At 29.2% G+C, this 60,793-nt stretch overlaps 2 protein-coding genes across 7 annotated transcripts; both read left to right on the top strand.

Moving 5' to 3' along the window:
- Nucleotides 1-2,619: 2,619 nt before the first annotated feature.
- Nucleotides 2,620-17,797, top strand: LOC132943285 (peroxidase-like). Of its 2 annotated transcripts, none has more exons than XM_061012216.1 (13): nt 2,620-2,805; nt 3,485-3,569; nt 4,686-4,890; nt 6,159-6,335; nt 8,228-8,415; nt 9,389-9,584; nt 10,421-10,618; nt 11,739-11,880; nt 11,966-12,122; nt 14,026-14,199; nt 14,474-14,672; nt 14,755-14,851; nt 17,336-17,797. In XM_061012216.1, exons 2-13 carry the CDS (start codon nt 3,507-3,509, stop codon nt 17,406-17,408), a joined length of 1,869 nt encoding a protein of 622 aa, XP_060868199.1. In that variant the 5' UTR covers nt 2,620-2,805; nt 3,485-3,506; the 3' UTR covers nt 17,409-17,797. The 2 variants fall into 2 exon arrangements, with proteins under 2 accessions (XP_060868199.1, XP_060868200.1); XM_061012217.1 differs by having other exon boundaries at nt 2,620-2,809.
- Nucleotides 17,798-17,935: 138 nt separating this feature from the next.
- On the top strand, nt 17,936-33,664 carry LOC132943284 (peroxidase-like). 5 transcript variants are annotated; one of them, XM_061012214.1, is made up of 14 exons: nt 17,936-18,254; nt 19,324-19,342; nt 22,219-22,303; nt 23,420-23,624; nt 26,536-26,712; nt 28,084-28,271; nt 29,180-29,378; nt 29,684-29,881; nt 30,941-31,085; nt 31,171-31,327; nt 32,300-32,470; nt 32,809-33,007; nt 33,109-33,205; nt 33,400-33,664. In XM_061012214.1, the coding sequence occupies exons 3-14, from the start codon at nt 22,241-22,243 to the stop codon at nt 33,470-33,472; spliced, it is 1,872 nt and encodes a 623-aa protein (XP_060868197.1). In that variant the 5' UTR covers nt 17,936-18,254; nt 19,324-19,342; nt 22,219-22,240; the 3' UTR covers nt 33,473-33,664. The 5 variants fall into 5 exon arrangements, with proteins under 5 accessions (XP_060868197.1, XP_060868195.1, XP_060868196.1 ...); XM_061012211.1 differs by lacking the exons at nt 17,936-18,254; nt 19,324-19,342 and adding exons at nt 20,263-20,273; nt 21,751-21,901; XM_061012212.1 differs by lacking the exon at nt 19,324-19,342 and having other exon boundaries at nt 17,936-18,250.
- The last annotated feature ends 27,129 nt before the right edge of the window (nt 33,665-60,793 follow it).

The raw sequence follows: 60,793 nt of genomic DNA, 5'->3' as shown, positions 1-60,793 counted from the left end.
CAAGTAATACAAACTTCTAACCTAACGATACCAAAATCAGATTAATAAAAAAACCAAATTTAACCATTTTTAAATTAGCCTATCTTCTTCCCAGAGATCTAATCTACACACAAACATTCAATTATAAATATATATATATTGACAAAAAATAATAATACAAATCAACAAACATGCTCAATTAACCAATAGAAACCAATATAATATAATACTCTATTATTATTTTAATCTGCAACAATAAACTACATTTGTTATTTTTTGACATCCAAATTACCTACTTTTCCGGTGGATTTTCCTAAAATTTTCTGTCATAGAAACCTTCTCCGTCATATACTCTTTTGTTTGAAAAAAAAAATCATGAAGATCTGATAAGTAGTTCCAGAGTTACCCTGTACAAAGATTTTCATTTCACATTTATATTGTTATAGTTAGAAGATATAATAGCAAGCAATATACAATACACTATTATTATTTTATTCTGCAACTAAATTTTTTATTTTTTTCTGGGCACATGGCACCACTGTTGTTGTTTTTTTCATCCATATTTTCTACTTTTCCAGGTAAGTTTTCTAAAATGTTATTACATAAGAACCTTCTCCTGACAATTAAAAACACAACAAAAAAAGAATTAGCAAAATCGGTATAGCCGTTCACGCGTGATGCGATGGTCAAGGAATAAACGTTGTTGTTGTTTTTGGCCATGTCGCCAGGTGTGCACTTAAGAGGCCGTAACTCCGAAACCACTTATCCCACAGCGTACAAACTTCACAGAAACCATCTACATATCAATCTTAATATGCCCTGAAATTTATCGAAATCGGTTTGGTAGATCTTGAGTTATAAAATTTATTCAAAATGTACACTGATTTTTATATATATAGATAAGTAAACATAAGTTATAATATAAGTTGAAATATTATTGTATAGTCTTGTACACTCTAACATATTATACCCGAGTTATAATATATATTACAATAGTTACACAACACTTCAGAGGTTTTCTATGTTACGTTTAAACTGTTTCAACTATGACATCTAAATCTTTGAACAAACCTACAAATACCTTCGCTACCGATTTAAATGGAAAAATTTTTCAACTCATGATGATTTTAAAAATATTCATACTAAAGTGATTTCATCCGTTAATTCAAGTCGTGAGTCTATCAAAACCCTAAAGACTTACTATCTACCCAACTAACTTATGTGATTAATGAAAATAAACCATTAAAAGTTTAAGTCGAAAAACTAGTACTTATGTTGTCTGAAGTTGAGCGTGCTCAATCTAGAACATCTTCGAGCCTTATTACCAAGAGAGAATGTTCACTCGGAACTTTTGAATCGGCAATCTAGGGCTCACAATGTTATTCTGTTTAATGTTCCCGATGCCTCTGCATCTGTATACCTGGTCAATCAGCTGATACCGCCTCGTTAAGGACGTGTTTAATACCAAGGGTGTCTCAGTCGACCCGGTGTCTGTTCATCGTCTTGATAAAGCTTCCAGCAAGTCACGCTCTCTTTTGTTGGCTCTATACTGACGTATTTGAAATTTTAAAAGTTAAAAGGAAACTTATTATTATGGTTGGATTTAGTAATACTTATCCGTATTTCATCGGAACTAACACTGCTTCAACGTAAATATCTCTTTTTTATTTTATCGGAATTAAAATCAAAAAAAGACGCTGGTGTACATAGTATATTTATTAAATGTATATAAACGGCTTACCAACTATTTCGAAAAACGACCGAACAAGCACAAAATAACCAAAATTTGGTCATCATTTAATTATTTTTTTACATTATATCAAAACACTCGTGGGCCGTGGCATCAAAACCAAGTTAGATTTCTTATTTATTTATTTATTTAACTATACAATACCTTGCCTTTCCAATTATGACATTATCGTACAAGCTGAAACCTGGTTATCAAAACTAAGCTGACGCAACTTGGACTTTGTCTCAATTACCAAGGATTTCGCTGTGATCGTTGTAATGGTGTTCAGATAAGAGGTGACGGTGTGCTAATCGCAGTAAAGAACAGTAATTCTCCACGATAACTCAATATTGAACAGGTATATTTTGTAAAAAATAATTTTAAGACCTACTCACTACACACTAATCCTATGTATCTAATGTTTATTTTCCACCTAGATCTAAGAAGCTTATGTAACTCGTATATAACCGTCATAGACAGTTTTGTTTATGCAAAATATTTCAAATTGTAAATTCTTAATCTTAAGTGACTATAATCTCACTAATGTTAATATTGGGTACTACTAAATAATGTTGCTACTACAAATCTTTCAAATATAAATAATTCTAATTCAAATATTTTGGCTGGTTATTCATACCTAAATATGATGTGATTTAAATGATGTGATACAATATAATCGCTCTGGATCATTATTGGATCTTGTTTTTTTTAAATGTAAATAATGTTAATGTATCACCAATAAATTGATTATTCTACGGTCTCATATATTTCAAATTACCTAAAAATTGTACTCTACACTCTACAGTCCACTGTATATATTTCAAATTTTATCTCGTTCTCTAGTATCTTATAATTCATTGCAGAGACACTTACATAACATATTATGTTTGGTGAGTATATAAATAGAGTATACCTAGAGAATCCTACAGCAGTAGTAAAGCTTATTATTTTTGTATTAAACTCGTTGTAAATTAATCTATAAAATATTATATTATTTCGTTAAATTTAATATCATTTGTGTATTAATTCTATGATTGTATGTAATTTATAATATTTTTGCACAGTTAATATAGGAAGTTAAAAACTGTCAGTTTAAGGTAGGTATGTATTATTTTTATGGTAAAAATATGTAGTAAAACTGATTAAAAGTGAAGCTCATTTTACTATAGTACTTATAGATTTTGTTTAATTGTTGTTCAAAATTTTACTATCGACGCCACACCCGAATGTGTTTATCCGTCTTACAAGTGCGTAACATAGCAAATGTATGTACATCCGAGATGTTTGACGGTTAGTAGGGTACCGCAGCTGATACAAATTGGTTATCTTTACTATATTAGTGTATTCAGCGTGATATAAAAAAAAATACAAATCCGAGAACAAATATTTCGAAATCGTTTAATATTTTGTTACTTTCTGATGTAGAGAGTTTATTCGTATTTTCGAGTCAATGGGGCTAACCCACTTGGATTTACTTAAAGTTTTGCCAATTGAGAGATATTTTAAGTGTTTTTATAGAGAAGAGGGTAGCTTATCCGATTTAACACAGTTCACTCATCCATGATTGTGAGCCTTCACTATCAAGATTAATTCACCATACAATATTATTGTAAATTAAAGAAGTGGATAATTTTTTCCTGAAACTAAAATCACAATGTCGTGTGAAATGAAAATGAAAATGTTTAGATCTCTAACGTATTATAATATAGTATATTATGCTTATGTGTTTTTACTGTAATAAAAAATGTTAATTTAATTAATTACTTAATATCTAAGGTTTAAATTCAACTGCACGAGGATGTTAAATTTGTTTGTATGGTTATGTTTCATATCAATATTGGGAATTTCAATAAGTTGTAAAGTAAGTGGTAATTAATGCATATTAACTTACTAAAAAGTAAAAAGTAATTAGGTACACAATATATAGATTTTAATATTTTATATTGGAAACTTAATATACCTAACTGCACTATACTCCATGCCACAAGACAGTGCGACCACCACGCGTATGTCTCCCACCGTCCTAAGGCCTAATTTCGACTATCATGTGGTCCGAATGTGGTAGGAATGCGTGAGAATGAAAACATTTTGGTCGCCGCCCAGTCGTACACTCTCGTGACAAGGAGTGATGAAATAAAAAATTGTGGGTCCTAATTTTAGTCACATTAATAAATTGTAACTAGATCAAAACAATTATTTGGCTTAACTAGTTGAAATTGTGCAGATTTTACCGATAAATCAACTTAAAATCAATCAACTGATATTTAGTACTTTCCATTTGTAAATTTATATCAATTAGGCAAAAAATTAAAAATACAATAAAAATGTCTACCTATGGTTCCTCAGTCCTCACTCTTAAATGCTTCATTCCCAGAGAACCTCACTCTTCATACAATCCGCTATTATCTGTTCATTTTTTTTTAAACTTTGGAACAGCTTCGAAAAGTCTGGACTTATGTTTCCCACTAACCTAACCAGGATTTCACACTTGGCAGGTAACATTGACTGTTTTTTTTCATATTTATTTTTATAAGTACTGGAAATTTACATTTGACCACACAGAGTACCAACTAGATTCAATTTGCTACCTGAAACCATTCATAGTTTATGATTGAAACTCTGTTATTGCTTCTAAAGATTATAACTGATGACAAACTAACACATAATAGGGTTTATTGTAAGATCAATAGTCATTACATTCATCACTACGCTTAAAATCTCAAGTTAAATAACTGTTTATTTTTAAAATATATTAAAATATTAACAAGAGTGAGTAATAAATATGATACGGGGACATGGGATTTGGTTAAATCACTGAATACGTGAAAAAAATTGCAACAATGCAAGTGTGGAACCATTATAATTACAATTACGTGGGTAATGGGTAGATCTAGATATTATTTTAATATAAAAAGATAAAAAGTAAATCTATTTGAATTTTGAATACTTAAACTTATTGGTATTATTCAACATGTAGACTGCCAATGAAGACTTTGTGATTTATCACGGAGATGGTCCTCAATCAAATAGCATATATTATGACAAGTGTGCGCCCACAGTGACCTGCAATCGAAATGCTATTTATAGGACAGCAAATGGCTCATGTAATAACCTAAAGAACCCGTTGTGGGGGTCGTCTGAAACTCCATACATCAGACTTTCTGAAGCTGCTTATAATGATGGTGAGTTTGGACAGTGAACAGTTTTTCAAAATACTTAAACATATTAATGAGAAATATCTAAAACATAATTTTCAACGGAGATGGACAATTATTTACATGTAATATAACTATAACGGTACTGAAAGTCTGGACTTTTGATTCTTAGCTAATTGAGAAATGTTTAATATATGACGAATAAATTATTATTAGTGTTTTTTGTTTGTTAGTATTATCTATTATAAATTATGATTAGGTAATGAAGAAGGATTGCTCCACCGGTTTAAATAGTTCTACGTTCTACATTATATATTATAATGATCAATTGATCAGTCATATTTTTATTTAGTTGCTTAAAATGAAGAGAACATATTTTGTTATTTTCGTTAGTTTCTTACAATTAAAGTAACTAAAAACTATAACAAATTGTGAGGTTCTGGCATATTTACTTTGGAGAAATTCCATTTTGCATAGTTGTACCTATAATCATTATTATGGATGAGAGAAACACGGCGATGCATATGTTTTTAGAATATTTAATGTGGGAATGGTTCTGTTTTTTAAATTCAGTATATATTTATTTAGTAGAATAATCTTACATTATATAATGTACTTTATTCGTAGTTATATTAATGATAACTATTTTATTATTTCAATGTACCCATATCATACATGTTTTAGTATAAGATATTTTAATGTTCAAGTGTTTGCTAAAATTAGTTATAATAAATAGTAGATTTTTATATTTCCTAACATTTGCGATATTTATTTTATATATTTTCGGTTGAATCAAAATATTAAACCATTGCTACTATCAAAGAAATTTGTTTAAGTCGCACATTTTTACTAATTTATACAAATCGTTTGAAAAAAACAAAATACTTACGTTCAAAGAGTAACTGTAGAAAATACATAGACAATAAAAGTGAAACGTAATTTTTTTTTTTAATATCAAATATGAGTAGGCATAAAATCATATAAAAATTAAAACATTTTATTTATAAATTCTTAAGTTTTTCTTATATTTAATTTATTAAAATTTTCAATTTTCTATTTGACGAAATATGCAAAGTAATGCATTTTAAATGTTTGTTCTTAATATCGTTTTTGTATATTATAATGGATTATAAGATTGGTCTGCATTATATCATTGAGAGAATAATGTATAAAAATATGCAATTCCCACAATATCTGAATATTGCAAGCTTAATAATGTAACTGTTTTATAAATATAATTAAAAGTTGTTTAAGTACCTAAGCATATATAATATTTTATTTATTTGCTTCACTAGGTGATCATGAAGTTCGTAAACAGTCTAATGGATCGATGTTACCCATACCTCGAAAAGTGCAGTTGTCATTATTTTTGGAAAAATCTCAGAATTCCTCAGACCATAACAATTATCATCTAAGTCAATTTGGTCAATGGGTCACCCATGATATCACTCTCCTACCACCAGATCCTTCAGGTAAAAATGAATTATGAACATTATAACCTATTTAATTTCCAATTAGAATGTAAAACTAATTGGGGTACACCTAGGTAAAAAGTTAATTAATGTTTAATTGTTAAAGTATCTCTGCTATAATATTGTAGGCTTTGAGTGTACCTCGTCTTTTAGAAGGTCATCATTGATGTGTTAAATTTGAATTACATTATAAATTATAGTGTAGGTACGAAAAAATGATTCTCAATGTAAACTCACCTTTATTCAGCCTTTATTTTGAATGATATTTTATTTATTTTAACCTAAACTATTCTTACTTGACCATCCATAGTAACTATTTTCAAAGTTGAAGATTGAAGCATATTAACTATACCTAAAGGTGATGAAACACACACAAAACCAAACACACGTGATCATAATTGTAGTACCAAAACAGTCATCGCACTGCTCAGAATTTAAAATATATATATATATTCATAAGCTAAATAAACATTTTTTTGGTGGTCGATCAGGGATCTCGAGGTTCACGGTGGAAATTGAAACTTTTTTTTTGTTTGTAAATGGTTGCCATTGATTGCAGATTATAATAGTAATAGTTGAAATTAACTTTGTTATTATTTTTTTGTATACAAATTGTTGCTATTGGTTATTCAGGCAGATCAGGTAAAAGCATGCATAGAATTGTTACGTTTATGGCCTCGAGTAAAGAAATCATAGACATAATATTATGTCTATGCTTTAAACCAAATGTATGCGTGTAGCTCAGTGGCGTATTTAGGTTTTTGTCTTGGGGGGGGGAGGTATACGATTTTTAAATTGTATTTGGAATTATATTTTCTTCCTTTGTATTAAAATACGATTGGAAAACCAGGAATATTCAGCACGCTCGCCGTGTGAGTTTTCCTAACTTGTTTATTTATATATTTATATATACGTACATCAAAATTTTTAAATTTTTTTTATTTATTTAGTTTATTTAATACCTATACTTTGGTAAAAAAATAACTAAGTATTTCAACTAACTGCATATACGTATTTTATACACATTAAAACATATTATAAATACATATATTTTAAACATAATTATATAGGTGATATAGTCAGCAAATATACTGTTAAGAATTAGGATTCTAAACATAAGCTTAGAACACTTTATATTTCCGTTGTATCCGTCTGTACACCTATTAGTTACCAGTACATAGTTACGATTGTTGATGTTAAGATATTTTTTTATTCACTATATTATTGTTCGTAGTTACTTAACATAGTTACGATTGTTAATTGTAAGATAACAACTTATTGTATAGTTATTTAATAATATAGATTCATACTATCCTAAATATACTACCAAAATATTAAGGTTACCAAATTATTTTAAAATTGTTTTTGGAATTATAGTTTATTGCTTTGTATTAAAATACGCTTGGGAACCGGGAACATTCAGCACGCTCGTAGAGTGAGCTTTCCTAACTTTTTTATTTGGTACTTTGCATTTATAAATATAAAATAACAAAATAACTCATTATTTTAACAAACTAGCTATGCATATTTAAAAATAATAAAATCGTGTTTTAAATGCATTTATTTTTAATATAACTATATTATAAAAGTTTGAATATACCTAATATACCGCGATAGTTATTATTGCACGCTACTCAACATTAGCTATTTGTAAACATTAAACGATTCCGTTATGTACACACTACCACAACACTAATATAATAGGGTCAAACACTCAGACCTATGATATATTGATATGTAGAAACAATGACACAGTGTTAGATCAATTAATATAATTTACAATATTTTCGGCTTCAATGTTATACGTTTATTTTACGGTCTAGCTAGGCTTGTTATTTTACCTATGTATATCAAAACTCAAAATAAAATGTTATTGTTGATTATGTGATCAGGGCCAGAGAGGTGTTGTTCCACCCCGATTAATGAGATCAACAGTAATAGCCCATACCAATGTCAATTACCTATTGAGTTGCCAACGGATGACCCGGTTTATGGTCGTCATGGACGAACATGTATGGAATTTAGACGTGCTATGACTGCTGCTAATAATTTCAACTGTTCAATATCTCCCCAAATTCCAGTGAGTGCTAATTTTTAATTCTAACAAATGAAAACTGCATACTTACTAACTATGTTCTTTATATATCTATAGCGGCACCTACTATGATAAATTATATGTTAAAACGCGAGATTTTGGTTCTTTATAATATTAAATATTTTAATGTTAGTTTCCTAAACATAAGTTTAGAACACATTATGTCCACGTTGTGTCCGTCAGTCCCAGGGGCTGGAACCTTACCGAAAAGAAATGGTTTTGGAACAGGAAACCTTTTGACGTGCATCGTCGAATCATAACCTATTTCGTCAATGGGTATCATTGTATGAAGAAACGAAGTATAATAATATTCTTAGAATTCTTGTCTTTGTTCTTTAAGGGGATTTGAAATCGTGATTTTCTATTTTTGTCCAACACACACGCGACATAGGATTTTAGACTGGTTCTTTGTCAAACATACCAATAGATCTAATGAAGTGATAAGAATTCTAAAAACAGATTTTGAATTTGTCGTCAAGTCTACTTGAAATCGACCTTCCCACAGTTTTGATATTATGCCCCAAATTCCTAAAAATGTCATATTAAAAAAGAGTATTTAACAATTATCGTATTTTAATTTTTGGAGAAGTTAAAATAAAAAAATCAAAAATGTGGGTGGGTTGATTTAAAGTAGACTTAACGACAAATTCAAATCTATTTTTAGAATTCTTATCGCTTTATTGGATAAAATTGGTATGTTTGACAAAGAACCAGTCTAAAATCCTATGTGACGCGTGTGTTAGACAAAAACAGAAAATCACGGTATGAATCCCCTTAATCGTTCGAAACTCGACTTTTCAATATTTAGTTCCGATGTATATTCTCCTATGTTTAATATTGTTCTCTGAAAATGTTCTGATGGAATAATATAATATGACTGCGACTTTATAGCTACCGGCATATTTTGTCTGCAATATTATAGGTACATAATATTATAATGTTTATAATTCTTTCGCAGATGAATCAGGCGACATCGTACATTGACTCGTCACAGTTGTACGGACACACATCAGCCAAGGCAAATTCAATGAGATCTTTTAATGGCGGGAGATTGTTAACTGAAGTCATAAATGAAAACGAGTACTGTCCTCTAAGGAAAAGAAACGGATCATTATTATGTGATGGGAGGGATAACGTGACCGTATGTTTTAAAGGTGGTAATCGTATATACGCTGATTTTATGTTCCAATAACTATGTTTTTTATTTTATTAAATTTTTTAAACTATATTTTAATGATAACTATTGTTATTAGTCTGACGTAATATTTTCGTTGTGCCATAATAAATTAACACGTTGTATCTAGTAAAATAATTTAACTCATAATAAATTAGTAGACACTTAATTTATTGCATTTAATTTTCTATAAATCGTATGACGTATTGTACATAATTATTATACGTAGTTTGTACGCTGTTCAGATATAAACAATGTACCAAACACCTACTATAGTTGTTGAATTCTTATTTTGCTTCACTTACTTCGGCAGTCGGCACATCCATAATTTGATTACTATTTTACTTTTTAAAAAGGTATCATTGCGTTTGAAAATAATGTTCTTATCAATGTCTTGTTCATAAAGAATGATAAAAAATGTACAAAACATTGCACATAAGTTTTCTCAAAACATTTTTTTCCCTTTTTATTAGCTTTTAATGAATTTTCAAAAATCAAATTAAAATAACCTTTAATTTTCTTAATGAACAAATTGTGTTTATCGTTAAATACATTTGTAAGATAGCATAAAATATCTAAATAAAAATAAATTAAATGTTATATTATATTATTAAGTCGTATAACACTAATTTAATTTTCCATTGTTATGAATTTACCTACTCCTATTACAAGCTTCGCTTTTTGGAGAGGTTTTTGTCATATTATGTAAAATTAATATGTACATTAATTATTGTTTTCTTTGTTATATGATTATGAAATATATTACATATTGCTTATGTTGTTAAAAAAATTAATTATAAACATTTTTTTTTGTAGGAGACCCAAGAATAAATCAACACTTTGGGATAACATCGTATAGTATTATGTTTACCCGGTTTCATAATGTTGTGGCTGGTAAGTTACAACAATTAAATCCTCAATGGTCTGACGAAGTGTTGTATCAAGAAACTCGAAAGTTCGTCGGTGCACTAAATCAGATAATTGTTTATCGGGATTACTTGCCTATTTTACTTGGTATTTATTTTTTGAATATTATTTAGGCAAATACCTGAATGTTTAAGTTAAATGATAAAAGATACAACTTATAATATAATAGCTATCTTATAATATGGGCCAATACTTGTATGCAATTTTTATTCTAAATAGAATATATTATTATTAACTATTTATAATACAAAAAAATATTCGATTTCTGTTTTCCGAATCAAAGTATTTGTACGAGCATAAGTATATATTTTAAAGGTTAAAAATGCGTATTTTTTAAAAACCCTTTCTTATCGAAAATCTAGAGCATTGGAGGAAACACAATCCAAAATGTCAAGCTCATGCTTTTCATTTTGTGAAAAAGTAAGGTTGCGTTGTAAGAGATGCGTTAAAACCGTGGAGTTTTATTTTATTTTACGGGAATGTGGCTGTATACGGGTTCATTTTAAAATTTAATTTTGCTGTACAGATGGAGCCACTGTCAAAACATCCAGATTTACGACATTTCCGGTAGATTATCCAAAAATTCTCTTTCATACAAACATTATTCTGACAATTATGAACTAACAAAAAAAAATCAGCCAAATTGGTCTAGCCGTTCTCAAGTGATAAACATGCAGCAATAAATTTTTATTGATATGGATTACCTAGAAGATATTTATAGTATGAAGTGTGGAGTGAAATCTACATAAAAAAAGACTTTGGCTCCCAAACTAAGTGTGGAACTTTTGATTGAATTAACTTACCTCGATCATCGACTAAGCTCCAACCCAGCGTTGTTTTATATTCTAAATTTGAAGCAATGACAAATCTGAAATCATAAATACTAGAAAACGATTTTTTTTAATATCAGCTAATTATTTAGTGGTTACAAATACGTAACGTCAATACGATTGTAATATTCCCAATTTGAGGTTTTGTAAACCTATTTAAAATTATTTTTATTCGTCAATAATATGTTTCGTAGATTTTCTTTAACTTTAATAATATAGTTATTGTAACAATAATAATATGTTCGAAACGGTATAATCGTATAACTAATAACTAATAAGTAAAGTGCTATAATTGTTTACTAATTGTTGTTTAATTTCTAAAAATACCATTATTGTATACCAATACATTGTATACCATTATATTATAATATACACAGGTGAATCATTTACAAAATGCGGTTTGGATTTCAGTAATAATATAACGACAAAATACAATCCGGAAATCCAGGCAGATTTGACTATGGAATTTGCAGGCGGTGCTTTCCGAGTGCCGCATAACACAATAGCTTCTTTTTACAAGTAAACCATTCCTATTTGTAGTGAAATCTTATTATTATGTATTATTTGTATTTTAATTGTATTTATAACGTTGTTTTATTGACAGTTACGTAGACAAAGATTATGAGACAGTCGATTCAGTCAAACTTAACGAATGGATGTCGATACCTGATCCCTTAGTTCAGGGTTCAAAACTTGACGAAATAGTCAGAGGCATGACTGAATCAGCAGGCCGTTTATATACCCCGTCTTATAACTATCTAGTAAGTACCTAGTACTGACTGTTCGTACATAGTTCGCAAACTTATATAATATAATTTAATGTGATATATCGATAATACTTAGTACCTAATACCTGGTATAATACAATGTAATTATATTGTATTCAGACAGTGTTCGAAAGTATTTGTGTAATGTACCTATTTAAATAATCTTATAGATATCCAAGGTTATTTTTAATACTTTTGTAATCAAGTATTTTAATTGTAATATAAAATTGAAATACATACTTATAATAAATTAACGTCAAATATTAACTATTAGGAATCTAGTGGTTTTACAATGGTGTTATTTATTTTTTTTTCCTGTATACAAAGAGTGCTTCGATTTCAACATATAGAACCTTATATTTTAGCAAATCGGATCAATATGGTACTTTAGAGAGGTCATTTTTTTCGATTTTCTCAATAGTTATTTAATGTCACGGGAAAATTACAAATTACAAAAACCGCTAAAAATGGGATTTTAATTTCTAACGCTTTGTTTCTCACCATAGCAACAAATAAAAAATAATAATTTTATAATATTAATTCAACTAACAGGCTATAATAAATAAATAATAACAATATAAAAAATCCAGACTGACAAACCGTTTCTGCTCAGAATCGTTATTCTTAAATTATATCATTGAATTCAAGTTTAATACAATCCATTATACATTGACCGACATGTAGCCTACTGTACAGCAGAGGGTCATCCACTTTTTTATTTTGTACCTATTAAATAATAATTTTTTTTATTACCTACGAATGTATATTTCAGAAAAATTATTTATAAAAGAGGATAACATACACTTTATTAAATAAAAAATATAATGTTATGATACTTTGTGTGTAAATACAAGTTTTTTTTTTTTATTGGTCTTGAAATCTATAAAATTTCTGCTTCGACAACTTGGTCATTAGCATGTTACTATAAATAATAGATACATAATATTTATAGTGGGTATCAGATCAAAGAATTAAAAAAAAAGATATAATAGAAATAGTTTTAGATTAGTTCGTTTGGTAATTTGTACATTGAAAAGGGGCTGACTATAGTAGCTTGAGTAATTTGGTTGTCTTGAAAAATTCGATGGTGTTGATCTCATTGTCAGGATTTGGTCCTAGACTTGCTCCAATTTTGTAGCTTATATTGAACCTCTTTTTGTTGTATGTAAATTCTACATTCTTCGAATATGTGTTTTATTGTGATTGTTGTGCCACATGATTTACATATTGGTGGGTCTCCTTTGATCATTAGGTACTCATGAGTTAGTCTTGTGTGGCCAATTCTGGCCACATTTTTTTCATTTGTGGTACTAATATTGGGATTTCTTCTCCATCTTTGGACCGTTTGTTTAACTTGGTTTAATTTGGTGTTTTGGATGTTCCATAAATACAAGTTTATTGTTATAAGTAGTTTAACATAAGTAGGTACTTCCTTGTTCAAGTATTTGGTATTCACTTTAAAAAAAAAATGGCTAAAGGATTAACTAGTACCTATTCATTAATTGTTTTTTTCACTAGTAGTTTAAGTTGTAAATTTTCAATATAATATGCTTTAATGTATAAAGTACTGCAAATAAATGTAATATTTGTTTCATGAGTATACACATATCGCAGTACCTAAATAAAGTTGTATAGAAAAGTGTATAATTGCAGACCTCGATAAATCCACACTTCGGTCAATGTTATTTATTATAATAATTGTTATTATCTATTATACAATCACTTCATATGATGTTATAAAATAACACATTCACATTCACGCCTATCTTTAAAAATGATCGGTATAAGCTATAATGACTCAGTTATTACTTATTTTATACTTCGACAGACAGGGAACAATTCTAAGATCAACATTTTTTTCTTGTAACGATATAAATATTTAAACATATTGTTATAGATATCAAATTTCATGTTCCATAAACATGATAATGGTGGTAATATAGATTTACTCTCAGTGGACATTCAGAGAGGGCGTGATGTCGGCGTACCGCAATATACTAAGATGAGGAAATGGTGTGGTTTACCAGAAATCTGTTCATTTGAAGATTTATCAAAAATTATATCAAAAGACGTAAGTCGATTATTTTTTTCTCAAAAACGATGTTGAATTAATAACAATTATGTTTTTAATCAGGAAATTAGAAAATACAAACATTTAAAATGTTGTTTGATGTTTCGTCTGATTTTTTAAATAAAAACTTACTATTGTTACATTAAAATTATCTAAGACTGCTAATATTTGCATATATTTATAATAACAAAATTTATCTTATACCTAAAATACATGATCTTTACTTAACTCTAAATTTGTAGTGAATTGTAATAGCTATAAATCATGGTTACAGGACGTCAAAAAACTGAAAAAACTGTACACAACTGTTGATGAAATTGATCTAATCGTGGGAGCTTTACTTGAACTACCAGTCGATGGCGGAACAGTTGGTCCAACTGCACAGTGCCTTGTAGCTGAAGCATTTTACCGTATTCGATTCGGTGATCGTTACTTTGTTGATATGGCAGGCCAACCGGGCAGCTATTCTCCGGGTATGTTTTGGGTTTTTTAGGTTTATGAATTAATTTATGAATATAAATATTGTTGTTTTATTATATTTGTCTATGCTATTAGAAAAATTGAGCAGTTTGAAGCGCATGGATCTCTCTTGCGTAATATGTGCCACAACAAAAATGGATGAAGTACCATCTAATATTTTTGAGCCATCAAGGTAAATATTTATTTTTAGTTGGATGTGCTATGTACAGTAACAAAAATATTCAATATTTATCTTTTATACTCCATTTGCGTTAAGAAGGAACCTTAGTGGCTGATTTATGTGCATGGGCGTGGCCAGTGCTGGATCTAAGGGGGGGGGGGGAGTGGGTATCCTTGCCTCGGCCGCTGTTGGTATAGGGGCGCTCAGGCGCTCTTAAGTTTATGAAAATTTAAAAATTGATGAACATAACATATTATGTATAAATTATACATATTTCCAAAAAATAATAACAGGTAGGTTAACATAACCTAACTTATTACACAGTAATTCGTTATTTATCATTTTGAACACCAAAGTCAACTCGTAGGTAACACGAGTAACTGAGCGCCCATGGCCGGAGTCAACAGTGGCGCTTAATTTTCGTCAGGAAAAATGAACTCAAAACATTATTTGTTAGGTATTATGATGGATATTAATTAATTTGTTTTTTTCCAAAATGTGGTTATTCCGGTTTTTATTCTTAAAGAGACGTATTCTTTGAAAAGGAACGTTTTGTCAAAAATTACTTTCTTTAAACTTAAAAATATACTGACTAACATTTTAAGAAGATAATTTTTGATATCAGAAATTGATTTATTATTTTTATTACCTATTTTTCACTTGTATATCACATATCGTCTAAATCATTTAAAAATTAGAGGAACAAAATAAAGAGCTGACATGAAAAATTAGAAAAATTGAAATGGTCTGTTTTGAATTGAAACCCTTAAATTTTTTTCAAAAATAGAAACCAATGGTAAGCAATTTTAACACATGTAAAATTTAATTATATATTTTTATTTAAATTTAATACATTTAATCAGGGTTGGGATATTTAAAACATTTTGTTTTGAACTCTAGAGTTGATAGTCATTACCTACTTGTTTTTGAAATGTTCGGGTAGTAATTGAGAAGACATTAACCCTTGAGTAAAAACATAAGAAACTACCGAAAACTCATTACTTAGTAGGTACATAAATACATTTGATTTATTCTATTATAATTATTATCCAGAAAATAATAATCATGAAAACTTGATAATTTGACCAATATTAATTTATTCGTGGTAATTTTGTTGTCAGATTTTTTTCAGTGGAACATAATATTATAATCCAAAAAATCTTGTCGAAGAAAATTATAATATTAATATATTTTATTAGAATTTTTTCAAATACTTTCGAATATGCATTTAATTAGTTCTAGTATAATATTAACACATTCTGTACTGAACCATGTGTGTATTCTATACATATTTTTTGTCACGCCTGCACCGAAAGTTTGGTTTTCGACCACGGTTGAAGCATTCGAAAGCGTCCTTTTTCCGTCCAGCGGGCGGTAAAGTGGAAATCCCCAAAGTGCCGGGCGGAAAAGAGGAAATCCCTAAAAGTGCCGGGCGGAAAAGAAGAAATCCCCAAAAGTGCCGGCCGCCGGGCGCGTATCCCCTGCACAACCAGAAACTAAAATGTATACCTACCACGGTTCTTAAAAAACATAAACTTTTGGTTACATCTTAAATGTATAGTATAACCTCCTTGCATGACGCATAAACATTTAAACATATTTAATTTGCGCTGTTCCTAGATAAGTGCGTCGAACGATGCGTTAGTAAGTTTATTTCACGCAATTTGTGTAATAATCTTATCAGTTACAATAATAAAATATACAAAGTGAAAATTGTAATTTTGAAATAAAATAAAATGTCTTCCATGAAATTGTTTTTGTAGAATAGTCTATAATAATTGTTGCATAGATCCCTGTATAACCTTTACCATGAACGCAGGGGCGTGGCAAAAAATAGTATGTGTGGCTCGCGCGGGAAGGCAATTTCAGTCGCGGGCGTCGTGCCCTTGCCACACAATATACTATTTTAATTCTGTTGCGAGACATGAAACTATAGACTGTTGGATATTTGGATAGGATCATCAATCTCCCGCTAATATAGAATTCTAAAATATGTATAGAGTACTGAGCAATGTAGGTAAATGAGTTATAGAGTGTACCCAGTTTTCGCGTACATACTGTACATAAGAAAACAATGATTTCAATAAAAATATTTGTATTATAAAAATATACTTTTTGATTTGTATTTAAATGTTTGGTCTTATGTTGACACCCGGCATACCCTGTACCTCCACCTACGTAAGGGCGCTGCATTTTTATTATCTCCACTAGTCAAATTTCTTAGATCCAGCACTGGGCGTTGCCTAACCCTGACCTCTGCAACACGAAAACTGGTCACCATCGAGGTGCCATCTTAACGTGAATGGAGTATTATAGTATTTTAATTGTTCGTTTATATATTTTGTTCTCTTGTATTGCACTTTTAACCCGTTTTTAGTGCATATATATTTTAAATAAACTTGAGTTCGTTTATGTTTATTTTTTATTTATTTAACTTTTTGAATTATAATATGGGGGAAAATACAAATACTGATTGTTAACTATTGTATGTTTCAGATATTCACAAATGGTGAAATGCCAAGATCATTTATCAAACTTGGATCTTAGTGCTTGGAGAGAATCTCCATAGTTTAATGGATACATGTGAAACGTCAATTGCATAGGAATGAGCTATACTTTAAAATTATAAATAGATAAAATAAATACTAACATGTTAAATATATTTTACAATCAAAATAATTTAAGTAACTGTCTTGCAAGCCCAGATTATTACGAAACCTTTAGACTCTATAGGCTCTGGGGTTTTAGGCCCCCATGAACCGATCAAAATATACGGTCTTGTTCTTAAAGTGTGGACCCACTTGCACACCTTTTTATTTATTAATTTCAATAATCTGACAACTTTCCGATGCCATATATTAACAATTACCAATAGTTACTTTTAATCTAAGGCACTGTGCTTATTTAAGTAGGTTATTTTATGATGAAGTAAATATATAGTAATTCTTTCAATTTTTACCTCGTTCTCTAGTACCTTATTATAATTCATTGTACAGGTACCTAAAGGTTTTTCTATTGTTTTTTTTTTACCAACGTATCATAACACTTGTCAAATGTCACTGTTGACGTCATGTTCATAACATACACATTCATGGTTGACATGTGCAAGTATTTGTTGGAACATATGATTTTGATTGCTTGTCAATAAGATAATATTTATAAAACTACGTGACATTAGCATATTATGGTATTTATTTTTAGCGAGTATATAATATTACACCTAGAGAATATCACAGCAGTAGTAATTAGTGCATTAATTTTGTATTCATCTCTCTGTAGTATATTAATCTGTTATATAATCATTCATTTATATTTAATACCATTCGTGTATTAATAAAATTATATGATTGAATGTTATTTATGATATTTTTCTACAGGTAATATAGGCAAGCTAAAAACTGTCAGTTTAAGGTAGGTATGTATTATTTTTATGGGTAGTAAAAACTGTTAAAACATATTTCTGAGTGAAGCTCATTTTACTATAGTGCTTACTGCTTTGTGTTTAGGTATATAGATTTTGTTTAATATTGATATTTTTTTTAAAAAAAGAATTATTCTTTTTCAAAATTTGTATATATTAAACATTTTTTCTTTATACTCAAATAAATAAATATTTATCAACGAACATAGAAATGATGGAAATGTCGCACACTAAAGTTTATCGTGGTAATAGATTCTCTAAATTAATATACCTCAACACAAAAGTGTAAGTTACTATACTTATGAGTGTCTGCAGACGTGTAACTTGAAATAAACTAACATTGGCGTAACTAAAATTAACAAATTATTTGAGGGACTGATGGAGTATAGTTTCACAAATAAGAAAAACTCTCAGGGTGGCTATTGCAAGAGAAAGCATTAAACAATTTCTTTTCACCGTTTATCGGCAATAATTATATTATTAGAATTATATAAATTATATGATTATTGTGGGCTTTTGGTTACAAAACTCAATTGTTATTCGAATTATTGCCCATTGGTATAAACTATAATATCATTATAGTTTACCAATTCAGCGTGATATAAAAAATATACAAATCCGAGAATAAATATTTCGAAATCGTTTAATAGTTTGTTCCTTCCTGTTTTAGAGGGTTTATTCATATTTTCAAACCACTAAACCATTTGGGTTTACTTCAGTTTCGCGACTTTAGGGGTATTTGAAGTGTTTTTACAGAGTGAGGGGAGTTTACCCACTTTGACACTTTCACTCCTCCATAACTTTGAGCCTTAACTATCAAGTTTAATTCACCACGCAATTTATTGAAAATTAAAGAAGTGGATCATTACTTCTTCATACTAAAATCACATTGTCGTGTGAAATGAAAATAACAATTTTAGACTCTTTATGTATTACATGCTTGTGTGCTTTTTATCTAATGAAAAATATTTATTTACTAAATTACTTAATGTCTAAGGTTTAAATTCATTTGTACAAGGATGTTAAATTTGTTTGTTTGGTTATGTTTCATATCAATGTTGAGAATTTCAATAAGTTGTAAAGTAAGTGGTAATTAATACATTATTAACTAAATAAAAAATAATTAAGTACCCAATAAATAGATTTTAGTATTAACTATTTAAACAAAAGTAGTTTTATGTATAGGTAACCTAACCTAACCTACTTAACTGCAGTAGGTAGATAATTTAAATTAAATGTTGTTTTGGAAATAATTATGAAACACCCACTGAAATATAAAAACAAAATAATTATTTTATAAATTTGTAATATATTGTGACGTAGGTAATCTTTTAACTATGTAAACGTGACTATTTATATACCTTATGTACTTATATACTTTGATACGGCTAACCTCAGAAGCTACAGGACCGATTTGTCTGATTATTTTTTAGTCGTGTTCGTAATTTATTGTCAAAACAGAAAATTTTAGTAAAATCCACCGGAAAAGTAGGAAATCTGGAAGTCAAAATATTCCAGTGGCGCCATCTGTCATAATATATTTTTGTTTATTGTAAGGTTGCTATTGGTTATGATTTAATATAATTTTAGACCTATACATTATATTTGATCAAGACCATAAAACTTAATACAAATGGTATTCTTAACTCTAACTTTTCGACCGTCGTCCCGGGAACTTACACATGCACATCTTAAACAACGAGTTAATAAAACATTCGTAATAAGTACGCACCTCGTGGGTGTCTGGAAATATACTGATCGCATAATCATAATCGTGTCTTACGGACAATGCCGGGTGGGATGGCTTTAATATTATAATATAATCGAACGTGTCCTGACTGACTCACTGACTGATCAACGTAGAGCCTAAATAATGATAGCTTAAGGCTTGCAATTATCACGGTACCTATTATACTATATTAAATATTTTATCTCATAAGTCTAAGGTATTTTTTGCAATATATTCTAGACGGCAATGGAGAGGAACTGGTGATAGACAACTGGCGAAGCTGGGTAATTCTGCCAGTATACTTATATAATTACGGATGGAACCAAACGATTGATTGCTTGATCGAATGTAACGAGCCCGCTTTTCTTAGTGATTGTTAAATTATTAATATTGAATGTTTTTGAATTTATAAAAGGATAATTGATAAAATATAATTATTATTATTGTTATTTTTATTATTTCCAAAGTTGTAAAATAGGACCACGCAATAATAAAATAAGAAACTGGGGCCTGGGGCTAACTACCCAACACAAGGGCTTGAGGGGTCACCTAACTCCCCAACTGGGGGCTTAAGTCCTACTCTTAGTCACATTAATACAATTGTTACTAGATCAAATCAATTATTTGGCTTTATTAGTTGAAATTGTGCAGAATTCATCGATAAATATGCTTTAAAATCAATATACTGCTCTTTGGTACGTTCCATTTGTGAATTTAATACCATAGTCTCCTTATTAATCCGGCAATAACTTAGAAAAAAATACAACAAAAATGTCAACGCTTCCTCCCACTTAAATGCTCCATTACAAGAGAACCTCACTCTTTACACAATCCACTATTATTGGTTCTAAACCTTAACATGTTGGAACAGCGACAAATAAGTCAAGACTTATGTTTCCTATATAAGCTTTTCACTCTTGGTTATATATTGACTGTTCTGGTTTATTAAGATATTTATCTTTATCTAATGAGTATACTCATAGCCTCAAACTCGTAATGCAGGGTGCAAAAACAAATTTCATTTAATGGGATTCCACCGCCGTTATTTTCTGTCTTTGTCTAACACACGCGAGATATAGGATTCGGGACATGTTCTTTGACAAAGTAATTACTTAAGTGGCTGTAACATAATTATAAAAACCATTAACAACCTGGAAATAGAAATATTCAACTCACCAAATCTATACTCTTCCAGGTTGTATTGTACATTGTTAATTCATAATTCACAATTACACCCATTATAATATATTTTATAGCAATATTATTTTATTGTATTTCAATTCCATGTATTCACGAATTATTTTAAATTGTAATATTATTCTTATGGACATTCGCCCGTTTAATACCAAATAAATAAATGTCTATAAATAGCTAGAAAACTCAGAATATTATAAAAAACATATTATGTCACAATTTTCGAGTTTGTACTTTTAATTAATTTTGAATTAGAAAAAAAAAACAGAAATAATTTTCAAAAAACGGGTTCTGACATTTGAGTAAACATTTTGTATCTACCTATTTCCATTTTCCATATTTTTTGTTTTTTTTCATATTTATATTTACGCTTCCTAAGTTCTCACTCTTAAATGCTCCATTCCCAGAGAACCTCACTCTTCATACAATTCGATATTATCTGTTCATTTTCTTGAAACTTTGGAACAGCTTCGAAAAGTCTGGACTTGTGTTCCCCACTAACCCAACCAGAATTTCACACTTGACAGGTAACATTGACTGTTTTTTTTTCATGTTTATTTTTATAAGTACTGAAAATTTACATTTGAACACACGGAGTACCAACTAGATTCAATTTGCTACCCGAAACCACACTTATGTTTATGATTGAAACATTGTTATTGCTCCTAAAGCTGATAAATGATGACAGACGTCAGACACATAGAGTTCATCGTACGAAGTAAGAATAATAGTCATTACTTACACCACTCCAATTAAAATCTCAAGTTAAAAAACTGTTTATTTTTAAAATATATTAAAATATTAACAAAAGTTAGTAATAAATTTGATATCCTTCACTATCAAGATTAATTCACCATACAATATTATTGTAAATTAAAGAAGTGGATAATTTTTTCCTGAAACTAAAATCACAATGTCGTGTGAAATGAAAATGAAAATGTTTAGATCTCTAACGTATTATAATATAATATATTATGCTTATGTGTTTTTACTCTAATAAAAAATGTTAATTTAATTAATTACTTAATATCTAAGGTTTAAATTCAACTGCACGAGGATGTTAAATTTGTTTGTATGGTTATGTTTCATATCAATATTGGGAATTTCAATAAGTTGTAAAGTAAGTGGTAATTAATGCATATTAACTTACTAAAAAGTAAAAAGTAATTAGGTACACAATAAATAGATTTTAATATTTTATATTGGAAACTTAACATACCTAACTGCACTATACTCCATGCCACAAGACAGTGCGACCACCACGCGTATGTCTCCCACCATCCTAAGGCCTAATTTCGACTATCATGTGGTCCGAATGTGGTAGGGATGCGTGAGAATGAAAACATTTTGGTCGCCGCCCAGTCGTACACTCTCGTGACAAGGAGTGATGAAATAAAAAATTGTGGGTCCTAATTTTAGTCACATTAATAAATTGTAACTAGATCAAAACAATTATTTGGCTTAACTAGTTGAAATTGTGCAGATTTTACCGATAAATCAACTTAAAATCAATTAACTGATATTTAGTACTTTCCATTTGTAAATTTATATCAATTAGGCAAAAAATTAAAAATACAATAAAAATGTCTACCTATGGTTCCTCAGTCCTCACTCTTAAATGTTTCATTCCCAGAGAACCTCACTCTTCATACAATCCGCTATTATCTGTTCATTTTTTTTTAAACTTTGGAACAGCTTCGAAAAGTCTGGACTTATGTTTCCCACTAACCTAACCAGAATTACACACTTGGCAGGTAACATTGACTGTTTTTTTTCATATTTATTTTTATAAGTACTGGAAATTTACATTTGACCACACAGAGTACCAACTAGATTCAATTTGCTACCTGAAACCATTCATAGTTTATGATTGAAACTCTGTTATTGCTTCTAAAGATTATAACTGATGACAAACTAACACATAATAGGGTTTATTGTAAGATCAATAGTCATTACATTCATCACTACGCTTAAAATCTCAAGTTAAATAACTGTTTATTTTTAAAATATATTAAAATATTAACAAGAGTGAGTAATAAATATGATACGGGGACATGGGATTTGGTTAAATCACTGAATACGTGAAACAAATTGCAACAATGCAAGTGTGGAACCATTATAATTACAATTACGTGGGTAATGGGTAGATCTAGATATTATTTTAATATAAAAAGATAAAAAGTAAATCTATTTGAATTTTGAATACTTAAACTTATTGGTATTATTTAACATGTAGACTGCCAATGAAGACTTTGTGATTTATCACGGAGATGGTCCTCAATCAAATAGCATATATTATGACAAGTGTGCGCCCACAGTGACCTGCAATCGAAATGCTATTTATAGGACAGCAAATGGCTCATGTAATAACCTAAAGAACCCGTTGTGGGGGTCGTCTGAAACTCCATACATCAGACTTTCTGAAGCTGCTTATAATGATGGTGAGTTTGGACAGTGAACAGTTTTTCAAAATACTAAAACATATACATGAGAAACAATCATTTTCAATGGAGATGGACAATCATTTGCATGTAATATATGTATAACGGTACTGAAAGTTTGGACTTTTAATTCTTAGCTAAATGAGAAATGTTTAATATATTATGGCGAATATAATATGATGAGTTATAGTGTGTTTCTGTTTGTTAGGTTTATCTATTATGAATTATGTAAAGAAGGGTTACTCCACTAGTTTCAAATACCTCTACGGTCTATATTATATATTATATTGATCGGTCATATTTGTATTTACTTAGTCAACATAAAGAGAACATATTATGTTACTTTCGTTAGTTTCTTACCATTAAAGTACCTAACTATAATCTATAGATAAATGGTAATGGTTAGGATTTGGGATATCCATTTCGAACGAATTTAATTTTGCATAGTCGTACCTATAATTCTTATTATGGATGAAAGGAACAATACGACGCATTTGTTTTTAGAACATTTAATGTGGGAATGGATCCGTTTTTAAATTCAGTAAACAATTATTTAATAGAATAAACATACATAATAATATATTTCATGGCTTGGTGTGGCGCGTTGGCTGCTACCAGTCGCGGAAGAGGACTGGGAGTAAGTAACGGCCACAGCTACTAGCTCCTGGATGGGTGACCACTCGGGTTCATAGTAGTTAAAAACCTTGTCACACATACACGTGTTTGCTACATACTGTAACAACCGCAAAACAATCGTAAAAACAACCTACCGTACCAACCTTACCCCTAGTCCCTACCACAGTTCATAACCCATACAGCTAATGGCCTTAGTCGCAGGGCTTAAGTAAAATAAATAAAATAAAAATAATATATAACCTAAGCTCTTAATAATTATTAATTTTATGTATTTTTTTGTTTTTTCTCTTATTGTTGTTGACCATAATATAAATAATTATTATGGAATTTATTCGTGGTAATACTTATTATAACAATTTAATTATTTCTATGTAAATATTTCTTAATATTTTAATATAATTTTTTAGTATATAACATTTGTGGAATTTATATCAGCTTCTCAGTTGAGAATATTAAAATATTGAATCATTGGTAGGTCTTGTTTGAAAAATTTTAAATCAATAAAGATCATAATTTACTATTTATTTCGTCATCCATTAATATTACGCCGATATTAAGTATTATTATGCTTTATCTACGAATTAGTTTGTTAATTTAATATAGGTACTATATCTACATTATATATGTATGCTACCATAAAATAATTTTTAATAACAAATACCCTGTAATAAAAATTAAAAATAGTGCTTGGAAATTATAAATATTAAAACGAATACATTTTATTAAATACTAGCTGAATTACCCGTCGCTGGAGGGAAAAAAATTGTGATTTTTCAACTCCTTTCGGGTGTAACATCTGTGGAAGCAATGTCTTTTTAAGTGTAAATTATATTATATTTTAATTTATAGCCATTACGTCCCCAATCGCGGTTCGCGGACCCCGCGTGGCGTGACGTAAGTGTATAATTTAACTCTAAAGTATCAAAGTTATACCAAGTTTGTCGTTTTTAGTTAATTCATAAACTACGGCGGATTAATACAAAATCCTAACCAAACATAACCGTACTAAAATCCGATGAATAAAATAAAACCAAACATCTGTATGCATAGATAAAGAAAAAAAATAACAATGCAAAAAATTGGTCCACCGAAACCGTGGTTCCAACTCGATACATTCTGTACTAAAATACTCAGGCTTATCGTATTAATAATAATAACTATTATTAAAACCAATAGCAACCATTTATAAACAAAAATTTCAAAATCCCTGATTGATAACCTCCCCTGTGGACTTCTTATTTACCTTTCCTACAAAATATACCATATCTTCTTCCCCGAGGTCTAATATATTTCTGTACCAAATATCATCGCAATCGGATGATCTGTTTAGGAATACACGATGGACAGACGGACAAAATTTCATTTTTATATGTATACTAGCTGATCCCGCATTCCCGCTGGCACTTCGTTGCCCGTTAAATGTACCAATTCTATATGACTCAAACTTTGTTCAATTCGTTATTTAATATTCGGTGTATGGTGTATGGTGTTCAAAATTTATCTTAACTTTTCTGTTGCCCGGAATAAAAATTCTGATTCGCAGCAGTATATTATCAGGTAGGCTATCTACCTGCGGTAGATCGCGGACCCCGTGCTGTTTGTACGTAAGTGTATGATTTAACTCTAAAGTATCAAAATTGTACAAAGTTTGTCATTTTTACTTAATTCCACCTTCAGAGGATTAATATGATCAATTAATACAATTTGCTTGATTTCAGTTTTATATATCTAGATATTAAAATAATAAAATAATAATGCATTTTAATTGTTTGTTCTTATATTATTATACTAATATTATAATGGATTTTTAGCTTACATAATCTGATTTACATCATCGAGGAATCATGCACATGTCATCCGATACCTAATTTATTATAAACTTAATAATTTAACTCTGTACATAAAAATGAATGTTTATCTGTCTGTCTATGTTTGTGTGTCCTTTATGCGTTCCTAAATGGCTGGACCGATGTTGATGAAATTTGGTACAGAAATAGATTAGACCTATGGGCAGAAGATATGCTAATTTAGAAATGGTGAGGATCAACCCCGGGGGTGCTCAAATAGGGATTTTGAGATTTCCGATGGAAATTTTCGTTTATAAATGGTTGCCGGGTTTTAAAGCCATTATAATAATAATTATTGATTGCCTTTAAATTATAAAATAAAACATATTATTCATATAGAGTTGGCATTTTTAATGAGCAATCAAGTCCGATCAGCTGGTATTTTATAAATATAATTAACATTTTATTTTATTTATTTGCTTCGTTAGGTGATCATGAAGTTCGGAAACAGCTTGATGGATCGCTGTTGCCCATACCTCGAAAAGTACAGTTGTTATTATTTTTGGAAAAATCCCAGGATTTCCCAGACTTAAACAATTATCATCTAAGTCAATTTGGTCAATGGGCCACTCATGACATCACTCTCCTACCACCAGATTCTTCAGGTAAAAATGAATTTTGAACATTATAACCAATTTAATTTTCAATTAGAATGTAAAACTAATTGGGTTAAACCTAGGTTAAGTGTAAACTACTGTGGAAGTATCTCTGCTATAATAAAGTAGGTTTTGAGTGAGTCCCGTCTTTTAGTAGGTCATTGTAACGAATGTGTTAAATTTGAAAAATTATAAATAATTGTGTAAGAAAAAACGATTCTCAATTTTAGATATCGGTTTTATTTATATTAACCTAACCTAACCTTGTTTTGACCAACTAGAAATGTACCAACTAGATCAAATGTGCTACCAAAAATCATCCCCAATGTTGATGATTGAAGCATATTTTCTACACCAAAATGTGAAGACTGCTGAGTTATGAGTCATAACTTACGACACACACAAAACAAAACATAGTACCTATCAATACAACCACCGCTCTGCTCAGAATTTAAAATAAATATATACATGTAGCGTTTGTAACTGTGTATCTACTTATCACGAACGCATTACCTAATGTCATAAACATATTTTCAATAAAATTTGGTTGAATCAATCAAAAAATGGGTAACATCAGAATCGGAGAATATACTTGAAAAAACCGAAATCGTTATATACAACATTGGCCATTTGTAAACATTAAATGATTCCGTTATGTACACACTGCTACACTAGTATAGGCTCACACACTTATGAAATATGGAAACAGTGACACAGTGTCAGATCAGTGATCAATTAATATAATTTACAATATTTTCAGCTTCAATGTTATAATGTTATACGTACATTTTATGGTCTAGCTAGGTTTGTTATTTTACTTATTGTCACCTATGAACATCGCCAATCTATAGCCAATCTCAGTTTTCCCAACTTTTTAGGGTGAACAAAAAACTGTTTTTTTGTTAGGAAATTTGAATGTTGGTATACCTTTTGACATTAATTAACTCTAAAACGTTTCATCGTACTGTCAATAATAATCATAATATTAGTAACACTAATTTCATCGAGTTGTTTGCTGTTGACGGCTCTCTATTATTAGTGGCAGTTCCAATATTTTTAGATTGGCCATGATACCACTGATAACAATTTTAGATAGGCCATGATACCACCTATGATACCACTAATAAAAATTTTATATAAGCCATGATACCACTAATAACAAACGATATTAGATAGGCCATGATGACATTTTGAATTTGCACAGCGAACCTAACGGTCAAATATCGAAACGAATCACTTGGTCTCCGTGTCTAAAAAATACGAATCTATTGTTTTATAAAACGCATATTTAAATTTTTTGAGATTCGCCATGATGGTTCTTAGGTGACGTTACGTATATCAAAACTCAAAATACAATGTTATTGTTGATAATGTGATCAGGGCCAGAGAGGTGTTGTTCCACCCCGATTAATGAGATCAACAGTAATAGCCCATACCAATGTCAATTAGCTATTGAGGTACCAACTAATGATCCAGTTCATGGTAGTCATGGACAGACATGTATGGAATTTAGACGTGCAATGACTGCTGCTCATAATTTCAACTGTTCAATAACTCCTCAAATTCCAGTGAGTGCTAATTTGTAATTCTTATCAATGAAAACAAATACTTACTATGTTCTTTATATATCTAGATACGAATACTTGTTTAAATGTGAGGTTTTGGTTCTTTATATTAAATATTGTAATGTTAGTTTTCTAAACATAAGTTTAGAAAACCTTATATCCCCATTATTGTGTCCATTTGTCCATCTATTAGTTATTAGTACCGACTTAGGTATAGTAACGATTGTTTGTATTAATGTTTTAAAGGATCCTGACCGAAGATGGTCTGTGTCAGCCTATAATATTACTAAGTACATTTTATGATATTATTGTGATTAAAGTTATTTATTTTACTATGGGGCATATATTATTGGTAGGAGCAGTGTTCAACTTGTGTGAGGTTGGGGGGGGGGGGGGAAGGCACAGAAGAACGGATTATAGTTAAGTTCAATTTTTTAGCAGATTATTTTAACATAAATGATATCTATAGTTCAAAGACTTAACTATCAATAAAATGATATCACAACTCTTAAGAATAAAACTACTTAGCGTTTTTTTTTATATGGGGTGTGGTGGAGTGTTTTTGTTGGAATAGGCACATAGGCACATTCATAATTACCTATGTCTTATATTATTAACTTGTATTTTTTTATTTTTAAACTGATTATTAATAAATATTTTTAATACGATTCAAAGAGGTTTATTGGGGTGTGGGAAGCCCCAATCCCCCCATTGGTTAGGTTAGGTTAGGTTAGGTTAGGTCCCCCCACCTATCGATTCCGCCAATGTAGCCTTTTGAAAAGTCGAGCACTGTGTATAAGTTCTTATACCTAGGTGAAAATAAAAAAACGACAGTTCCTGATGACTGTAAATTAAGGTACTGGCATATTTTGTCTACAACATTATAGGTATATTTGATAATTCTTTCGCAGATGAATCAGGCGACATCATTCTTTGACTCATCACAGTTGTACGGACACAAATTAGTCAAGGCAAATTCAATTAGATCTTTTAATGGCGGGAGATTGATAACTGAGGTCATAAATGAAAACGAGTATTGTCCTCTAAAGAAAAGAAACGGTTCATTATTATGCAACGGAAGGGAAAACGTGGGCGTATGTTTTGAAGCTGGTAATCGTATATACGCTGATTTATGTTCCAATAACTATAATTTTTTAGTGCCTTGAAGACTGTTAAAATATGTACCATAACTTTCCACATTAGTTTGCTCACCACATTTTTTCCCGTTTTTAAAGAATTTTTTTAAATTTTTTTTTATCAAAAATCAAATTAAAATTACCTTTAATTTTTTAATGAACAAACTGATGTTTATCTTTAAATAAATTGATAAGAAAATAAGAAATAATTAAATAAAATGTTGTAGGTATTATTAATTTTGTTTAAAAAAATAAATTATAAACATTTTCTTTTTGTAGGAGATCCAAGAATAAATCAACACTTTGGGATCACATCATATAGTATTATGTTTACTCGGTTTCATAATGTTGTGGCTGACATGTTGCATCAATTAAATCCTCAATGGTCTGACGAAGTGTTGTATCAAGAAACTCGAAAGTTCGTCGGTGCACTAAATCAGATAATTGTTTATCGGGATTACTTGCCTATTTTACTTGGTATTTATTTTTTGAATATTATTTAAGTACCTACCTAATTGCTCAAAAGAGTATAACATATTATATCATATTATATTATATAATAGGGCAATCATTTTATGCGATTTTTATACTAATATAGAATATATTACTATTATAACCTGTAACCAAATGCAACTATTTATATTTGATTTCCTTTTGTTGAATCAAAGCCATCAAGTTCAACATCTTTAAAATGCGTATTATTTAAAATCCTTTCTTATTGCACATCTAGAGCATTATAGAAAGCACAATTCTAAATTTCAAGTTTTAACGTTTTATCATTTTGTGAAAAAGTAAGGTTGTGTTGTAAGGGATGCGTTAAAACCGTGAAATTTTATTTTTTTTACGGGAATGTGCCACGCTTTTGCTCTATACAGGTGTATTTTAAAATTTAATTTTGCTGTATAGATGACGCGTTGGCGCCACTGTCAAAAACATCCAAATTTTCGACTTTTTCCAGTAGAATATCCAAAACAAACATTGTCAATGACGAACACAACAAAAAAGAATTCTGCGAAATCGGACGAGCCGTTCTCAAGTGATAAACATGTGGCAATACATATATATATATATATATATTTACAGATTAGAAGATATTCGGAGTTAAATCTACATAAAAAAGTCTTTGACTCAAATACTAAACGTAGAACTTTTGATTAAACTCACTAACCTCAATACTCGACTAAGCTCTAACACAAGACTGTTTAATATTCTAAATCATTGAAATAATTAAAAACCATATATACTATAAACCGATTTTGCTTAAGATCAGCTACCTACCTAATTATTTAGTGGTTACTGTTAATGTTAATACGATTGTAATATTCCCTATTTGAGATTTCGTATACCTATTTAAGATTATTATTATTCGTCAATAATATGTTTCGTAGATTTCCTTTAACTGTAATATAGTTATTGACGTTATTGTAAAAATAATATGTTAGAAACGTTATAAATGTATATCTAATAAGAAAAGTGTTATTGCTGTTTAAACTCCAAAAATACGATTAATGAACCTTATAAATATAATATACACAGGTGAATCATTTACAAATCGCGTCGGTTTGGATCTAAGTAATAACATAAGGACAAAATACAATCCGTTACTCATGCCACAATTGTCTATAGAATTTTCAGGTGGTGCTTTCCGAGTGCCACATAACACAGTGGCTTCGCTTTACAAGTAAACTATTCCTATTTGTAGTGAAATCTTATCATTAAGTATTATTTTTATTTTAATTGTATTTATAACGTTGTTTTATTGACAGTTACGTAGACAAAAATTATGAGACAGTCGATTCAGTCAAACTTAACGAATGGATGTCGATATCTGATCCCTTAGTAGAGGGTTCAAATCTTGATGAAATAGTCAGAGGCATGACTGCATCAGCAGGCCGTTTATATACCCCATCTTATAACTATCTAGTAAGTACCTAGTACTTAATTTTCTTAAATAGTTCGCTAACTTATTAAAAATGGTAATGTTATCATATAATATGATAACATAATATCATAACAACATAATATGATAATATCATATATTATAATATTTTATAGTATAAATAAAATATAATATGTAAAGCGATATTATGATAATTCATAGTGGTATAATACAATATATTGTATTCAGATTGCGTTTGAAAAACATTGAGTCAAGTACCTAAACAGGTAATACCTATTAAATAATTTTATTGGTATCCGAGGCTATTTTTAATACTTTCGTAATCAAGTATTTTAATTGTAATTTAAAATTGAAATACACACTTATTATTGGCTTCGAATATTAACTATTTGCATTTTGTACGTATAAAATATTTACAATTTTTTTAATACGGACTTATATTTCAAAAAAATAATCTATTAAAACTGATAACATAGAATTCATTAAATAAAAAATATTACACTATAAATATATATATAATATATATGCAAATAAATTAAATTTTATTGTTAAAAGTATTTTAAGTAAGTTACTTACTTGTACTTTTACTTTGAGTTTCACTTAAAAAAATTGTCTAATCTATAAAATAGTATTCATCAATTGTATTTGTGTTGTACGTTTTCAATTTATGCAGTACAAAAATAAAGTTGTATTGAAAAATGTATAACTGTAGCATCGATAAATCAAATTTCGGTCTATGTTATTTATTTTAATTATTATTTATTACACAATCACATCTTATACTGTTATAAAATAACACACATTATCCATAAATTAAGTTTCGATTTAATATTTTCGTTGTTGTATTTGAAAATAGTAAAGTGGTCTGCAGGTTTATATTTTAAAAACGACCGGCACAAGCCATGACTCGGTTATTTTATACTACTGACAGTGAAACAATCTAAGATCAAAATTTTTTTTTGTTACGATATAAATATTTAGATTTATTGTTATAGTTATCAAATTTCATGTTCCATAATCATATAACTGGTGATCAAGATTTGCTTGCAGTGGACATTCAGAGAGGGCGTGATGTAGGCGTGCCGCATTATATTAAGATGAGAGAATGGTGTGGTTTACCAGAAATCTGTTCATTTGAAGGATTATTAAATTTTTTACCATATGACGTAAGTCGATACATTTTTTTCTCTCAAAAACGATACTGGGTAATAATAATTATGTTGTTTATTAGGAAGTTAGAAAATACAAAAATTTAATATTTTGTTCTTGTCTGATTTTTTAAATTAACACTTACTATTATTACATCAAAATTACCTAAAACTATAGTAATATTTTCATACTTAGGTACAATACCAAAGGTTATTTTATTTTTATATTGTACTTAAATTATTTTAAAACTATGAAGTGTTTATTTACATCGTAAGTTACTGTGTTATCAAATATTTGATCTTTACTTAACTCTAAATTTGTATTGAATTGTAATAGTTATCAACCATGGTTATAGGATGTTGAAACACTGAAAGAACTGTACGCAACTGTTTATGACATTGATCTACTCGTGGGAGCTTTACTCGAACCACCAGTCGATGGTGGAACGGTGGGTCCAACTGCTCAATGCATCTTAGCTGATGTATTTTACCGTATTCGATTCAGTGATCGTTTCTTTTTTGATGTGAAAGGTCAACCGGGAAGCTATTCTCCAGGTATGTGTAGATACAGTCATTTGTACTTATTTTTTTTAGGTTTATGATTATGAACATCAATTATATTGCTATAACAATATATTTGTTTATGATATTATTAGCTCAATTGAGAACTTTGAGAAACATCGATCTTGGTCACGTAATATGTGCCACAACTGAATTGGATGAAGTACCAATTAATATTTTTCAGCCATCAAGGTAAATATATAATATTTTTGGTTGCATGTGCTGTGTAGAGTAACAAAAATATTCAATATTAGATTATGAGCGAAGCGATATATTTTAAATATAACTTGAGTTATTTTATGTTTATTATTTTTTATTTCTTCAACTTTTTGAATTGATAAGGGGCAAAGTAAAAAATACTGATTGTTAATTATTGTATGTTTCAGATATTCACAAATGGTGAAATGCCAAGAGCATTTATTAAACTTGGATCTCAATGCTTGGAGAGAATTTCCATAGTTTTATAGATATATTATGTGAAACGTTAATTGCATAGCAACGAGCTATAATTTTAAATTATAAATAAATAAAATAAATACTAACAATCAAAATATTTCAAGTACCTGTCCTGCAAGCCCGGATTAATACGGTACCTTTAGACTCTAGAGGCTTTGGGGGGTTAGGCCCCATGAACGTATAAAATATGGTCTTTTTTTTAAACTGTAAATCCTAACTCCTAATATTATCATACGTGTATGTAAAATTATGAATAAAATATTAAATAATAATTTGTGTGTAATGTACTAATTTTAAAAAGCTTGATGAAGGTGAACATACAGGTGTGAATGCACCTAACCCTTGACCCTCAAGAAAGGAACTGAATTGTCACTATCTGTTTTTGTGCACAATGAAGTCATAATCCAACGTACATTATGTTTGTTTTAAATAATTTGTTCATGTTTACAAAATATATATATACCCACATACATAATATAATATTTTATAGATCTCATCTATTATTTAAATCAATTAATTTTTACAACGATTAATAGGTTTATTTGACCTGTTTTGTATGAAAACACCGCTGATTAATCGAATATTACTCGACTTATCGATCTACCGAATATACTTAAATCATAAGTATAGGTACTATGATCATCGAAAATGATAGTTAAACTGTTATACTTAATAAATAATATTATTTAAATTTAAATACCTATTATGTCATATATATACATGCATGCTATAATGAGTTATGTGTATTATGCTTATCTATATACATACGTACGCATACGTAATAAATAATGTACTGCTATTTAACTATCGGATACATAATATCTAGAAGATACCCGTTGCGCCGAAGCCGCTCCTACGATTAGGGCGGTTAGCAGCAACGACTTGCGAGATGTTTGAGACGGGAGAAGCTTACCCAGAGTATCTATACATATATAATAAGAACAATATTTATTTTGGCCGTGGCATGCACAGACGATGACGGAAACAACGTTGCGTTCCGCAAAACCGTAATACGGAACAAACCAGAAAATAATAAAATTATTGCCGTTAATTTGGCTGATGGCTGCCGGCTGATCACAGCAACGGCCAACCGCTCACCACAAAAAACGATCTCGTGATCACACGAGGTTGTGGCAGTGGCGGCGGCGAGCGGACGTGACGTCGTGGCAAGCTCAACTGCTGGGAAAGGACAAAAAGTTACGTACAAGTGTACAACCGGTGGCACTGACAGCCAACGGCTTCTTAAGGAACTCGGAGATTGCATACATGTATTCATATTAGGCTAGTAAAATATTTCACCCACCCTATACAGCATCAATAACCAGTAAGGACCACGCAGGAAAAAATTTCGGGACTTATTGCCACAGAAAGGGGAAGAGTTGCACCGATCTGCAAAAATCGATGTATTGATTGATACAATACAGAATCACAATTGTTGAGAGTGTCAGTAAATGTCTTTGGCCATTTATTCTTTGGGATACTTAAACAATGCCTGAAACAACAATGCATTTTATGTTTTAATATAGATCACAAAAAATATTTTTATACATAAGAAATATTTTGTTACCTGCACCACATGGTCATCTTAGCTTTAAAATCATCAGAAGATTCCTTGATGTCATTTGGCCTTTCTTTTGCAAAAGTATTTACCGATCATTGATTTCGCCTGTTATCAGCTCAAAACACTCAGTCGGCAGAATATTATGAATTTTTGAAAATAGTTCCCGGTGTTCAAGAAATCTTATTTTTATCGTCATTGATAAGTGTTCCAAAAAAGAAAGAAATATGAACCGACGGAAAAATGCCTCTGAACCGCCTTCTTGACTCCGACTGTTTTCAAATTATTTTCATCCAGGTACTCCAACGATGAGCAGATAATATTATGTTCGTATACATCGTTGAACAAACTGAGTGAGTCCAAATGCTTAACCTATCTCATTTCACAGAATTTAAGAAGATGCGTTTGTTTTGTACATGGGCAAGACGCTTGAGTTTTGTCTTTTAAAACTAGACTTGCCTTATTATTGGATAGGCGAAACAAATTACAACTTCTTTAATTGTTCCTGTGCAATTTCTGATGGACGATATTTTGCACGCATGTGTAATAGATAAATTCATATTATAATTAGCGCAGTGGTCGTAAATAGCTTCCGCATATAATTCTCGAACTTTGGCAGCACAACCGTTGAATTTTTCACTTATTTAACACGCCCCACCATAGCCTAGTACAACGTACCACATGAAAGTATATTACACAAGACACAACACATCACATAGCAGTATAGCACTCTGCAGTGTTATTACTTATCAGTTATTATTTAGGCATACAACTTGTACTTGAATGACTGAATCGTAATCTTGTTTTCAATAATAGTGTTAAATAATGATTAGCAACGATATCATCCGTATCTAGGTTTTTGCCTCGAACAGGTAAAAATAATTCCACTCGCCCAAACAGACTTTTAATTTTTCGGTAAAAATTATTATCTTTGCACAAACGACCACCGCCTGTTTTTGCAAACCCCTTTCCGGTAACGTCATCAACAGGAATAAAACACAAAAAGTCTTCTCAAATTATATATTCATCGTCAATTGTATCTACAAACCGAGCGCATATTGAAAACTGTTCATCAATTTCTGATGGACGATATTTTGCACGCATGTGTAATAGATAAATTCATATTATAATTAGCGTAGTGGTCGTAAATAGCTTCCGGATATAATTCTCGAACTTTGGCAGCACAGCCGTTGAATTCTCCACTCATTTAACACGCCCCATCATAGCCTAAAAACTATTATAAATAAAACATAACATAACCTAATATGTAGAAAAATATAACCTAATAGTTATTAATTCATACATTGTCCTCTCATATTAACCAGGTTTATGCCAATGTCCTTCATCTTGATCAGCAACGTATTTGCCAGCGTAGACTGTTTGGGCGAATCGACCCAAATTATAGTCCGTTTGGGCGAATAGATATATATACCGTTTGGGCGAGGGTTTATTTATCAAAGCTACCGTTCGGAGCTTTGTGCGGATAAGGTTTAAATAGGTTTATAAGTTAATTAATTATATATTGTATAGTAATGTACGATTTTTAGTTTAACACTTTTAAACAACATACGTACAACGTAGGTACCACATGAAAGTATATTACACAAGACACAACACATCACATAGCAGTATAGCACACTGCAGTGTTATTACCTATCAGTTATTATTTAGGCATACAACTTGTACTTGAATGACTGAATCGTAATCTTGTTTTCAATAATAGTGATAAATAATAAAACTAAAAGCAATGCTTAAGGTAGGTCTGGACCGACCTTAATTTAAGTAATACTTTTTATTTCTTAAGCCAAAGTCTCGTTTATGAATCTCATTTGAGTCATAAGTATAGCTTTAAGCATTACTTATTTCTAAGCATCGACTATGAATATGGTCCTAAGAGTTGCTTTAAAAATTGTTCCTTATAATCACACACTCCCCTTCGGCCCACAAAAAAAAAAATTGATAATACTTCACCGATGGTGTAGTTTGCATATATTTATTTACCTAATTGTATCACTAATTTATATAATTATATATTTATATATTAATTTTGATTGTTAATTATTGTATGTTACAGACGTTCACTAATGATGAAATGCAAAAATAAATTATCAAAATTGGATCTTAGTGCTTGGAGAGAATAGTTTGTTAGTTATATAAATTTGATAATATTATATGCAAGGCGTTACTTCTTAATGTACTATAGATTATAATGAATAATATTAAGTATATACAATGATTTGGATAGTTGACTCAAATACCTATGGACAGATTATTATTATTATTATTATAATGCGGATATAATATATTGTTGTGAAATTATTATTTTATTCTAACTTAAGAGGACATTTCACCCTTTGTTTGTCTCCGTTTTACACACGTACGGATAGCAAAAACTGTTTTTCGCGGGAAAAAACCGAGAAGTCTACAGTCATAACTAAGAAACGAAATTTTCACCACATATAAAGGAGAACTTTGGCTGTGTAATATCATTTTTATTTTTTTTTACATCACTTATACGAAAAAAGTTCTTATTGTTTCAAAATCCATTATTATTTGTGTTTTTTAAACTTTAATAACTTTTTTTGAAGTTCTTATAACGAAAAAATAAAAACTATATTGCACAGCCAAAGTTCTCCTTTTTATATGGTGAAAATTTCGTTTCTTAGTTATGACTGTGGTCTGTGGCCTTCTCGATTCTTTCCCACGCAAAACCGTTTTTGCTATGCCATACGAGTGTAAGACGGTGACAACAAATGCGGATGAAACGTCCCTTAATATATTAATTATGTATTGACCTCATGTATTTATTTATTATAGTTTAATAAAAATAACTGAAATTTATTATAAATCAAATAATTGATGACGTCGTGTTTGGAATAGTACAAATTTAATTGTACCTAACAAATCTTATTGTTATTAAAAATTAAAAATAAATAAAACTACATAGTCACAACATAAAAACATGTACATAATTTTTAATTAAAAATTCATACAATTTTTACTCTCACAACTGACAACAACAATTGATATAAAATATCTCATAAGTTGTTTGCTGTAATTAAAAAAAAAGTTTATCATAAAGTGACATACATTTTTTTATGAGTGATTGAAATATTTGAAATTCAAATTTAGACAAAATTGTGTATTCACACTATAAATAACTATTTTAATTATTATTTCTCTTCAAACGATTTTGGTTATCTTGATTTTTTAAACCCTCATTTTTTGATATTTTATTATTCGACTTCTTTCACCATTCTAGTATTTCTTACATTGTAAAATATTCTGCCCTCATGAGATGCCATTTATTTCGAGTTTGAAGAAGGAGTGTTCATAATTAATAAGTATTTTGTCACTTTGTAATTTTAGGGAGACATTAATTATTACTATAATTTGAACTGAGAAGTGAGCAACAAAAAATTGGTCTTTTAAATGCTAATAATTTGATTCAGCTGCATTTGTAGTTCGTATAATAATATATTAATATCTATGTCCTGAATTTCAGCCCAAATTTTCGAGGGATTTCTACTAGAATCAATATACATCTCTAAAATGTAAGTAAGTAACCAGTAACCATTTCTCTTAAAAATATATATTTTCGTTCATTCGACAAATATATAAAATGCCATTATTTATAATTGTTTATGTAAAATTCATTTTCGGTACCTATAGCTTACGCGTAATGCGAATCCTAACTAAGTGTCTAGTACATACAGACAATATAATGTTATAACTCAGTTACGTTATAAGTCATAACACAAAAACTGTGACGCTTCTATATGGTAACCACGATTTAAGATATACAGGTTAAACATCGGCCTATAACGAATATTGCTTTACGGTGACTGGTGAACCAACTATCTGAAACAGCTGAGGGCCCAGTATCACTAGCGCTCGTCGTGGTTTAAATATGTTAAATATATAATATCGTAACGATATAAACCACTTACCACGGTTATCTACTTTTGATACCAATAATACCTATAGTATATAGTATTATTGAATCTTTAAATTTGTCCTCAGGGTGTGTTAGTAGTACTGGGAACAGCTGTTTCAGATAGTTAGTTCACCGGTCAAATTATGGGAGTTCGATACGTAACCTGTATATCTTAAATCGTGATGGTAACCAGATAATTGATTTATCAGGTATCTAGGATTTTGGTGCTTTAAGCTTTTGTATTTATTTCTTGGTTATCAGGTTTTCACGCTTATTTCTCCCATAGGATTTTAAACTAGGTATAGTAATTGTTACTGATCAAATGGTATTTTATACTAACCATTTATTCTTGACTCTTGTAATCTTTGTAATAATAAGTAATTCAAATGATGTAACTTGATAAGTGGAAAACCGTATTTATTTTGTAACAATAGTTACACGTAAATATGTTTTTTGCCGACTTAATTTTTAGTAGGCAATTTCTAGTTTTGTTTTTAAACGCAGATACATTCAATTTTAAAACAGAGGTTTGGGATGTGTACATTTATAAGTTTGTCATTAAGTGTTTTAACCAATACTTTAATACATCATTACATGATCAACCATAGCAACAGGTATATTGATTACACTTTAAACAATGAATAGATAATTAGGTACTTCGTAAAAAATAAAATCTATTTAGAGCAATTTTATCAATGATTATAATAAATATTTCATAATATCAGAATAATTATTTTAATATACTCGTATTTGAGTTCTCAGCATTAAAAAAAAAAAATGCTATGTACATATTCTATGTTTCTGTCATTTTTCTTCTCTAATGATTTTTAATATACCTAAATTAGTTTACGAAATATAACACTTTATACAGAAGTTGTGCAAGTTCTGACCGGGGTGACTTGTTTTGTAAACAGATCATACTTTTTGTATTTTGTCAAACTAGGGCAGAAAGATTGTTGCACGAATCTGCAGAGAATTTTTTTTTAAAACAGTTTTAGCCGAAAAAGTTAAACACGAATACGTCAGGAAATACCATAGGTCATTGGTTATTGGCAATGGTTGAAATTGGATATTATCTGTAAGTATTATAATAAGACTATTGAAATTGTTGTATTTTAAAACGGTTTAACAAACGATGGTTACACAACTTTGCTCATTACATTACCTACACGTTTCTTTTTTCTGTATCGAAATAATTAATCACGTTTTCACTATTAACATTGTTAACAGTTTTCAGCGTTTTGAGTACTCAATCTTACTTGGCCTAATAACGTCGCAATATTATACGTAGGTATCTACACATATTTAGCCACTGGTTAGTTTCAGAACAAGTTATTTATTAATATTAATTTTTTAATGAAACCCCAATGGCATTAAAATAAAAATATGCGAAAACCAATAAATGTTCCTACTATAGGTAATCAACATATAATAATACATAATATTATATAAATATACTAAATATACTGATATTAATTTATCTTATGAATTATTGTGGTCTGTGGTCTGTAGTTGCTACTCAGCAAAATAATTTTGATTGGTAGGAGGTAGGTAATGGTTATTACATATTATAGTATAACGGTTTACACCGAATAAGGCTTAAATTCAATAGAAATGCTTCTATTATTATAACACACATGTTGTCATCAGTTGTAGAGACGTGGTATTGTGTTCTAAGCGACTAATCTGAGCTTCTACATTTTCCTCAGTGTACTGCATTTCACATATTTTTAGCTCGCCTATGGATTAAGTACATAATATACTCGTGTGTTATGGTAATAATATTACCTATACGTAGTTAATTGTTATAGCTTTTGGGTTAATCATTACACCGAGGTAAGTAGGTATATAATAATATTATTGTCACGAGTCGGCGAACATGGAACACTATTATAACAGTAATACGCACACGCTCAATATAAATATATAATAATATTAAATGAGTTTAAAATATGGAAAAAACAGGATTTGTTGCCTGAAGAGTTGAATATTTTTTTTTTTTAAATTCACATGTACCGCTCGCGCGTGGGATATTGGACTTAAGAACATAGAACCCGCGTGCTTATTATACTGCTCACGCAATCTAGTTTTTCGGTATCACAGATCACAGATGTATATCTTAATATATATATAGTGTCTTGATCTTTGACCGTGTTCCAGATGCAAATGTTACCCATATTATTCCGTTTAATAATCGCAAACGGTCGTAATCATTGTTATTATTTTCTCAAAAAGTTAAAATCGATCAAATGTTATTATTACGATACTACCGAGTCGCTGTAATATTAAATCATTTGATTTATGGCTCAGTATAAGAAGCACTGCAGCGTGCGCATTATCGCATAGGTGTTGCATACTACCGAGTATCTTATAGAATATTGTAATAAACTAATAAACCAATAATGTTATTTATAATTAGAAATATATAAAAATTACATATCAACCTAGGCGCGGGTTAAAATAATATAGCTACTGCAGCAGTATTGTGTATTTATATTGTCTCAATTTTACAGCAAGGTTTATCAAATAATTTATAGTCAGTTTAGAACATTAAATGAGTACCTATACCCATTAATTTCTCTTTGTTTTGAAATATAGGTGTTCAATTTCAGACATTAAAAATATTTTAACTATAGCAACTGCAAATAAAAATATTATAATACGTACATAATTTTACTAATAAAAACGCATTTCACGTTAAAAAAAAGCAATCAACTTCCCTAAACTATAGTGTCCAGGTGTGACTTATAATAATATTATGTGTGAACTGAGCCATAAATATTTTTAATTGACATTATATTATTGGATCGTTACAATAATACGATCTGCCTATACGAAACAATACGTGTCCAAACGCGAACAACGAAATGCAATAAGAACATTGCCGGCTGCGGCACAATATATAATATTATAATGTAACATTACGCCTACATAAAGGTAATAAGTATCTTCATAACAATGTGTATAACGCACGTGCTATTCCTATTTCATTGTCCATATTATAATAACGAAACGGCATGAAAGGAATAAGGATTATAGACCGAGTATTCTAGCCAAGTAACCGTAATAATCGCATACCTACGTATACCAGCGTACCTAGTACCCACGAGCAGCGAAGGGAATATAATAACAATAACAACATATTATTCGTATAGAGTGCAAAGGCTAAAAATATTACCTTTATTATATTTTATTACAACATAAAAAGTAAACTCCGACCTGTCTGGTGCTGTTTAGAGCTGTGGGTACTTACCTATATGGCTAAATATGTAACGCGTAGAGGTGTTTTGTCGATATTAGGTAGTGTCCGCAATATGGTTTACGGGTTAAATGGTTGATATTTAAAATCGTCGGTGTCTTGACAATTGTGGATTTCTGATTTTTTATTTTTGCAATAAATGCATGAAAACTATACGTAGCTACTAACAACACGCGAAATATAAAAAACTAATGAATATTCATGATACGGTCACTGCAGGCCACCCTTTTCATTTTTGCACTACACATTTTGACATTTTGAACCTATCGGTAATGCACAAAGTGTGTCGTACTGCACACGACTTCAGACCCCGAATCACCACTACCAACGTGACCATAATATTATGATCACATTTCGATCGCCGCGCTATGTAGAGACTATAGGTATACCCAAGTCGTGGTAACCGATAACACTATACCTAGGTATCGTATTGTTTTTATGTAGACATTTTTTTTGCAAAAACAATATTTTCAAAATAAATCTTGCACGGTTTTTCCTCGTACAGTTCGGTTTGTTCGTTTACGCATTACACATATTATTATACAACTAGATTTTCAAAAAGAAATCGTGCCGGTTCAAGGGGATACCTAAATATTATACCTAAAGAGATCGATATGGGCAATTTTCCAAGTGCGTATGTGCGGCCGTGCATGCATGTCATTTGAATGTGTGCTTATTATAGTAAGTGATCATGATTCATGGCACTGTGGTACATTATGTAGATATGGTGGCTAATATTTTTCGCTAAACAGCATATTCTACTGTACACGTTTTGCCCATCGTATATACCGATAAAACTAGTAATGTGATAATGCACCCCCCCCCCCCCCTACTGTATTGTCCATTTTTAAATCCTCCAACATCCCTTTCAATAATCAAAAATATTTTATTTCATAGTTAATGTTTAAATTTTAAAATCAAATCTAATGGGGAATTAAGAACCATCAATTGAAAATGTTCATAAATATTATGATGATAAATATTCAGTTAAGTTCGCATAATGAATTGAAATTTGTTTCTCAACACACATTACTAGCGTCATACGACAGGCAAAAGATAGTTAGGTATATATATTTTCAGAAAAAAAAAACGGTCTATATCAAATCCCTGTAAAGACGCGTGGTTAAAAATAGTCAATTTCGAAAGAAAAAAATACGACAGTGCCTTTTATTCTAACGCTTTTGCGATGTTATCCAAATTTACCGTCGAAAATCCAAAGTATCCGTCTAACGAATATAATACAAATAATAATTTGTTATGAGCGTTCGGCGGTGCGGTGTTGTCCGCGTGGGCGTTCAATCCACCCGGAGCAAGCAGAAACCGATGGCTGGGCGCATCGTGTGTCGTCGTCGTCGTCACAGGTATCGTAATTCGTATAAGCCGATGGTTTTTACCGCGGTTCAGGGTCGGAGAGACCGCGTTTCTTATACCAAGGACGGCCGAGTTCCGTCACGATTTCCACGTACGGTCTGGAGAGCGGTGCTGCCGCTGCATCACGAACACACACACATATTATAATATACTGTATATAATATACAGGGTGATCCATTGCGTACCATAAATTGTGGTACACGACAACGCTTATTTTCCAAGTACGATTTTGTGTTTTTCAAAAAAACAATGTTTCATACTTTGAAGTACGCAACATGCTATATTTGTTTTAAAAAAAATAATTTTTCACTATATTCACTATATTGTACTTAGTGATAGTACTTATAGTGATATTTTTGTAAAAAACTTTTTTTATGATAACCTTTATTTTAGATTCTGAGTGGAACGATGAATGTATTTAATATCATAAGTATATAAAAATAATTTAGTATCGAGTAAATTGTTTTTATTTTGTTGATAAGCATTTAAAGTTTTGAGGAGCGATTCGTGGTAGGTCAATATGAAAAAATCGTTTATTTCTTCGCGCAGAAAATGTACCTCGTGTTATAAATAATACTTCAAAATAATATGTGAACACACAAAAAATTACTAGGAATATCAAAGTAGCTAGTTAAACGAATCTCACCCTATACATACAAACAACGTTTGCAAACCGACGAGGCGACGAGTTTAAAATCAAAATACATATACAATAATAATATCTTGTGTAGTTTTTCCATCGTTTCTGGCGCTATTTTTATGCGTTCAATGTCGTCAGCCGTGCCGAAGACGCGCTCACATATCGGCGTCATAATCATCATCTGCAGAATCGATCTCGACCAGGGTGGGCGCCGTGCCAACCCAAGTCGGACCGACTAATATGCGCCATATTATTTTGTGTAGGTGCCCGTGTGAAATTGTGCATAAATAATATAAACCCGTACAATATATTACGCGTACCTAGTTAAATGTTTTGATTTTTGTTTTCACACAATCGGTTTGTTCGTCTTTTCAAGACAAGTTTCCGAATTTTTAAGGTTAAGTTTATTATTATGACGAGGAAATAACCGGGCGATCGCGACCGAACTATTTCGTCGAGCTGGATATTTTGAGCGTTTACCCAATAGATAGATCATAGGTGTACTCTTCGTTACATATTTATATAATATATTAATATCCAGGGTTCGAAAAGATACCGAAAAATAAATATCTATATAGATACAGTATAAGACATATGGTTTAAAATACATTTATTTTACTCATAGATTATAAGATAGAGTATTATATAGATACATAAAAGACACAAGACGTTCTAAAAACACTGTTTAATATTTTTCAACCGGTATAATATTATGATATGAAAAAGTCTAAATTCACCATTTTTTAATAACAATATTTAGGTAGTATTAGTTAAATTAGAACTAGTATAAAAATATACTAATTAATAAAACAAATGACACTTAAGTTTCAACGAATCTGCTCTATTAAACACAAAAAGGCACACCCATTTAATAATTTAACCACCCATAGTTTTATAGAGTCTATATTATTATAATATAAATAAGAATACCTCAATAATTTAATCAACCTAAAATTATTGTATGTACCTGTTATATTATTATAAACAGTTGACAATAATTTGATAGGTACACATACTAAATGTTATGGATTACTTAATATTATAATAATTATATTTCTTTGTTAAAAAGTCAATCCAGGTCACCCAAATATTTATTATTTCTGTTATTGAACATTTTATTTTTAACATTATTTATATTTTAATAAAATCTTGATTACCCTTTAAAAATAAAATGCTTTTGAACTAAAATGTATTTTTTTTAATTAAACGATATTATTATAAAAGTTATTATTTTAGTGTACAAAAAAAAATATTTAGATAAGTACAAGATACAGTATTTGTATCTCTGATACGTATCTTGATCTCTTAGATACTGCCCAACCATGCGTGTATAATTGTATATATCAATTATTGTGATCTGTGTATGTTAATCTCATGTGGTAATAGAACATTTAATGTGCACCTATTATACCCACCCACGTTATAATATCTATTTATCTGCCAGGATTGAATATATAATTATGTCGGTATTACCTATTTCTATGATCTAGAATTCAAATAAACCAATAATATTGTTTTCGTTCTATATCGATATTCATGTTATAATAATTATTATTATGCGATCAAACCGTTGTCAAAAATTGATCAATTATTGATGTCTTAAGATTTATAATTTTCTGAAAACATTATAATTTATAATAGTCACCATAAGACACTAATATACAAAGACAAATCGTTTCCAGAAGTTTGGTACCTATAATAAAAGTATTATTACAAATATCTATTATATTATTATGTCATTACGTTCTTATGTTTGAAATAATGTTGTAACTCGTACATCTGCCAGAGCCTACAATTCACATGTTAATAGGTACCTAGGTATTTTTGCTTATAATGAGTAATTAAATCAATCAACGTTTTACATAATATTATATAGAAATATATTCCATTAATATTATCGTATAGGTAATCAAATATAATTTAAAAGTAACTAATACTTACTAGATATATTAAAACTGATTAATAACTTTGATAGGTATTTAGGTATACCTGATATGATTAACTGATGAGGACAATCAATCAATGAATTATATCGTGACGTTGAACCCGATTCATCATTCAATTTATTGCTGAATAATACGGAGAACTATAATAAAGTATGTCAACTTGTGTGTTTAAAATTTGAATAAGTTTTCGTCCATATAGTTAATTTGTATTAATAGGCGTTTTAATCATATGTATAAAATTTGTAAATAATTAACTTTAAGTGTATAATTCTAATAATAATAACTTTTTAATGGATATTTTTATTATTTTTTTTTTTAAATATGAATTAACATTATTGTTAAAATCATTTATTTTTAACATACAACTAATAATTGACGTATCAACTTTTTGTAAAAATGATACACATATTTGTTAAAATACAAATAATATAATATAGTTAGGTACCTATTAATACTTTATAATTTTATACAATATACATTCAATTTCAAATACGTATTCGATTGAATATTATATTATACTAAACACGAAACAGTAAAAATTTCCCAATATCCTATTACCGGTAATTCACACGATTGCATATTTTATCGTAACATAAATAATATGATTATATGTACATAATTAATTAGTACATTATTATAAAAAAATAATATATTATTTATGTATAATTATTATTATTGTGTATCTTTAGCTTGCAGTAATAAATCATGAAATCTAGTTGTATTCTTCAAACAACAACGATCATACCTATGTTATAATGCTATTTAATTCCTGTCCCCGAACCAAATTCATATGTTGATGTTGTGTAACATAATATAGTGACATTCTTTTTTAAAATTTTATTTTAAAAAATACCAGTTTTTAGAATATAGTGGTGGTAGCTTCACTAGAAGAATTGCTCCAATTATAAATATACAGGGTGTTACATGTCTATTTTACTTTTACTGTAAATGTATAAATAAATATTACAAAAAACTACCATAATTTATTTCTCAAAAGTAAAAACCTTAACACTAGCTCAAACACTTTCATTTCAGGACCATCATCTTAAATATTTCAGGCCGATCCGATCAGACACATAAACTGGACTGGTCTATTATTTACCAATGTAAATATTTAAGTTTAATCAATTAACAGTGTCTTAAGACCTCCCATCAAGTGATCATCTAATAATATTGACAATACCACTGTATTATTTTAAACAAGCATTTTTAAACCGCAATAATTTACACGCTCTTAGTCATAACTAACATTACAATTAAAATATCATAAAATAGCCAACGTAGAGCAACAGGCAATGTTTTTATCTTAAAGTTTGATAATAGGCGAATTGACTCTAATATTAAATTTAATTACACAGGGTTGGTTCTGCTAAACGTTGCTATGTTGCACGTGGGTCAGAGAGAGAACACAAATAGAGCGTTGACATCTTCTTATAATAGCAGTTTTGATATAAATACAAAGTGTTCTGAAAACTTTTTTTCAGCTTTAAAATCTCTGCATGGTGCACCATGGTTAACATTTACGGTAAACGAATCCAAGTATATTATTACAGTAGAATTAAAAATGTATGATGCATAATATACACTATACAACTGTTGTCTGTTACATCCTGTATACCCGTTAAAAAAATAAATAGTATTTATGCCCATCAATGGGAATAGGTAGCTATACAATAACATGATATCAAAACAGGATTTTAAAGTATTGCTAATAATTAGTACAACTACAGGTATCTACCTAAATATCGTTACACATTACGTTATTTACAACACGTTTAAAAATGTGTACAATTTTACGAATTTAATGCCGTTTACCGTTGAGTAAATTAAAAAAAAAATTGTTTAATGACGTTCGTATAATATGTAACGTATGTAATGCGTATCGATATCAGCTGTGTAACAGATGACCATTATTATTGGCGCGAGAATAAATAAAAGAGAAAGTCAACGAGTTTTAATCCACAAGAACAGTTGGTTGTACGTTGAACTTGACAAACCGCGTTGGTGTCCGAATTATGGAGGGGAGACCATGACCGCTATGACATTACTGGTTAACATCAGAATATAAAAAAAAAAAAATATGCGAGAATCCATTGACATAACCACGTGTGTAAGTAAAATATTTTATTATATTTTTTTATCTTATTTTTTATTGAGACGAACTAAAATATAAAAATGTATTATATACCTATGCAAATATTATTACCTTCTCGTGATCGACTAAAACAATGTAACATACCCTTTAAGACTCGTAAATTGTTTTTTTTTCCAAAGTCATCATATATATATATATATATATAGGTACAATATTAGTGTATCTAGAAATTATTAATTCTATCAAGATATATTTATTACGAGTTTCGTTAAAAATGAACGTTAATTTATTCAACTAATACACAGTTCTATAGTATTATACCTAAATGTGTTTCTATATTATTAATTTTAGAATATATTATTACGTAGTGGCTATAGACTATGTTAATTATCCGTATACTTAGGTTATTAAGAAAATTAAAAATATTTAAATATACATGGATATTTGTGTTTATTCATCCTTAAATTTTTAATCGATTCATATAACTTATCTGTTCAAATATTTATTTAACCTCTACAAATATAATATGATTAATACCAATTAGTTTTTATTTTATACCATATATATTCATAATTAAAATATTGCTAGTAGGTACTATAACAATCCAGTAGTATCTAGAGGTATAATTTTTTTTTAAATTTTTTGTTAGATACAAACAGAACTGAATAAAAGCTTAAATAAAACGTATGTTAAAAAAATGGATAATATGCATCCAAACATCCAGATATTATTTAAGGTTTAATGTACTAATCAGTAACTACACGACTATGGTTCAGAGCTTGAATGGTATTAGGACTATAAGACGAAGAAGAAGATCAACACTAGTCTGTTGATCGGAAAGTTGATGCACCTCTTGCTTACTTGGTAACTTTAAATGTAAAGTATTATAGGCCGTGACTTTCATCATACCTATATCATGTTCATGTTTTTTATATTATTGTAATTATTATATTTTGTATTTTATACGTACCTTGTTGTTATATAATATCAACATTTTATATTAGGTATTACTTGTAACAAATTATTAAAAAATATTGTAATTACCTATTTGTTAAGCCACTATAATAGGGCATTGGCTTGGTTAAGCTCATACATAATTGAATAAATAAATAGAATATATGAACTATATAAATTGTGCATTATTTTCCTTGATCCTGAGATATACTGTAACATTAAGATTTGTATTACTCTGTATTCACTCCAAAACAGAGATCGCATGACCATTAAAGTATTAACTAACGTATAAACAATATTGTGGACTTATTAAATAATTGGTGGTCGACTGTCGACTGTAAAAATATATGACTTTCGTTTTCATTGTTTATTTTCATTTGAATTATAACAGACTTCTTCAAATACTATAACTTTTATTTCTAAACATAAATATTTACATTGGAATTGTACTAAAATATGCTTACTAATTTAAATTATCAAATCTATGATAAATTATAATGTACCTACATATCAATATAATATTTTTATTCGTGTGTACAATAAATTATACTACAATGTAATTATTTATCATATAATATAATAAGAACTTGTAAGAAATGGATTGACCTAACCAGGAACTATCTATATAATTAAACAACTTCCGATTTTTGTGTGTTACATAATATATCATAACGTGCAATATAATGATTATTTCTAGTATTCAGCATTTATCTCGCTTAACTTTCTTAGACAACTAATATTGGGAAAAGTATTTATTTTAAAATTTAATAAATAAGTTCTTTCTTTTTATAAAACTTAAACAACATTTTTGTGTTAGATATTTTTTTATTTATGAATGATAACAGTATAACTAATATTTACATAGTTATAGTTCGAACAAAATGTCTGTTTTTTTATACATACCGTAAATCTAATAAAATTTACATTCATCAATATTTTGAATCGAATCAAATATACAATTTGTGCTTTAGGTTTTATTTCATTTTGTAATTAACATCTTAAACATAGATTACGTTCCTAGGTACCTGCTACTATTTGATTAATAAGAAAAAAACTATATGTATAATGTGTACAAAAATTATCTTTCTGATTGATTGCGTGACAGAGATATACAATTCCACAAAAATGAACCTGTTGATTAAGAAAAACAGGCTGAAATGCAAGGAATTAAGTGAATGAGATAAGTTTTGAACGATAGAGAGGCCTGTCTGGAAAGTAACGGAGAAAAATTTTCTCAAGTAATTGCTAGCGAAATAAGTACTCAAACAACATGAATTTAGTACTTCTAACGATTGACTGAAATTACATTTCGGAGCCATGAAAACATATTATGAACTCGAACACTTATAGGTACATGAACCTACATCAAAAACAGGATCGTTCTAGACATTATCAAACTAAACAGAAAGCGCGTGTACCTAATAATATCAAAATTATTCTCACTTCTAATATTGATCATAGATATAATACTTTAGAGAGCTGTCTTATTTCAACGCACAACTAATGCACTGGACTTTTGTTATGAAGGTATAGGTAGGTTCTAAAGATATAACATAGTACTTTGCGGCCATATTTTGATATTACAAAATATAATTTGTTTAAAAGCTTTAGACTGTAATATTGATTATTATTCATTACATCTTTGTATATTATTATGATGTACGTTTTATAAAATTTATGTTGTATAGGTAGATTTTTTTTAAATACAAGACTCATTTTTTCATCATTTAATTTTTACTTTTTTATTTTATTATAGTAATAACTCATTTAAAATTACAGCATTTATCTTCAATTTCTTGTTCTAAAGCATATTTTTTCAGAAATTATAGATATACCAATAAATATATTAATACATTTTTAAAAAAAAAAACTTATATCTCCTAATTTAAATTGGACAAAAGAATACACCTATCTATCTTTATAAATCATAATAGCAATAAATTTCAAGATATATTACGATACACCTGAAATCTTTCATTTATGCAATGAAATTAACAGTCAGATAAAAATAATGGTTTCGCCTTTAATATTCCAAAACAAACAAAATATGTCAATCTGTAGTATTTATATAAATATGCATTATATAAATACTTAATTAGTCTTACTACTATGTCGTTTTTGGTGTTAGGAAGTCTGTTAAATTATAATAGCTTATGAATTATGAATTTCACCTATATAATATAATTGGTTTAAATTATGTGTTTTATTAAATCACATTCAGTTGTTATTATCAATTTGTTGAAAATAGTTATTATTAATCATAACAATAATATGTTTATATTATATGTATTATTATGTATAACTAATAAATTAAAACTGTCTTAATCTAAGCAACATAAAAAAATATTCAATATACATTTTATACGAAATGCAAAAAGACCAAAATTATGTTTATAAAATAATATATTATTGGTTACAGGTCACATCCCCGTCATACATTTCCCCGTAAAAAATAAAATATAAATTTTTAAATTTTTAATTCCACAGGTATAAAAATAATAATGTTGTTTAATAATAATAATTATAAAAAAAATGTTAATGTTTTAATAATAAAAATGTTTCCATAATCAACGGTTATCGACAAACTGTTCAATTATTTCAATTTGATTGTTAGATTTGGTCATGTGTACAGTGTACTAGGTTAGGTTAGGTACTTCTTATTATCTTTATGGGTACAAGTATAAACTATTTTATAAAAACTATAAGAATATTTATAGTTAAGGCAACAAAGTTAAATAGTTTGTTCATATACCGGGTGCAATTATAAGATATATACACATATACAGTATGGACTTTTTTTACGGGGAAATATCAAACGGGGAAAATAACTTGACGGGGAAATATCGGACGGGGAAACGGTAACGGGGAAATGTATTACGGGGATCTGTCCATGAATCATATTATTACGTATTACACGTGTAGTAGGTATTATTAATCATGGGAGTTTACCAATTGCGCTTAAAATTACCTTTTCATATACCAATTGCGCTCTAAACATTTTAGGGTTGATATACCAATTGCGCTCTAAAATGTTTAGGGTCGATAGACCAATTGCGCTTATACATTTTACACTACCTAAGGAAAACTTATTAGTCAGTTATAATTATATAATAAATGCTCGACCGGAGTTATACGATTTTTACGGGGGGTTGAGATCAAGTATTTGGTGACTGAAATATAATTTATGCCGGCTGTAAAAATGTCGACCCGTAATTTCTTAAAACAAACTATGTGAAGTTCCTTATTTTTGGTTTTTCTGTATAATAGGTTATAATATTTCTGTTAATTGTATTACCTTAGCACTACTTACCGCACATGAATTAAGGGCAGCACTTAACTCATGACCTATAAGTCACGTGTTGACCCTAAGGCCTAAACTAAAATAAAATAATAGGTGGTTAAATCATAAAGTAATAAGATGGCTATATTAATAGCAGGGCAACAATAGTAAAATAATACATTTGGTCAATAATAACATGCTGATTTAAAAAAATATTTTCTGGTAAGTACGCCAAGTATCAAATGCCTACATAATATAATATTATTAAATAAATAAGTTTATTTCAAATTAAACAATAAAATAATATAGGATAAGGAAAACTTATTAGTTAGTTGTAATTATAAATATAATAAAAATAAACGAATAGGTACAACACTGATCACAAGTTTGATCGTCAATTATTCAAAATTAAATTGTAATTATAAAAATAGTAAAAATATATATGAACAAATAAATGATTTTTGGGAGTATTATAATTCACATTTAAACATTTTTACAATAATAATAACACGACGTTTGATAAAATTCCCGATACTGTTATAAAATATAATATTATAACCAGTAATCAATTATTGATCAATAAAAACGTTTTTAATTTTTAAGAATTTTGGTGTTTTTATGTTGATGTTGATGGACTTAGATCGAACAACAATATTTTCATATCTGAAGGTAGCCGCTAGGTTAATTTGAATACAAGCGCAATTGGTATATTGACCGTAAAATATAAAGAGCGCAATTGGTGTACTAACCGTAAAATATAAGAGGCGCAATTGGTAAACTGACCCTAAAATACAAATTTTGTTTTAGGCGCAATTGGTCCATGCCCTTAATCATATCTACTTAAGTGTACGTATAGTGTTTACCAGGTATGATTAATGTTTTGAATAAATGTCGGAATTATAATTATTGTTCTGTTATGGTAAAACGTATTTTTATTCTACATTCTTCGAATTCTTAAATGTTACTGTAGCTGGATCCAGCGCAAGTACATCATATATTATATTAAGATATAATTATATTTACATACAATTTACACGTAATTAACTGATTGGTGATTGCATAGTACGACTGAGAATAATATTATCGTTTATTTTGAAGAAATTGATATAATATCAGCTTAATCAATGAGTGTTCAAAAATTCGAAATCTAAGGAAGCCAGGGAGTAGAGATGATAATATGCATTCAGTATATTTTGTAAATATATATGAAATTACTTATTGTAAATATTCATTGATATTTATTTTAAGTAAACAACAAGAGAAATTATAAAATATAGAAATCGAAAAGCACATCACTTAATTTGAGATTGGAGAGTTTCAGAATGGGACTTTATGGGCGAACCATATGCAAACATTGTACTCAAAATCAATTACTTAAATAGCTTAGCAAAATACGTGTGCATGTGGTGAAAAGTAATAAACGTAATACATTAAAAATATTAAAAATATTCAATACAATTTTTATAATTATAAAATGTTAAAAGTTCAAGATGTTGATGTATAGAATTTTGATTTTAAATGAAAAATTTAAAATACTGTGTACCTAATATGGTCATGTACGACATGTACAATGTACATAGTGTATAAAATTATGTTACGAGTAAGGTCCAAAAACGAATAATGTACAATTTTACCTGGGTAGGTAATGTAAACCTTCTATCCACGTGACCGAGATAATTTATAAATTATGCCCCTAAATACGTATAATGTATATATTATTATCCATATAATTTATACATTAGCTGATATGCTGTAGATATACTGTTAATTCTTACTAATTATGGCACTCAGAAACTCTGTCAAACGTAAAGATACCATACCTACTGTGACCGTAAATTTATTATTTCGGCATAATGGTGAATACTGACGTAACCAAGGACGTACGCGGAAAAAAGTTTCTAGATATGTTATTAAAAATTAAATTAAAATTGATATACAAAACTCAAACATTTCAGGGTGGGGGGGGGGGGGGTGGTTTTAACACCTTAAATAACCCTTCCACCTATGTACGTACACACGTCAAACACTTCAAATAATTCAGTTATACAGTTATAACTATATTAGCCAAATCCAAAGCATACTTTTAAAAAAAGTTATGTACTTATCAGATGAATATTAAATTATTATTAATATATTGATATAAATGTTTTTTATTATATTATTATTATTTATTAATATAAAAGTTATTTATTAGATTATTGTTACAGCAGTATACATTAAGCAAACGAATTGGGCAACTGAACTTGCAGATGAAGATAATATTCAAAAATATTTAGGTAAAGAAATACAAATATCATTATGTAATAGGTATGTCACTTCAAATATTAATGCGAATTCCTCTTTATAAATATTGATCTAAAATGTATTATTTAAAGTTGGTGGTGAGTACTTTGTTAAAAATCAAGTTAATACATTTTATGCAAAATTTATATCGACCAAACCAGTTACGATTGTCATTAAAACATATAAATCACGCGAGACTGTTACTTAAATATTCGTGTACATAAAATATGACGAAGTGTTGTAGGGGTATGACAACACTTCTGTGCGTATTATTAACATCGAATAGAACAACAAAGACGACTCACATAAAGAATAAAGATACATTTATTTGTACGCTTTTCAGTCAGGGCAATTAGTTTTACAGTAATGGTTACAAAATAACACCATGAACAGAACAACGTCGTGAGTATTTAAATGTTACCTAGCAAGTTCCCGAATATGCCAACGATCATAATCCTAACCACAAATTATTAATATAAATGGATTGTTACCGTAGCTTAGTTGTACGAAATTTAATAATAATACATTGATAAATCATATATTATTATATTTAAACAAGGAAAATGTTATAATAATTTTTATGCACAGTTTAGCAATAAGAATATCTTAAAAATGCACAAGAAAAATTAAATTTTACTCATGTGTGATGTAAGTATGTACCTATGATAGTTGCATCAACATTGAAATGTATTTATGACTGGAGGATAAAGTGCAGTGTTTATGACGTAAGCAGAAACATAATATTATAGATTAAACCAAAAAAATTTTATTCGAATTACATGAATATATAATGCAGTTATTATTAAATATTTAAATACATAAAGATAAATATTTTTTTTTATTTTGTGAAAATATAATACGCAGACAAACAGTATAATAATATTATATTGTAGGTATTCGTATCTCAATAAGTGTAAAATTATCTCTAAGTTAATTTATACCACGATTATTCACCACTGTAAACCATAAAAATTAGGAATTTTAAGAAAATACAACATATTATTAAAAATATAAATAATTATATAAATGTTAAAAATTAATAAAACTTTTAAAATAATAGATGACGTAGTCTCTTATAGGGTAAATAAATCCCAATTGTATGTACGTAATATTATTGGTCTGTGTGTCTTATAAAGATATAATCGTTATTGTGGTTGATCGTTTCATTTGCAAATTCGTGAATTATAGTTACGTAATTTCAACATGTATTTTGAGGTTTTTAATCATTATTAAAATGTCTAAGGTAGGTATATTTTATTTTACGAATTTTCAAACGTGAACATTTAAATTCTCTAGGAAATGTAAATAAATAATAACGATTTTATATCCTGAATTTATATTTATTTATATTTATATTTATGGTATGGGTAATCAAATAATAAATTGAAGGTAAATTATATGATACGGTACCTACAAATAATTAAAATCGTGTTTTACATTATTATGGAATTGTAGTCTTAAGTACTGGTTTGCTCATTTATATTAATAATAATTATATAGTTAATATCATATTTGATTCAGTACGTGAGAACTATTGAAATACTAAATATTGCCATTATAATATAATATTATAACTATTTGTTTATTAAAATCACAAGACTAATTTATTATTACGAGCGTTATCATCAAAGTAAATCGTTTACTGTGTGTTTAATGTTCACGAGAATACCAACAATTTTAAAATATTTTAATTTCATGCCAATATGTATAACCTACCTATTAATTAAAATCTTTTTTTAATTGGGTAGTAATATTATATTATATGATGTGATCAATTTTTGACGATTTTATTATTCAAACACGCACCATAAACATAAACTCATATATATATATTATCTATATTGTATACATAACTTCACACTATTAATATTTATGATCTGTTCGTATAATTCAACAGTTTAATACTTACAGATAAATATGTCTGACCAATTATGTTTTAATTAGTTTAGTGGCTGGTAAATGACTGTCAATGTTTTTCAATACTAAGGTGTAAGTGAACATATACCTGATTACACAAATGTATTGAATTTATTAGGTCAAATATAATATCATACTCAATAGTCTTATTTAATTTACAATGTCGGGTTTGTTTACATTTTTAAACATGATCCATCGACGGCATATGTAATATTTTGAAATGCGAATAGAAGCTGACTGTACTAAGTTTCAATGTTTGTATCTCAGATGTCTTAAATAAAGTATTATGTACTTTCTAGGAAAAACAATTATAATTATGCAAGTGTAGTATCGACTGGTGACCTCGAGTTTTTGTGAGATTTGTAACTTCTAAAACTGCTTAAACGATTATCGCTGAAAGTATTAAATATTACCAGGTGCGTACATGTAGGTACGCTGTTAATAGTGTGTATTATACTATCCAAATGTATATCAGTAAATTAAATTTCAATTAATCATAATTTCTGTGTAATAGTGGATTATTAATGTTATATGTAGGTACCCACTAGAAGAACAAAGTTTTCAAGACATCAAATTGATTGCATTGGTAGTATTATATATATGTTTATATATTATTCAGGTAAACCCGAGTGAATAAGCCAATCAAAAACGATTCCAACGATGTTTTATATTGCACATTAAATAATACATAAATGCCATACATTTTCATAGGTCAAAATTGGTTAGAATAAAAGTAATCTGAATTTTAGTTTTGATGTGTAGGATTAAAAATATTCGCTAATGAAATTGCAGGTTCGTTGGTTCGGTAGAATTTGTTTTGTGTATGCACTGAAAATTATATAATACCGATCAAAATCGATCTTTTTCAAGAAATTACATACCTCTATGAAAATGTCTGTAGGTACCAACAGGTAATATAATATCTTTAGATATACCGCTTGCATAATTTATTTTAAATTATTAATATTTTATACTATAATTTATGACAGCAGTGACGGGGGAGGGGGAAGGGGAGTTGTATATATTTATTTACATGCGGATTTTATAAAATCCACTATATGGGTGACACGATGAAAATTACTTAATTATCATTGTCGAGAGACATGACGTGTGGGTATACTGTATATGTATATACTAAAGTATAAAACTTCGTTGGAGGTGGTGTAAACATGCGTATAATACACGCTATTACATGTGTTATATTAATACGATGGTTATTATACGATCGATTATTTTTTGGCGGAAAATATGCATAAAATATCATGATTTCCACGATTTTTTTTACGGATATAAGCCGGGTGGGTGCAGTGGTGCACTGTATATTATGTGCAACACTCGTGTACGTATATTATTATGTATAACGCAGGTATATACCTACTGCAATACCGTGTACATACATAGTAACTACTACCTAGGTAGGTTACCTGTATAATAAGTGCGCGGATGAGGTCGTTTACGAGAGTGCAACAACGTGTCTCGTCCGCTGCTGATCTACCGCGACGATAATTAGGTGTTTTCAAGTCATCTATTCAATTGAATGATTGCATCTAATGCGTAATTATAATTAGATATGGAAAAATGCATGATCGAATCTGGCGAACAACACGAAACCGTCAGAACTTAGCCGTGCAGTATAATATGTATGTGTGTGTATACTGTATATATATATACTTACTTTTATCGATTTGACTACTTACCGCGGTAATTAGTTCCTGCAAAGAGATCCACCGACCGGTGCGTATATAGGTATTAACTTCTTCATTATTCGCATTACCATGATACCCGATGCCGATAATAAATATAATATTGTGATACCCTTGAAAACGTATTTTATTTTAAATATTATACTTACGTGTTTGGCTTGAACTTGTCCGGAGTATGACATTATAATATATATAAAGGTTGCACACATATTATTATGTGAATCAGCGCGTCATAAACGGATACGAAATGAATTGCCCGGTCACTGGATGCCAAATTAGGAGTCCGTCAATAATAATTCACTCACGATCAAAGTCCTATTAAATAGAAATAAAAATAAAAAATATAGCCGTCAATATAATATTGCGTATACTGTCGTCATAATAATATCATCACGCACGTTTCGATATATTATTTATAATATTAATATGACGATATTTAACTTTATTTTACCATATATATCAATTTGAAGATGAATCGTGTCATACGTGTATATAAATACGCGTTCTATAGGTTAATTTGGTTTGGATCAATATATTATGCGTGTAGCGAAGACGTGTTAAATACAGAGTAATCATCATTTTTCATAAATATGGTTTTTTCATATCATAATAGCATCCCATCACTTATGGGTACGAATATAGTTGTAATTTCATATACACCCGCCCACAAGAGTAAGTTGACGTCATCAAACACAGTAATAGTGAACGCTAGTATAGCACACAACGTTCGTGGAATGCAATCGAATTTAACAAAATATGATACGTATACCTACCTCGTATATGGATATGAAAATTAATTTTAATAGTTATCACGAGTTTTTTTTTAAATACGATAGACATTTTAGCAATTAGTTTTATTGGACTGTGCAGTACCTATATGCAGTAGACAGTCAGAAAAGTTGGCACGCGGGTATTCAGGGTTATATATTTAAATAAAATATAATGTTTCGCAAACAAATTTGAAAATTGAACACAATAATATCTACAAGCTAACTGACGAAATAATAATAATAATAATATCATGTTCCGCGAGTAGTTTCTGCGTGTTAACCGATGTTTTCCGTCCCCGAAAATGATTCGAGCACAAGCTTAGAATAATGTCATTCCATAACAGTTATTGGTATATGAGTATTTTATTATATTATTTTATATTTTAGTCGTAATAAAATTTGGCCAGGGCTAAATTCGGACGAATCCGACAACAGGTTACAACAGTCCGTTTCACAATATTGCGTTGCTCGGGCTTACACGTCGTCATCATAGATCGGACACATTTTCAATAAATACAATGATAATAATAATATTGCTATTATTATTCCTCAGCCGAAAAAGAAGCAAAAAAAAAATTAATTCGGCTATTGTATTTCCATCACGGATAGTTTTTCATTTTATTCAACCACGCGGCTTGAGATCTCGACTCGCATATATTTTTCGAAAACGTTTTAAAATCGTATTAATTTATTGTGAAAATACATATTTGTATGCCTATACAATTTATACAGTATAATCTTACAAGGCGCTTTAAAGTCATATTGATGACGTCATAATAAGTTATGTACCTATATACAATGTACGCAACGTCGCATCTATGCGATTTATTTTAGTTACCCCGTCATTTATAAGCGTATAAATAGGCAATAATGTCGATAACTTTGAAAAACGTGTAAGCGACGGTGATGCGATTTACATCACCTTCGTGTCTTTAACCGTATAATAATATTATAGTGAGGGAACGAAATAATTCTATATGGGTATAATAGGTCGTAGCAATATACATTTTAAATCTATATATTTTTATTTTTTTATGGAGTTTTTGAGTGTCCGCGTTCGCATCTTTTGATATTTGATTTGATAAATTTTCTATTTGAAAACCAGTTGTTTCAGGTATAATTAAGTATTAGTGGACTGAGTTCAGGAGAATTTTTGAAGTCAAACTTCTTTAAAATATCACTCCAAACAATATATACATTGTAATATATTATTATCTATGTCCTTGCGGGAATAGTATTATATTAACATAAAAACAATTTCGATCAATGTCAAATAATATATTATGTAGGTACCTATATATTTTTTTTCATTAAATTTAACTTTTGTCACTAAACATTAGAAGTCAGACGAGCAGTAAAACTGTGTTTGGAAACGAATAAAAAATAATCAAGTTTAGGAAATTAGTGGAATAAAAACCAAAACGCGTTGGATTTTCTTATTATATTAATTTACAGCCGGTCGATGCATTTTTTATGGAGATTGAAAACGTATATTATTATTAGGAAGGTATATTTAAACACCACGGGGGCACTTTCTTTTTTTCATAAATTCGAAGCCGCTTATTGTTACTTGAATACCCGCTTTTATATATATTACGGTTTGCGGTAAAG

The sequence above is a fragment of the Metopolophium dirhodum genome, chromosome 4, assembly GCF_019925205.1.
Source record: "Metopolophium dirhodum isolate CAU chromosome 4, ASM1992520v1, whole genome shotgun sequence".
NCBI lineage: Eukaryota > Metazoa > Arthropoda > Insecta > Hemiptera > Aphididae > Metopolophium > Metopolophium dirhodum.
Note: the sequence above shows the minus strand (reverse complement) of the source record. Positions and strands in the feature narration are given on the sequence as shown.

What these genes read in the sequence shown, in the direction of transcription:
- LOC132943285 (XM_061012216.1), top strand. Translation starts at nt 3,507, where the DNA reads ATGTTAAATTTGTTTGTATGGTTATGTTTCATATCAATATTGGGAATT. An exon ending in GAATTTCAATAAGTTGTAAA is followed by an intron (nt 3,570 to 4,685) that starts GTAAGTGGTAAT and finishes TTCAACATGTAG; the next exon opens with ACTGCCAATGAAGACTTTGT. An exon ending in TGAAGCTGCTTATAATGATG is followed by an intron (nt 4,891 to 6,158) that starts GTGAGTTTGGAC and finishes TTGCTTCACTAG; the next exon opens with GTGATCATGAAGTTCGTAAA.
- LOC132943284 (XM_061012211.1), top strand. Translation starts at nt 21,819, where the DNA reads ATGTTTATGATTGAAACATTGTTATTGCTCCTAAAGCTGATAAATGAT. An exon ending in TTACTTGCCTATTTTACTTG is followed by an intron (nt 29,882 to 30,940) that starts GTATTTATTTTT and finishes TAATATACACAG; the next exon opens with GTGAATCATTTACAAATCGC. An exon ending in ACCGGGAAGCTATTCTCCAG is followed by an intron (nt 33,008 to 33,108) that starts GTATGTGTAGAT and finishes TGATATTATTAG; the next exon opens with CTCAATTGAGAACTTTGAGA.